Source organism: Coptis chinensis, chromosome 1 (assembly GCF_015680905.1).
Source record: "Coptis chinensis isolate HL-2020 chromosome 1, ASM1568090v1, whole genome shotgun sequence".
Lineage (NCBI taxonomy): Eukaryota > Viridiplantae > Streptophyta > Magnoliopsida > Ranunculales > Ranunculaceae > Coptis > Coptis chinensis.
In genome coordinates this window covers 28,894,212-28,966,300 of record NC_141456.1, presented here as the reverse complement: position 1 = coordinate 28,966,300, position 72,089 = coordinate 28,894,212, and the positions used below count along the sequence as shown (strand labels likewise).

Genomic DNA, 72,089 nt, shown 5'->3' with positions numbered 1-72,089 from the left:
GAGTATCTATGATTGTTAGTAGTAAGTTTATGAAATTTAGGCTAGAGTACTTATTCTACAAATCCTGTGAGAATATAGCCTAAAGCCTTATATGAGCTTAAATATTGAGAAATGACACAAGGGAGAAGTAAAATCGGATAGAGAAATCACACGCCCACTTGCTTGATCACTATGCCATATCCTAAGTTTAGAATTTAGGCCCTCTTTGGATCGATATAGCCAAAAATTCAAACCTATGAATTATTTTCCGCTAATTAAGCCCCTCGAGCCTTTCTTTAGCCTTCCATAAACCACAATTCCTTTACCCCTGTTACAAAAACAAAACAAAATAAAAAATTCAACTTACCCAATCTAGAATAAGTCCGAGAATAGAATGAGTGAAGAAAGAAGAAGAGAAAACCCGTGTAAACAAAAATTAGTTAGTTGCTTCAAAAAAAGAAAAGAAGTTTCCATCCAAAAAAAAAAAAAAAAAAAGAAAAATAGAAATAAATCAAAACTCCAAAAATAGAATAAAATGGAGTCAAAAGCCAAAGAAAAGAAAAAGAAAAAAATATGGCTAAGGATGGAAACAAAGTGTAGAAGCAAAAGTAAATAACAAGGTTTCTCTAGTTACATAATATGAAGACTCTATTATCTCAGACTTGTCCTTTTGTATATCCATTTCCTTCCTTCTTAAACCATCTCCTAATCCCCTCAGAACACCTAATAAAGACCTCTAGCTCAATTAGGAATAGGTTAGTGTGATAGTAAGTGGCAGATGTGTTTGATCGACTCCGGCTTTCTTGTGTGTCATTGAGATTGTAAGGTAAAGTGTGCCCACTGCACACGGAGTAATAAACTTGAGTGGAAAAATCAGAGTGGTTTTGTCTTGACATTTATGTGAGGACCTACTTAAGGACGCTTATTCCGAAGTTTTTGAAACGGACCGCTATTACATTTCATAGTATTACTCATTGTTATATGTTTATTTTAGATGATTGATTATTATGCATATATTAGCTTAGGGTTCCGACCGGGTTATTCTTATGTAATTGCTAGAGAGATGTATAGATAGTTGAGCATGAATAAGGAAACAATAGTTTTATTTTCTTAGTCGTTGTAGTATAGATGAAGTTTGTGAGTACCTTCATCGAAAACTCTCACGAGGTTATAACTCGTCCACTAGGGAATTCCTAGTGGTTTAAGGCCTTGTTGCATATGGTCAATGCAATCGCACTCAAATAAACGAGAGTAGTTAGAACTCCATTTTTGGTCACTTATTCTAATTTTCATCTTTGCTTGAGGACAAGCAAAATACTGCGTTTGGGGGTGGTTTGATAAGAGCCCAAAACTGTAGTTTTAACCCCTTAATAATCATCTTTGTTAGACCAATTATGTGAATAATAAGTAAGAGTTAATATCGATTACGTGTTTTTTATACATTTCGGGCTTCAAAGTCCATTATGTGCGTAAATGTGCCACTTTAGCGAGATAAAGGAGCAAAAGTCAGCAGAACTTCCGAATGCCATATCTTTGGACTCAGACCTCGGAATTGGGCCTACCTTATGTCAAAACGACCGACTCGAAAAGAGCTTTCCAATGGTCCAAGCCTTGACCCAATCAGAGGAGCAGAAGTGGACGAAACATCTGTCGAAGCCAACTGCAGCTGAAGAGCCCATTTTGGACTAAAGAAATTGGGTTTTGGGCCCGATTTTCCGGCCCAAAACATGGCTCCAAGCTCATGCACGATTTTTGGATCTGGAAGTATAAAAACAAAAGCTTGAATCTTTGTTAATGGCAGCTAGGTTAGGAAGCTAATGTTAATGGAGTTTAGGGTTAGAGAAAGTTAGATCTAGATTAGTTAATTACTTAGTTTTCACTCCATTAATTAGTTTCATCCCTTGTTTTAATTTAAAGTATTAAAATATTGTTATTGCTTCATTAGATAAATAAAGTAGTTTATTATTGATTAAATTTGATTTTGTCATTTATCTATTGCTTAGATCTAATTTCATTTCTTGGTTGTTAGTCATTTCGTAGTTATTGATGTTAGATTTTAATTATTATTTGTTAAATTTCATAAAGTTAGAATCTTTAGATTTAGTTGTCTTAAATTTATAATTAGTTTTAGTTTAAACACCAAACACATCACTCTCACTGTTCCTTGTGTTTGATAAATTGAATTCTATTTAAGTCTTGAAGGTTTAAGAGTGGAACGAATCCTTACTCGTTGTATTGCATGATTTTGTTTTGAGAGTAAGAAATATTGATTTAAACGTAAGAACGGTAGGATACATACGTATTAGTGTTCTTGTAGCATTAATATCTAGGATTCTACTCATTTTTACATTTATCAGCTGTGCTCGATGAGCAGGTGGCTAGCACATGAAAACCTTGAAAACTAAATTTTCAGTATGAAGTTGAAGACCGAGACAATTTGGTGTTTGGCAATTCGAGCATTAGCCTTCTCTTATAGCTCGTCTCTTACGTGCGTATGAACTCTTACCTAAACCAGGAATGATTTTTGGTATATGTGTTCAAATCTTCAGTTGCAGTTCTCTAGGAAATGCTTGCACACGATCATTGAAACTTATCCATCTAGTCTTGCTAGGTGGTTTGTTTGTTACAGAAGACATTTTTGAAAGTTTTGAAAAAGAGATTGAGAAGGGGAAAAGATTTAAACGAAAGGGGAAAGATTTTTATGGATGGAAAATTTTGAAAATTTGTACAAGTTTGAGTCTTTTAACGTCAAATTCTCGAGACAAAATAGAGAGGTGAAGGCAAAAGGTGGAATTAAATAGAGAATAGTATCACTTTGGGTTACTCTATTTGCTTAATTCTAATTTGGAGACGCCTTGTTTTTTTTTCCAGTTGGTTTTCTCAAGCGAAAGATATCTCTAACCATATAAAGATTTTGACAAGAAGATAAAATTACACGTGAATCTGGTATCATTTTGGTTACTCCATGGCATATAACTTTCATTTTTATATCCTCTCATTTTGAAAACTATGGAGAGATATTTTAAGATACTCGTACTCAAAAGCTGTGATAAAAAACAAACCATAACAGATAATCTTAGGCAACTTTCGTGTTGGCTCTATGGCAAACCCAATCAAGACAGAAAGAGCTTCAGCTACGTGAGTTGGGGATTTACTGTGCAAGACATGGAATGTCCTAACCCGGGTGAATAGCTCAGTGATATAGGCGACCCTTAGTAAGCAAAGCTGATCTCAAACCGCCCCTAGATTGCGTTGTTCTAGGGGTTGGTCTATGTAAAATCTATTGCCCATTTTGTTTTTGAAAAATCACTTAACTATTGATGTATCGAGAATCAATCATTAATAGAACAAAGAAAACAACTATTTTTTAAAAAGAAATGTAAAATAAAGAAAAGAAAAATTATATACTCGCTCCACAAGTTCACACTTACTCAAACGACGAGTAAAAAATATTTTACAAAGAATATGCGAGATATACGTGGACTAAGATTCTGGCACTTACAACCACACGTTCCAAATGGAGGGTCCGGTTACCTTATTGATGTATTCCCTTAAAGCAAAAGATGGAATGGAATGGAAAAGAATCCATTGGAAAAGAGGAATTAATCTTCTTAGATGGGATGATTAAGAAATAATTTTTAACACTCTAGCTTCATTCACGTCACTTGTTGCTTCAAAGGATGTGTTTGTCAATTTAGGTTTTGGAATAGCTTGTCCTGGGAACACACCTTTCTGGGTTTTATCTTGGGCTAACAAGTTTAGAGATTGTTGCATGAGAGATAACATTATTTCGGTGGGCTTATCTGTTTGGATGCTAGTTGATGGTGTAATGGGAACTAGGTCTCTCTGGTTTTTAACAGGTGGGTTTTGGTAGTTCAAGTTAAACTGGGATGGAACCAATGCTCTATTCTGATTGTTATAGGTACATTATCCTTGTCCTTGTCCTTGTCCTTGTCTAAATGTCCTTGTCCTTGTCTAAATGTATTTGGTTTTGTGGTATGTTGGTCCATGCGAAGTTTGGATACTGTCTCCATGGTGCATTTGGTACATTGAAAGCACATACTTCTTCTGGCTGAAGTGATGATAGGTTTGTGATCAAGGGACAGGTGGCATCTATATGATTTAAGCTTAGACAGAAATTGCATGGTGAGGTATTTATGTTCATGACATGATGAGGGGTTTGGTCTTTTTGTTTGGTTGTGAGGGCATCTATCTTTCTTGTGAGGGTATCGATTAAAGTTTTGATCTCAGGATCGGATTTCACCTCAAAAATACCATTAGCCTTAGATGTGCTGGGTTGGGATGTTCTGGAATTATTTATGTCGCCCCAATGAGTACTCTTTTCAGCTTGGTTTTCAAGAAAGGTCAAGGCTTCGGTTGCACCTCTATCCAAAAACTTACCATTACTCATGATGTCGAGGGTTACTTTGTGTTCTGGGAGAAGACCTTTGAAAAAACAATGGACAATAGTAGATTTTTCTAGTTTATGGTGAGGACATGAATGGAGTAGGTCATAGAATCTATCCCATGCTTTGGAAAATGTCTCACTCGGACTCTGTCTGATGAATTGTATCTTGCTTCTTATCTCTTCTGTTTTCTTCGGCGGAAAGGACTTCTTCATGAAGGAGAACACAACCTTTTCCCATGTATTGAAAGAATTGGCCTTCTGCGAAAGAAGGCAAGCGTGACTCTTACCAGCTAGAGTGAAAGGAAACACTCGTAGCTCCACTTGATCATCGGTAACTCCCGGATGGTAGAAAGTATTACATACTTCATATATCCGGTGTAAATGCTCGTACGATAACTCGTGTTCTAACCCGTGGAAGATGGGTAGAAGATTGAACAAGTTCGGTGGGATGCGAAAATCGCTCGCGAGTGGTGTGAGTCATATACAAGATAGAGGCACATCTTGCAATGGTGTGTAGAAGTTGGAGAGAGGCTCTTCACGTTACACTACTTCGTCAGCCATCTCAGTAGTTGGAGGACTAGAAACAGGAGATTGTCGATGATGACGTGCTCTCCTACGTGAGTAAGTTTTATTCTTGCTAATACCTATAGTGCCTAAACGCAGTATCATGCACTTTTAGCAAGACATCAAAACTATCCTAACATGCGCAAATGACGCAAAGTATGCTCAAGCAATCGAAATTCGTTTTTACAAGTATGGAGTTTTGAAAACTTTGCTTTGGTCTATAATTTACTATGCCCTGTTCAAGAGAACAATTGGGCGCGAGACTAGGATGGCTCTACTACATGTCTCAGAAGAGTAGGCAGTCACTTCACCAAGTGGTGTGCTACCAATAATCTCACTCACGATAAATCTGGGGGAAGGGAGTGAGGAAGATAGTTGGTCAACCGAAATCCGGTAACTGATTACTCTAAATCATCATGGCTATATTTTTGTCCTTTTCTAGAGGAGCGTGACTACTTGGGGCTCTAGTTGATTGATTTTAATTCTTTTTTATTGTCTAACTAGGGCTTCAAGAATCAAGCAACATCCATTTTACCTACATTGAGGAATGACTTCCTAATGATTATTATGTGCCTCAGGTTCAGCCTTATGCGCGAATGTAAATTGCAGTGCGGAAATTAAATTTCAAACAATCATGTAAGCATGCTTGAACACACAAAGTATTCTCTTACGTGGGCTTCGAGGAGGTTTAGAAATTACCTCTCAAGCCGTGCTTACACGCTGCTTGAGGAGAAGGCGACGTCGGTTGGCGCGTGATCTGAGAATCAGGCCCAACTTTTCGAGCTTTACCATATTTTAAATTACAATAAAGGTCCACTTAAAAAGCCTACAAGTTGGGTTTTTGATAATTAAACAATTTTGCCTTCAAGGGCCCAAAACTTAAAACTAAGCTACTACTATACTAATCTAATAGATTGACTAGTTTAGATTGATTATCTAGATTAACTAGAGTTAAATGGACTTAGAGTGTTGATTACCAAATTGATTCAAAGTGTGCAAGCGGTACTTCACGATTTGCCTCGTACACTTGAACTTCCCAAGGCAATGAAAACTCTAATCCCTTGGTAAGTTTACAACTTCAACCAAGTTTCAACTCATGTTCATCCACAAAAATCAATCAATTAAAAACCATTTTTCCTAATTTTTTTTTGTTTTTCTTTTTATCTCTAACTATTACAAACAAGTTCCACTAATTTATCCTACTCTATTACAAAATCCGGATCTATAGTTGAACTGAACATCAAAAACCAACTGGAACTGGAAAAAAATGGGAAGGCCGTGTGTGGAGGTGACCGGGCGGTCGCCTACGCGGTCACCTGTCTGGTTCCGGTGAAAGTTTGTCGGTTTTTGTCCACAACTTCAGCTCCTCTCCAGTATGTTGATCTTGAACCTGAATTTGTAGAAAAGTAAACCGGTAATGAAAAACAACGAAAATTAGAAAAATAAGAAATGGAAAGGTGGGAATGGTGCTTCCTCCTTAGATGCTCAACCAAACACTCTTGCTCCTTCAATCCCTTGCCATTTAAATCCATGAGTACCTCAAAGTTTGTTTTTATGGTTCATTTAAAGAGTTTGAATGTTGGGAGTATGAAGGTGGTGCCATTTAAAGTAATGTTGTAGTGAGTACCTCAAAGTTTGTTTTTTATGTGGTTCATCCTAGATTGTTTAGAGTTTGAATGTTGGGAGTATGAAGGAAGAATGTAGACTCTTAGTTTAGAACTTGTTTAGTTTTAAGTCTATTAATGAGAAATACATTGAAAGCTTAAGTTGTTGAAGATTGAAATAACTCAAAACAATGAAAGAAAGTATTGAAATAAAATATTGAACAAAGAACAACAAAAGAAGATTGATTAATTGATTGAAATAAAGCAAAATAACAAGATTGAAATGAAAATGAAGAACAATAAAGTAAAATGACTTGAAATAAAAATAAAAGACTAGAAATTAAATCCTATATGACACTATATTAAGTCCAGGTGTCTTCTCTCTCCCTAACTTTTAGATTATAAACCCCTACTTTATGCCTTTTACTGATTTGCCCTTCTCCATTACATTTGAGACACCTCACACTTCACTTTATGTTTTTGATTTTCCTTTTGCTTTTTGATTTCTTCTTGATCAATATAGGTTTTGGAGAATGCTATATTTTGAGATAAGGACCTCCATCTCTAATCTTCTGAGTTGAGGGTTTTGACCTTTGACTTTTTTAGCACTTTTTCATAGCAGCTTCTGGTCTTTATAATAAGCGTGATTAAGGCTCCTTTTGGTGCTAAGACGCAGTTTTTATGATAAGTGGTCTGAAATTCTCTGTAACCTGCAAAAGACAATAAAAACTATGAGTTGTTTTTTCATTAAATGTAAGAAGGGATGTAATGCAGTAATAAAATGATAATAAAATGCACATTTGGGAGCTTATCATTATGCCTACAAATACTTCAAGGGTAGAGGTAATTTTATTACTAAGGTGTATACCCTTCATTGTAGTTTTTGTGTACTAATGATTTGTTAACATAAAGAGCCCAAGCCAGAGGAGAAAAAAGACTAAGAAGGATAAAGCTTCAACATGTGCTATTTTTTCTGGAAATATGAATCAAGGAATAGATTTTACTAATTCAACGATGGAGGTAATGTCATTACTAAAGTCTAAATGTATATAAATTTCATTGAAAATGTCAAATACTAATAGTTTGTGTTATTTTCAAGAGATTAAAACAAGGGAAGAAAAGGATTAAGAAAGAAAATTATTCCATACATGCTGCGTTAACTAGAGATACAAATGGAGGAGTACGTTTTGTTAATTCAAGAGTTATTCGTGTTGATCCAAGTCAAAAAATGTTTTGTTTTGAACAGATTACCCTGCGACACTATATTATGTGTTAAAAATGCATTTTCTTGTTCTTATGCTCAATTTCAGGATCAATGGGTGAGTCATCAAGGGTCAATGCCTTTGTTTATATCGCGATTCTTTGAGAATCTTGCTGGTAATGACTTTTGAGAAATAATGTATGAGAAATCATAAAATAGTAAGTTGGTTCTTATAGCTTTTCTTCTATTATTTGTTTTTTTTAGAAAAAGAGGAATCCTAGTGCTAAGTTCACCCGAACGAATTCTTACATGGCTATCCATACACGCAAAGATGGTTCTTTCATTGCTCCCGAGAGGATGCTGAGCTATTTAAATATTAAATTGGAACTAGTTATGACTTCGTAGTTATTTACTTCTATTGACTGGACTGGATCACATATCATCACTATTATATGTTTTGTTTTTGTGTGCATGTACAAATAATTCATTTTGTTCTTTGTGTCATTGTAACAGGCTATAATTAATGCTATAATTGAAGTTGATCCATCTAGCGTTAACTTAGACTTGGATAATGATCCGGTTGCGCAATTGTTTGGTCTCGATAAATATGGTCGGTGCGTGGTATGAGTGTTGGTATCACGAAGACTTCTCTCGTATCATCAGCTCCTGCCAAAGAGAAGCTTCACCAAGAGTACCAACAACGTACTATGGCTAAAGAGCAGGTTAGGAGTCTAGAGAAACATATGATCAAATCTCACCCCAAATCTTGGTGGAAATGAAAGACCAACAAAAAAAATCACAAAAGAGTGTTACTGCTAATGCAGCAACATCTAATGTAATCTAATTATATCTCTTGAATTGCTTGAGCTGCTTTTTGCAATAAATTTATGCTTAGCTACTTAATATGTTTTTCTTTGTTAATGTTTTATTTGTTTTGTAGGTAAGGGAACCAGCAAATACATAACCTTCATAAGGTATGCAACTGTGTGGAATGTTCAACATGCATAGAGAACTGATTGCTAAGGGAAAAGCGACGAAGGGAAACATTTTGTCTGATCCACATGTTGATTCCTCAATGGAGATGTACAATGTCCAAGTATCTCTCATCCTTGATTGTAGTGAGTGATTGTTTGGGTCCGAAAGGACATTTGTAGAGCTTCAGCTGCCCACAACAGTGAAATGGCCACTTTACTCGTTTTGTTTAGGTATGAATTTTAAGTTTTCTCGATTCTGGTTGGGTGTCCTGCTATGGTTAGTTGGATAGTTAATAGTTTGTGTGGATTTTTTATCTGTTTATTTCCTATTCTTGAAGTGTATGGTTTCTTTGCAAATAATCTCTAGGTCAGGGAATTGGAGAAAAACTAGATTTAGTTATATATTAGAATATTCTTATATATTTTTTATATTCTTATTTCCATAACTTTCTTATAATTAAAACAAATCATATTGATGTTACATCCAATTTTTTATGTATACTAGAAAGACTTCTATATTTCATAACAAATCCATCATTGATATTTGAGGATTTCATATTACTAACTTTAGTCGAATGAAGGAGCTATTAAGAATTAAACCATTTTGGCCCACTTTAGTGAATGAAGGATTTCATATATTAGTTTTAATTCACTAACCTCATTAGTTTTAACTTCTGTGAATATTTTTTTGTCTTGCAGAACTTTGAGGCACTTTCTGGTTGTTTGTCCCAACTCTAGCTTGACATTTTATACTCACACAAGGATATACAAGGCTTGATAGTTATTAGTCAATGATGTACAATGATATACAATTAGTTTGTTGTTTGTTGAGTGACTATTGATTTGAAATATTAAATTTCCTAGCAGGTTCTTTCTTAAAGTAGTAGATCTGCATCTGTGTTAGTTGAATTTTTCTCCTTGTTAGTTGAATTGTGTTGCAGATTTAGTGGGTCAAATAGGGCCTCAGTTGGATTAAGCTTGAGTCCTTTTGAAATATTATATGGGCCTCACCAGAAAGCTCTGCTGAGCCAGAATGTCCAGACAAATTTCTTTTTTTTTTTAAAAAAAAACTGAAGCCCAAAAACCACTCCCCATAAGTGTCTATTTAAAAAACCACGCTATCTTAGGAGTGGTTCTTTATTGAAGTGGCAAGTGTGTTTTCCAAGGCATAAGACACTTTGGTTAGCGTCATTTTAAAAATAAGACATTCATATAAACGGGTCACCATCCGACACTCAAAAAGTGTGGTCTTTTTTCCATAAAAGACGTTTTGAAACTGTCTTTTTGTGGTAATTATGTTGTAGTGACATTGGACGAAGTAATTCAACAAACATTCAAGAAAGGAGTCATAGTTATGTTTTATATAGTGTCCATGCTAAGAGCATCTCTAGGTGGTAGAGGCATCAAGTGTTATGTTTGAGGCTAAATGTGAGGCAAGCATCTGCAAACAATGACCAACTCTAGGTAGGAAACCACAAATTATTAATGAACTAACCCACACGACAGTTGCAGTGTCGCAGGTGCAAAAGTAAACAAAAATAAAATAAAATAATCAAAAGCAAACAGTTGCAAAAATAAAATAATCAAAAGCAAACGGTTGCAAACAGTGGCGAACAGTGTTAGCAGTTGCAAAAAGTGTTGGAGCGACACTGTCAATGTCGCGTACACCATTCCAAAAAAAAAAAAAAAAAAAAAATCCACGTGACACTCCTAATGTCGCGAAACACTACTAGTGTCGTGGTTGCTTTGGTCAAAGTAAAAAAACACAAGCGACCACTCCCACTGTCATGCAACATTGGTAGCGTCGCGCCGCATCCGCATCCGAAACCATAAATTTGCCTCTACGGATGTAAGGAAAACAATAAACTGGGAAAGATTTATTTGTGATTGACTTGGATAGAATTTATATTGGTAGAGTCTCGTATATATAGACTCTTGTACATATCACTCTCCAAGGATAACTCTCAATCAAGTTTGTTGTTACAGAAATCTCTCACGTTTGTTACAAAGAAGTAGGAGATATTGCCACCTGTTGATGTCTATCATGTTGTTGCAAATACTTAGGAGATGTTGCTTGTGCATCATTACTCCCCTTCAAACTGCTAGAAAAATGGATTTGGATAAATCCATTGAGATATGAATGAGTAATTTGTCTCCCAAGTTACCCTACTTGAGATTAAATGGGTTTCACTTGAAATAGTATGTAAAAAGATAAAAACCTTTTTGAAAGGGTGCACTGGTTCGAAACAGTGCATTATGCCGAAAAGGTGCGACCTTTCGAAATAAGCACTAGTTCGAAACAGTGTTTTATGCCGAAATGGTGCATCCTTTCAAAACATGTGACTTTTCAAAGAGGTGCCTAACTTTTTCAAAGAGTCACTGTGTTGTTTCAAAACTGCACTTTTCACCTATAAATAGTGGATGAATTTTGAAAAAAAAAGACACTAGATCACACATTTCTGATATTTCTCTTCTCCCACTGTTCTTAGTCAAATACTATGTTGTGTTCGCTGATTCTGTAGAATTGAAGTGCTAGCTTTCTATAAAAGGAAATTTGTTCTATCTTGGGAGACAGTTTCCCATCAACCTTCAAGTATCATGAGGGGGAAAATCTGTCTTAAGGACATAGTGGTTCTACACTAGGCTCGGATTTAGCAAAGAAGTATAAAACACTTACAAGACAAAAGGTTTGTACTATTTGGTGATTGGTAAAGAGTAATTACATTTAAATTGTATATTCCTAACAACTTAAGACAGATTCTTAATTTTCTTCTTCTTCTTTACCGAATAGAATTTGTTTATGTTTTCTTTTTTGGTTTAAGGATTAACAAAGTGTATTTCTATTTCAGAAATGACAACACCTCAAGTTACTATTGTTGTTACTATTCCTATTCCAGTTGCTAGACCTACTAATTCGTTGAATCTTATGAACATTTCGATCACCGATGAAGACCTTATGTTCGTAGAATTGGAACTCAACAACTACGGGTGTATACTAGCAATGGTGGATACCGGTTCGACTCATACGTTAATTTCAGAGTATTTATCCAAAGATATTAGATTGAAACTCACAGAATGTAAAGGATATATGAGAGGCTTGAACCAAGAAGCCAAACCGGTGAAAGGACTCGCTTTGGAAATTTACATAAAGATGGACAACTAGCAAGGAAAGGTGGACCTGATGGTAGCTCGCTTAGACCATTTTCAAGTCATTCGTAGAATAGACTTCTTGAAAGAGAACAAGGTGGTGGTAATGCCACACTTGGGGGGAATCATGATCTAAGATTCAGAGAATCCTTGCTTCATTCTAGATGTTAGGAATGGTTGGTGCTAAAAGGTTTCTAAAAGTATTATATTATTTGTAAGATGTATGTATTTTACTATTGTGCCAAAGAGTGTCAATAAAAAAGATTGCTCAAGATATTATTTTGTATGCATACTTGTAAGCAAAATTGAGGACTTAGAAGTGTTTAAACACTATATGAATGATATGTTACATTCTTTAACAAGACACCTCACTTGGAAAATATACATCTAATGGTTTTCCATTTTATTGACTTTGTCATAAGAAATTGGAAAAATATGGGGGGTTTATGTATCTCCTTGAATTAATCAATTCAAAATTAGAAATAATGTATGCATTGCTAAAATGACATCAAATGTGGGGATGTTTTAATTCACCTAAGAGTTCAGGCAAATGACATTGGAATAATCAATGATGTATTCGTGGGAAAAGGCTATCTTAGTGATGGGCTCTTTAGGATGTCATGTTTTATTATTTTGCCGAAGAGCGACAATAAAATTGAATCTTCTGTTTACTTGATTGAGTCTTCACATATATGGCATGGTAGACTAGGACATGTTAATTATGATACTTTGCGTAGATTAATTAATTTGAACTATATACCAAAGATAAAGTTAGACCCACACCATAAATGTGAAACTTGTGTAGAATCCAAGTTAACCAGATCATCCTTTCATTCATTCCATTGAAAGAAGTACTAAACCTCTAGACTTTATATATATATATATATATATATATATATATATATATATATATATATATATATATATATATATATATAAATATATATACTTATATATATATATAAGTAAAAGCATTTCATTACTTTTATTGACGATAGCACTAGATATTGTTATGTTTACTTGTTGAGAAGTAAAAATGAGGCTATTGAAGTGTTCAAACACTATAAAAATGAAGTTGAAAATCAACTAAGCAAAAAAATTAAGGCTATAAGGAGTGATAGATGAGGTGAATACGAATCACCTTTTGAAGTTTTTTGTTCTGAACATGGAATCATTCATCAAACTATAACTCCTTATTCATCTCAATCAAACAGTATTGCGGAGCGCAAAAACCAAACTCTAAAAGGGATGATGAATGTTATGTTGTTAAGTTCTAGTTTACCCCAGAATTTGTGGGGGGAAGCCTTGCTTTCCGCCAATTACATTCTCAACAGGATTCCTAACAAGAATATGCTTAAAATACCATACGAATTGTGGAAAGGTCATCAGACTTCCTACAAATTCTTAAAAGTGTGGGGGTGTCTTGCAAAAGTGGAAGTCCCAAAACCTAAGAAGGTAAAGATAGGACCCAAGACTATTGATTGTGTATTCATTGGATATGCAAACAATAGTAGTGCATATCATTTTCTGGTTCATAAATCAGAGATTCAAGATATACATGTTAATACGATTATTGAGTCAAGGAATGTTTCATTCTTTGAAAATACGTTTCCATATAACATGTGTATAGAGCCAAGTTCAACAAAGAGAACTTTAGATGCTACAACTAGTAACCATCCTACACAAAGCGAAATTAAGGAGGAACCTAGACGTAACAAAAGGTCAAGAATGTTAACGTCTTTTAAACCTGATTTTCTAACATATTTGTTAGAAAATAATCCTCAAACGTTCAAGGAGGCAATGTCGTCTCTATAAGCTACTTATTGGAAATAAGCAATAAATAGCAAGATTGAATCCATAATGCAAAATCATACATGGGATCGGAATTGGTGATTAACCACCAGGTTCCAAGACTTTGGGATATAAATAAGTGGATATTCATAAAGAAATTTAAGACTGATGAATCAATTGACAAGTATAAAGCTAGACTTGCGATCAAAGGGTTTAGACAAAAGGAAGGATTGGATTATTTTGACACTTACTCTCCAGTTACAAGAATAACTTCCATAAGAATGCTAATAGCAATAGCATCCATACATGGACTTGAGTTACATCAAACGGATGAAAAGACGACATTTTTGAATGGTGAGTTAGATGAAGAAATATACATGGAGCAACCCGAAGGGTTTATTGCTCCTGGACAAGAAAGGAAAGTTTGCAAGCTTGTTAAATCCTTATATGGATTAAAGCAAGCACCTAAGCAATGACATGAGAAATTTGATAATGCAATGTTGTCAAATGGTTTCAAAATAAACGAGTGTGACAAATGTGTCTATGTCAAAAACATTCAAAAGGGATGTGTCATTGTTTGTCTCTATGTGGACAATATGCTAATTTTGGGGAGTAATATGGATGTCATAAACTCTACTAAACAAATGTTGTCTAGTAAGTTTGACATGAAAGATTTAGGTGTTGCTGATGTTATCCTAGGAATTAAGATCTCTAGGACGGAGGATGGACTTGTTCTATCACAATCTCATTACATTGAGACGATTCTTGAAAAGTTCAAGAAATATCACATCACACCAAAAAGGTCACCAGTTGACGTAAATATTCATTTAGCCAAAAATATTGGAGATAGCATATCTCAACTAGAATAGTCTCGTATACTTGGCAGTTTAATGTATGTCATGAAATCTACAAGGCCTGACATAGCATACTCTGTGAGTAAGCTAAGTTGATATACAAGTAATCATGGCATAGATCATTGGACTGCCATACTGAGAGTCCTGACGTACTTAAAGTATACTCAGAATTTTGGTCTACACTATACAAGATATCGAGCCGTTCCAGAAGAGTATTGTGATGCTAATTAGATATCTAACACTAAAGACTTAAAATCCACAAGTGGATATGTCTTTACAGTTGGAGGTGCAGCTATTTCTTGGAAATCCTCAAAACAAGCTTGCATAGCGAGGTCCACTATGGAATCAAAATTCATAGCATTGGACAAGACTGGAGAAGAAGTAGAGTGGCTTCAAAATTTCTTAGAGGATATTCCAAACTGGGCTAAACCTGTGCTAGCAATGTGTATATGTTATGATAGCCAATCTGCTATTGGTAGAGCACAGAGTAGCATGTATAACGGTAAGTCTCAACCCATACGTCGTAGACATAACAAATTTACACAATTGCTCTCAAATAGAGTTATCTCAATCGACTATGTAAGGTCAAAAGATAGCATTGTTGATCCGCTTACAAAAGGTTTAACAAGAGAGCAAGTGGAAAGATTATTAAGAGGAATGGGCTTAAAGCCTTTGAGGCAATCAATCAAGAGTCCTCATAATGGAAAAACCAACCTAGTTGACTAGAGATCCCAAGATCCAGGTTTAATGGGTCAACTGAATTATTTATGTGACTCAATGAGCACTGAAGAGTAATACTATACTCTAACACATTCCTATATATATACGACAGTGCATATCTGCCATGAGACCCAGGATAAGTCAAGTTTTTAATGATTTACTATATCTTAGAAAGTTATGTTATCCAAGTGGAGTATTACAGAATACTCTTTATAGAAATCATATATGTTAGTGCGAAGTGGGGCTGCTTTTATGAGAATTTTTTTAAAAAAAGGCAAATGTCTTAAAAGCAATATCTGAAACCAAGAAGTGTTCAAGGCTAAAATGAACATAAACGTGAGAACCAACAGTATTCGAGAAGGTACTGCGTGAAGATGATTGTCTAGATTTATACAAACGGCTGACAGTTCAAGGACAATAATTGAAGTCTACTGATAGTCCAATTAAATCCGATCGTCTTTCACTAAGGCAAGCTCAAGGCCTCCCATACTACTTGACCTGATGCGGTATCTTTTCATTTGTAAAATAACATAAATCCGATGTTTATGATAGAAGAAGCCAAATCTTCATTCATATGGGAGATTGTTAGAAAAATAGATTTGCACAAAACCATTGAGATATGAATGAGTAATTTGTCTCCCAAGTTATCCCACTTGAGATTAAATGGGTTTCACTTGAAATAGTACGTAAAGAGAGAAAAATCATTTCGAAAGGGTACGCTCGTTCGAAAACAGTGCATTATGCTGAAAAGGTGTGACCTTTCGAAATAAGCACTGGTTCGAAATAGTGTTTTATGCCAAAATAGTGAGTCTTTTCGAAACATGTGACTTTTCAAAGAAGTGCCTAACTTTTTCAAAGAGTCACTATGCTGTTTTGAAAATGCACTTCTCACATATAAATAGTAGATGAATTTGGAAAGAAAAAGACACCAGATCACACACTTCTAATCTTTCTCTTTCCCTCTATTCTTAGTTAAATACTATGTTGTGTTCGCTGATTCTATAGAATTAAAGTGCTAGCTTTCTATAGAAGGAAATCTGTTCTATCTTGGGTGACAGTTTCCCATCAACCTCCAAACACCATGAGGGGGAAAATCTGTCTTAAGGACATAGTGGTTCTACACTAGGTTCAGATTTAACAAAGAAGTACAAGACACTTACAAGACAAAAGGTTTGTACTATTTAGTGATTGGTAAAGAGTAAAGTACATTTAAGTTGTATATTCCTAACACAAACTAGCTTGGCGTGGGGTTATCCCAGAGTGCAAGTTTGCTCTTATGTACATCAAAGAGTGCGTGTGTGAGAGAGGCTTGGAATAGATGTTGAAGAGCTCAATACTGGTGGGCATGATACTGGAACTGATCCTTCCAGTGTACTTCATCTAGCACTACTTTATGTGTCTACTGAGATAACAACTCCTATAGCAAATAGGATTGGTGAAACTATGGATACATCTTAATCGCAAAGAGGAACTTCAAGTAACTAGAGAGATATGAATAATATGGTTACACCAACCTAAAGTCATCAGCCTAGAGTTATTCCGATTAACCAACTGCCAAGTAGTAGAGAACGAAACATGTATGAAGGGCTAGTTGCTGGATATGAGGATGAAGATGATGATCACTCGGAAAATGAGACTGAGTTCTTTATGGATGCTGCTACAGTAGCCCCAACAATTGTTTTGCATAAGAGCTCATCAAGGTATGTAGCGCCTTCTAAGGATCAAAATCAATGGACTACTGTGAAGCCAAAAAGAAGCAAAAAGATCCAAGAGCATTCTTCAGGAGAAATAGAGTCTACGCTTGCAATGATGAAGAAGGTAAAGTCACTAACTAAAAACAAAAAGATGAGAAATCTTGAGGACTACACCAAAAAGTTTTGGGATGATACTTTGGGACTCACTTATGTGTGTTGTGCTTGCGAAGGTTTCTTTTGCAACTATGAGAAAGTGTAGACTCAACTTAGGAAGGATCATCCTAAGATTGTTAAAGAAATCATGACTAGGAAGTAGGACTACTATCTCTACTTTCTTAGGTTCAATTGTAGGATGACTAGTATGCTATCTTATGTATGTTAGGCTTGAAGCCTGTCGGTATAGTGTCTTTGTGTTTCTCCTTTTAACGATCTAACTCTTAGGGAGGCTTATAAGGTTTAACCTTTTGCAATAATAACAAGTGGGGGTCTGCCTTAACCCCAGCTTAATTTTTCAAAAAAAAAAATTAGTGGTTGAACGCCTTGTAGTTGGGCAACCAGCCCAATCAGCATCCGAGAATGCATACAAGTCTAGGATGCTTTGTTTCAGGATGCGAAGACTAATAGACAACGTTCCCTTTACGTATTTGAGAATTTTGCTTAACCATCTGGAAGTGTGCATTTGTAGGAGCATGCATATGTTGACACACAATATTAACTGCATAACATAAATCAGGTATAGTAAGAGTGAGATACAAAAGAGTGCCAGCAATTCTTCGGTACTCAGTGGGATCAGAATATAAGGCATCTCCATTAGCTAAAATTGCTTATTTTGATAACATAGGAGTGGCAATGGGTTTACATTCTGCCATGTGCGTACTATGAAGTAAATTAGTCATGTATTTTGACTTAGAAAGAAAGAGTCCACCGCTAAATTTTTGAACTTGTACACCCAAAAAATAATTCAACTGACCAAGATCCTTTATTGCGAACTGAGCATCCAAATATGTAACAAATTCATCCAATAACTAACTTGGATGAGTTTCCTGTAAGGATCATATATATCGTCCATGTAAACTTGTAGAATCATGATATAAGGATGAATCAGCGGGCCTGCATTGAAAACCATAACCAATGAGAAAAGAGCTAAGGCGATCGAACCAAGCGCATGGAGCTGCTTGTTTTAAACTGTATAAGGAACGGACAAACATGATCAGACACATGAGTATCTTTGAATCCTGGTGGTTGTTCCATGTAAACGGTGGTGTCAAGATACCCATGAAGAAAGGCATTCTTGACATCAAGTTGGCGAAGACTCCATCCTTTTACAGTAGCAACAGTGAGAACAATTCGATTAGTGGCAACTTTGATGACCGGACAAAATGTCTCGGTGAAATCAAAACCTTCTTGTTAATTGTACCCCTTGGCTACCAATCGAGGTTTTAATCAATCCAAAGACCCGTCAAATTTGAGTTTTGCTCTAAAAATCCATCGACAATCAATGACATTCATTTGAGGGTGTCTTGGAACTAGAACCCAAGTCTAATTTTGATGTAATGCTTTCATTTCATCAACCATTGTTGCACGCCATCCAAGGTGGTTTAGGGCACTTTTTGTGGTTTTTGGTTCAGGTAGAATAAGTGGAGTTGTGGCGGTGAGTGCATATTTCGGGTTGGGTTGAAATATACCAGTTTGACCACGAGTAATCATGGTGTGTGTTAGATTTGGGTTGAGTTAAGTAGGTGGTTAGGTTGAAGCTTGCTCATGAAGTGATATAGGTATAAGGGATGGGTTAGAGATAGTTTCAATAGGATGTATGTCATGGAGAGGAGTGAATGTAAGGGTGTTCGGTAGTAAAGATGTGATGTCATTAGAGTTACTTGGGTTTGTAGTAAGTTCTAGGTCAATGATAGGAGTGGATGTAGATGTGTTTGGTAGTGAGGATGTGATGTTATTAGAGCTACTTGGGTTTGTATTAGGTTCTGGTTTAATGATAGGAGTGGATGCACGGGTGTTCGGTAGCAAGGATGTGATGTTATTTCGGTTTGAAGTAGATTGTGGGACAATGATAGGAGTGCGTGTAGGTCGGGGTGTTAGGCAGTAAATATGAGGTTGGATAGGTTCTTGCTTAAAAAGACTTGCATGATTTTGGTCAATAGATGGTGATGATTAGTTAGGAGAGGTAGCAACAGTTGGTAAACTAGGAGATGATAACCAATTTAGAAGAGTTGTCTTGTCGCAGGAGTGATAAAGTGAAATTAACCTTTTACTCCTACTTAGCTAATTATACTAAGAAGAAGTAACTATATTTTCATTCTTTTTATATCAATGTTCTCCTATCAATTATCATGTAATAAACTAGAGTAAGAATTGATTCCACTCCTAATTGCTTAGATAATACTAATTCCACTAATGATTAACAATTAAACAGCATGAGAGTAATGATTCTAATATGGTGAAAACTAATATTGAAGATATTCTAAATTAAACTAAGACAAATAAATATTAAGATGTGAATATGAAGAAGGAATTAATGAGATTTGAAATCTACCTTGATTAATCCCTAACATGCTAGTATAGAGTTTGTTGCAACCCTAATCTTTATGTTTTCACACAAGGTTCAACATAAAGGTTAGGTCTTTTTATCCCTCATTATTCATAGTATCTCTAGCCAACTAATAATTAGCATGAGAGAAAGTTGAAACTCATTCTCATGGTGAATGAACTAACCTCTAGTCTAGGTTTATTTTACTTATTGTTAAATAGAAAACCCTATACTTGAAGGTCTTTAATACAACTATTCTATACTAACACATTAAGTCTTTCTCAAAGCTTCAATCAAACCCCTCTAATGAAGGTTTAGCTATGGTTCATTAGACTATCATGGAATAAATAATGAGAAGAAGAAGACATAATTAAAGGAATACTTGTATTAAAATAATTTGAATTGTATTAATGGTGGCTAGGCTAATAAAACATAAACTAGGTTAAACTAAAGAGAAGAGGTTAGAGTTCCTTGGAGTTTTATCTTAGCCCTCTTTATATAGGCAAGGGCTAGGTTTACAATTTTGTGCATGGGCTTTGGAGCTATGTTTTGGGCCACTAAATCAAGCCAAAAACCTAATTACTTAAGTCCAAAAAGGGTTTCTCTGTTGGAAATTACTGCAACAATATTTTCATCCACTTTTACTCCTTTTATTAGATTAGGTATTATACCATTATAAAGTTATTTCCGAACCGGTCGTTTTGACATATAATAGGCCCAGTTCTGAGGTTTGAGTCCAAAGATATGGCCTGCGGAAGTTCTATTGATTTTTATGCTTTATTTCTGCCTGCGTTGACTTTGACTTTTAAGCTTTGACTGGGCTTTTAAAATGTTTTTTCTCCTTGAAACTTGGGCTTTAACCATAGCATTTCTTAGCAACCAATTTTTGCTCCTTTCTCTTGCAAAAGTGAATATTTCTTCACATAGTTAACTTCAAGACCTGGAATACACAAAAGTACGTAAACAGTACTAACTCTCATTTATTATAAACATAAGGGGTTAAAACTACAGTTTTTGGCTCTTATCAAACCACCCCCAAACAGCATTTTGTTTGTCCTCAAGCAAAGATGAGAAATTAAAATAAGTGACCAAAAATGGAGTTCTAACTAATCTCGTTTCGCCGAGTGCAATTGCATTAACCATATGCAATAAGGCCTTAAACTACTAGGATTTTCCTATTGGATGAGTTATTGTCTCGTGAGAGTTTTACAAAGAATATACTCACAAACTTCATTTATACTATAACGACTAAAAAATAAAATTAATGTTTCCTTATTTATTCTCAGATATCTATACATATCACTAGCAATGAATAAAGAATAATCAATTCAAAACCTAAGCTAATACGTGCATAATAATCAATCATCTATGGATAAACATATATATAATGAACTATGTTATGAAATGCAATAACAGATCCGTTTCTGAAACTTTGGAATAGCGTCCTTAAATAGGTCCTCACAAATATGTCAAGACAAAAATACTCTGATTTTTCTACTCAAGTTTCGCTCACTTCAATGTGCAGTGGGCACACTTTTTCTCACAATCTCAATGACGTACAAGGGAGCCAAGGTCGATCAAATACATCTGCCACTTATTAGGTGTTGCGAGGAATAGGTGATGGTTTAAGAAGGAAGGAAATGAATATTCAAAAGAACAAGTCTGAGATAATAGGATCTTCAAAATATGTAACTAGAGAAAACCTTGTTCTTACTTTGCTTCCACATTTTTAGCTATTTTTTTTTTCTTTTCTTTTGGGTTTTGACTCCTTTGATTCTGTTTTTGGAGTTCTAACTTTTTTTTTCTTTTCTTTTCTTTGGATGGAAACTTTCTTTTCTTTTCTTATTTGAAGCAACTAACAAATTCTTGGTTTTCCACAGGTTTTTCTCTTTTCTTTTCTCCATTTCATCCTACTTCTCATATCAAAAATGGGTAGGCTAATTTTATTTTTATTTTTATTATGTTTTTATAAAAGGGTAAAGGATTTGTGGTTTATGAAAAGGCTCAGAGGGGCGACTAGCGGAAAATAATTTCATATAAGTTTGAATTTCTGGCTATATCGATCCAAAAATGGCCTAAATTCTCGCTTAGAATATGGTATAGTGATCAAGCAAGTGGATGTGTGATTTCTCTATTCGGAATTTACTTCTCTCTTGTGTCATTACTCAAATATTTCACTCATATAAGGCTTTTAGGCTATATTCTCACAGGATTTGTAGAATAAGTATTCTAGCCTAGGTTTTAAAAACTTATTGCCAATACAAACACAGATACTCATACAATATATTTATGGAAAGATGCAATGACTATTACCAATATATTAACCTAAGTTTCTAAAAATTATTCTAATTTAAGAGCTAACGTGAAACTTCTAAACCACTATCATCACAGAAAAAGAAACAATACCAATATTCCTAAGTGCATAGTATAAATACTTTTTATTTATATTTTTTTAATTTTTTGGGCGTGTTCTTTTCTGATAAAAGAAAATTCTGCGATACTGGAATTACAAAGTGGGTGCACTCTATGTTAATGCAATATAAGGGTGTGTGCGCTTTGAGCAAGACTTGTGATATGAATTTGAGAGGTGTAGAATGAAGTACATATATGGCGTGCCATGTATTTATAGAACACTAGTTTCTTAAACAAAGGTCCCTAAGGTTCCCAAATTGATAAGGAAAGATATGGAATAAGAAAATGGCTTCTAAAACCAAAATAGAAACAGCCGAGAGCAGACTCCAGTACCAAACCTACATGGTTTTAACATCCTATCAAAATAGCAATCTTAATGCTTCTAACCCTTGAGGTTGCACCAAACAATGATAGCTAATTCTAGCTACACTATATTGCTTGGGATGCTCATATAAACTATATTCCTTAAGCATTGTAATATTAATTCCAAAAATATATGGATATGGTAAAATACAGTGCTAAACAAATAATGTCACCCCCAAACAAATTGGAAGGGTGGGATTCATGAAAAATAAATAGCATGCGTAGACAAAAAGTAAACCAACTTAAAATTCAAATAACAACCAAGTTACATAATCCAATATTAACTACTTAACTAACAACTGGGAATACGAATTCTACTGAACAAGGAAATTGTTCTTAAATAACAACAACAAGGAACTAGCCACGAGAGAAGGAAGGGATAAGAATAGGAAGTTGAGTGATCAAGAATGGAAAGACCAAACACCCCACTCCCAAACAAATTTTTGAAAATAGGGTTCAGAAAATTTGTTTTAAACGTGGGTCTTTTAAAGTCAGATTCCCGAGACTTACTAGACTAATGTTTATCGGATTTAAATATTTTTTTACTCTTTATGAATAAGGTTTAGTATAACATAAAACAATAAAGCAATAAGGACGAAATTCACTCTGTAGAGAAACACGACTTAAAAACAAGAAAACATGCAAAAGTGGAGAACGTAAATTATGTTGGGTTTGGACTTAGGATCCGGTACTTACAGCCACACACTCCAAAGAGAGGGTCCGGTTACCTTAATGGTGCACTCCCATAATATAAGATTGGAATGGAGTACACTGAAGAATAAAATGAGTCTTTTATAGTCAGATACTCGAGACTTTATCTAAAACATGTATTAACATGTAGTTTACCATATATAAATAATCTAAAGAGTTGTGGGTCTGTCCATAAATAATTAACACAGACTGCAAACCCAAACAGAATTAGGCACCAAGATTTCCTATGACGTGGCGTAGCGGAATAAGAGTGAATATTTATGGATCTAGAACCTAACCTAGCATACAACTTCTTCTTCTTTCTCCAACAAAAGGGTGGCCAAGTGAATGATCGTGAAAAAATGGATGGTTGTAGAAGATATGTGGGATATGGATAAGTTTTAGAAGGAATGAATGGAAAAAATGAGAATGTGGGTTTAGCACAAAACTCATTGATGGCGTGGGTTGGTATAATCACACATCTTAAAATGAAAGGGTCGGGTGGCTTGTCCTTGGGTAGTATTTTCTTACTAGGAGGGTTTAGAAAATCATGAAGCACAAGAAAAACAAAAGGGAAAGTGCAAACTCAAGGTTCCTTTAAAAAGGTGGAGGGCGGGGAACATAGATGGAAGGTGAATGAGCGGTAGGATGATGTGAGGTGGGTAAATGGTGCTCAGCTAGTGCTTTCAGTTTTAGATCATCAGAAGCTTTGATATATGTAAGACATTCCTCAATAGGTAGGTTAAAAGAATCACCGGAATAGCGGGTGAAAAATTCTTCTTCTGTCATGGCATCATGGGATAAATGAATGTTGATAGGGGGACTCGCGAGGTGGAAAAAGAGAGTTGCAAAAGAGTCAAAGGAAATCTTCCTCGATTTCATCAACGTCCAGGGAGTCATAGTCGAAGTCAGAACTTCCGAAGGAAAGGAATTGGTACATCTGATTCTCTAAAAACGTGTTGTTGAAATAATCTTGAGCTAAGCTCCCGATCATGCTAACTTCTCCATCGATTGTCGTTTTAGGTAACTATTGCATCATTTTGAAAATATTCACCTCAACAGAAAGGTGTCCAAAAGACATGGACATAGAACCATAGTGGCAGTTTATGAGCGCGTTGGCAGTTGCCAAGAAGGGACGCCCTAAGATGATAGGAACAGAGCCTTTAGCGACTTCTGTGTTAAGAATAACGAAGTCGGCTGGGTAGTAAAAATCTTGAACTTTAACAAGCACATTTTCAACAACACCATTAAGATACTTAATAGAACGGTCAGCTAATTGCAACGTCATTTTAGTTGGTTGCATCTCTTGTAGACCTATTTGTTTATATAGATAATAAGGGAGTAAGTTAACACTTGCCCTTAGGTTTAATAGAGCAGTTGTAGTGTGGGTATCCCCTAAGATGCATTGTACAGTAGGACGACTAGGGTTCTTGTACTTAACGATTCCATTATATTCAGATAAAGTGGGAAATTGTTTAGTTAAAAAGGCATCTTTTGGAATGTTTGTTTTCCGCCTAGTAGTACACAACTCTTTTAGAAACTTAACATGTTGTGGTAATTTTTTAATAGTTTCAAGAAAATATAGGTTTATCGTTAGATTTTTAAAAATTTCCCTAATCTCATCAAAATTTGTATCATTTTCTAACATTGCTAGTCTCTGGGGAAACGGTGGCTTCTCTCTATATTTAGCATATAGGTCAATAGGATTTTTAACCTTGGCAACTTTTTTCTTGGGTTATGGTTTAACTGGTACCTCTATAGGGGTATGATCTTCAATTTCTATTTCGGTATCTAGTAAATTTTCATTTGCAATGACCACTGGTGGTGTATCAACAGGCATAGTGACGATGTTAACAACCACTCTGCCATAACGGAAAGTGGTGATGGCATTTAACTCACCTACATTTAAATTTTTGTTACTAGTATTACCGGTTACTTCAAAGGCTGTGTTTGGTGTTTTAGGATTATTGACCTGGAAACACACCTTTTGGTTGGGCTGTATCTTGGGTTAACTATTGTATGGATTGTTGAATATATTGTAGAATCTGTTGTTGAGCTTGCATCTAGGCATCGAAACTATCCAGTTGTGAAGGTGTAGTGACCACAGGTGGTGTGACAAGAACTATCTCACGTTGATTATTAACGGGTGGGTTGTGATAGTTGTTATTAACTGGGACGATACCTCTATTATTATTATTATTATTATTATTATTATTATTATAATTACCTGGTCCTTATACTTGTCTTGGTGGAGCTGGGTTATAGTTGTTTGCTGGCCTAACATTTTGATTATTAAACCACGAAGGTGTAACGGGTTGATTATTACGCCGACTGAAGTTGGTACGTTAGGAAGGCTATTTAAGGAGCAAACATTGTCCAGCTGTGCGGGTGGTTGTTCATAGATGAAAGGACAATAGGAGTCGGTATGCTCAAGACTAAAACAGAAATTACATTGAAGAGAGTTGATATTCATGACAGGAGTAGGCTTATGTTGAATAGAAATTGCTTCTATCTTTTTTGTGAGGAATTCAATTAGAGTTCTAAGCTCGGGATCAGGTTTAACCTCAAACATACTGGTAGCCTTGGCTATGAAAGAAGAAGTAGCAGAGCAGGGGATGTCGTTACCCCGATTATTATTACACTTGGATTGATATTCTAAAACCTATAAGCCACTGAGGCTCCTTTACTAAGGAAACTACCCATTCATTATATCAAGAACCTCCTTATGATGATGTGAAAGCCCCTTGAAAAAGGCACGAACAAGCGTGTCTTTCACAAGGTTATGATGTAGACACTCTATAAGAAGATCAGTGTACCGGTTCCAGGCCTATGAAAAGGATTCATGAGGGTTTTGGCGGAAGAAATGAATCTTTTGAATCATTTCATCTATCTTCAATGGTGGGTAAAACTGTTCCATGAACAATTGAACAAATTTGACCCATGAGTGCACGGAATTAGGCATTTGGGCAGTTAACCAAGACGCCGCCTTATCGGCTACCAACTCAATTGTAGAGAGCCCAGATATATCCAGTGTGTCTACGAGATGGAACCAATCACCATATACAAATGCTGAGAAGGTATATACCATCATATACTATTCACCGGTCCTTTCAAAATTAAATTGAAGCATCATCGGGCTTGCATCCTTTCTGGTCGGCACACCATCCGGTATCAACACTCTGAGAACCGGTTGTTTTACGATTTTCAAGATTTACATGAGCTTGTCTTGCTTGTGAAAGAGGGTAAGTGTGGTTAACGCGAACCCGCGACACACGAGATCGACATTGGTAAGCAGTTCCCGGCTGACTTTTAGTAGCTTATCTCGAGCTTCTATGTAGTGAAAGAGTGAGGGTTTTGTTAAGAACAACGATTTTGCAGCAAAAGAATAAACGGAATGGGGTCTATTAGACTGGCGCTTCGCCCAAAGCTAACCATGTATCCGAAGTCTTCAAACATGCTAGTGATCCCTGAAAAAACGTACCTCCAACATAAGAATCAGAAATCGGTACAATAAACCAAAACATGGATTATTTTTTAAAAAACAAAAATTGTATCTTATGATGTACTAAAACAGTTGGTAAGTGGTATACACAAAAGCGTAGAAAACTATTTAGTTTACTTGTCCTCATGTAGTCATCCATCAAGTAACACAATATGAATGTTTTACAAATATTTTCAATATTTTCTTTTTTAGAACATGATAAAGTTCCAATAGATAGGAATAAATACTCACGGGCTAACAACTCTTCCCAATCTCCTAAGTTAATACAGAATTTAAAAGTGGTAGGTCTTTCCTATTCAAAATCCCTTTTATAGTAAGACTAATGGGTCTATTATCTAAAACACACTGAGGCGGTTTCCACGGCATGTGTGTTTTCTACAAAGTCTACATCGTAAAGTATCTTTTCTTCTGAGCCCTACGGAATGTATCTTTTCCTCTGAGTCGATCGTAGACAACATCAACTCTTTTGCCTGATGTTATCGTGTTGACCGTAGCAACAAAATCCTCATGAGTGTAGATTATGATGTGGTGGCTTCCATCTCTTTGGCTTGAGTTGCCTTCTCTTCTGTTGATACAGTTCCAATTACAGTGGCGCCAAGGGCATTTTCCCACTGGTACAAAAGATACCCGACTCCTGCTGCTACTGTATGAATAAGGACTGTGTGTCTAGCTTCTACCTTCATAAACATAAACCACACATCTAATAACAAAAAGATCACTAACTAAACTATCTAGGAAAAACATTCAGGAGGAGAGCACTATAAGCAGAAACAATTCATTAAAGGAAACACCCTCAGTTTAATTTGTTCAGAACCTACGTTAGGATGATGGAATATAGTGAGAACTTGTTCTATCCTACGTATATGCTGATAAGGCTTTTCATGGTTTAAACCATGAAAACGGGTAACAAATTAAAAATATTGGAGGGAATTCAGAAATCCCCCACTGGGTCTGCAAGAACGATGCATGACTTAGGGCCATCGTTTAGGGCATTATAAAAATTAGAGTGAGGAATCTCTGCTTCTTCAGCCATTGATGTAGGTGTAGTGTGTGATATTCTAGATAGGCATGTGCATTGACGTTTACAATAGATAACGTTAGATGGTTTTCTCTTACCATACCTTAATCTCATGCAAAGCTAAGTCCAATATAAAAGAAACATGACAGCAGTCAAACAACAACCTGATATACTAGAATTAAACTCCTCTCATAGAAGAGAGTACGAGGAGTGAAAGAAGGAGAACCTGAATGCCTCCTTGCTACGCTTATGAATAACGTCTTTATCTGAACCTCGGTGTTACGTAGAAGCTTGGAACATTGAATCAACAATTATTTCCAATGAAAAGATTACCTATAACTAACCTGTGTAAATCGAGCTTTCTTTAGAGGGGCGCGGGCGTGCTCAATTATAAGGTAACAAGGGCTCGTACGCGCTCTGTAAATTTATTTAGAAACAAAACTTCACGCAATTTCTTAATGGGCTGGGCCTTAAAACTGAAAAAAAAAAAAAAAAAAAAACTTACTAGAAGGCAGGGCGCGTGCGCGCTCCGAGTGTACAGCTTCAAAAATTTCCAGTAGACTTCCCGTGAGGCCAGCAGCAAAATCCTATTTTTAGGAAACAGAAAACACAGTCAGAAACACAAACATTTTCGAACAATAGGGTGGGTGGGTGAATTGGGCTATTTGTAAAATTGAAAAAACTAAGAGAATTTAATTATAAAGGCAACTAAGATGGCAGCGGCACCATTTGATAAAGTAGAAATTAACTTTTTACTCTTACTTAGCTAATTATACTAGGAAGAAGTAAAGTATAATTTCATTCTTTTTGTATCAAAGTTCTACTCTCAATTATCATGTAATAAACTAGAGTAAAAATTCGTTCTACTCCTAATTGCTTAGATAATACTAATTCCACTAATGATTAACAATTAAACAGCATGAGAGTAATGATTATAATGTGGTGAAAACTAATATAGAATATATTTTAAATTAAACTAGGACAAGTAAATATTAAGATGTGAATATGACGAAGGAATTAGGGAGATTTGAAATCCACCTTGATTAATCCCTAACATGATAGTATAAAGTTTGTTGCAACCCTAATCTTTATATTTTCACACAAGGTTTAACATAAAGGTTAGGTCTTTTTATCCCTAATTATTCATGGTATCTCTAGCCAACTAATAATTAGCATGAGAGGAAGTTGAAACACATTCTTACGGTGAATGAACTACCCTCTAGTCTAGGTTTATTTTACTTATTGCTAAATAGAAAACCCTAGACTTGAAGCTCTTTAATACAACTATTCTATACTAACACATCAAGTCTTCCTCAAAGCTTCAATCAAACCCCTCTAATAGAAGCTTAGCTATGGTTCATTAGACTATCATGGAATAAATAATGAGAAGAAGAAGACATAATTAAAGAAATACTTGTATTAAAAATAACTTGAATTGTATTAATGGTGGCTAGGCTAATAAAACATAAACTAGGTTAAACTAAAGAGAAGAGGTAGGAGTTCCTTAGAGTTTCGCCTTAGTCCTCTTTATATAGGAGAGGGCTAGGTTTACAATTTTGTGCATGGGCTTTGGAGCTATGTAACGCCTATATTTAAAATACGTATTTATTTATTAATTAATTAATTTATTTATTTATTTAAAATTTGTTGGATTGGATTTGGGATACGTGGGCCTGATTTCTAGGCTCGAGTCTGTGTTGGGCTTAGGTTTCAAACCCAGATATATATATTAATATTTTTTTTCAGAGAATAGGGTTTTTTAGATAAAAATAAAATAAAATGGAGGCGGCTCACTTGCTAGAGATTGGAGCGCAACGATTCGGACGATGAGGGATTCGTGGAGTTTTTAATACAAGTGAGTAGATATTTTATGGATTTTTATTTTATAAAATTCTTGTTACCATCAATTTCTTTTCTGTTCACATACTGTATTAGGATTCTATTTTGGTGTGTTATGGTTCTGTTTTAGTATGGCATGTTATTTCGGGTTAACTACGTTTACCATATTGATTATTGTTTAAAGAACCAACTCTATCTCCAGAACTCTGTCTCCGGAAAACTTGTCTACAGCTATTGATAAAATGCGAGACAAAGAAGTCGTCCCTATATCTTTGTTTGAACTTTTATTATGTTTTGTATGTGGTGTCTTTGGTTGGACGTCGGGATTGAAATTGGATGGAAACATTGGAGCTTGAAAGGCGGTAATGGCGTCATAAAGAAATCGTCAGTTATGATTTGAACTCCTTTTTGTTGTTTGGTTGGTTATTGGTTGTTGAGGGTTGATTGGGGGCTGGACAGTGGGGCGGATTGAAGCTTTGAGTCCGGTGTTAATGGTGGCACGAAACCAGGTCTAGATTTGATGAAGGGGGATCGAGGTAATGAATCGAGTTTTTGTGTGTATTAAAGTGGTAAGGTTTTTCATGAGGGATAAAACCGGTAGAATGAGGAAGTGAGTAGAGGAGGAGAAGAATCGATGGTGGCGGGATTGAGCTGGTGCGCTGGTTTGGGTGACCGAGATCGCGACCCAGTGCACCCAGTCTCACTTCCAATTTTCAGTGTCTTTTGGTTGGGTTTTTCCTCCTGAGTGGTTTTGGTTAGTTAGAGTGCCGGTGGGTGGTCAATGGTGGCTGGTGGAGGATAGCTGCTAGAGCTACTGGCGCTGGTGAGGTGAGGGAGACAACTGTTTGGCTGGTTGGGCCTTGGGCGGAATCTATTTGGTTTGGGCCGGTTTCAATTTTTGGGCTTTAGTTTTAGTTGTTGGGCTGGACCAGTTTAGTTAAGTTTTGGACCAGTTTTAGTTTAAGTCTTGGGCCAGTCTACATTAGTTTAAGTTGTTTTGGGCCAAGTTTCTTTTGAGTTTGGACCAGTTTGGTTTAGTTCTTTGGGCCCGATTCTATTTGGTTTGGTTGGGCCAGTTCTATTTTGTTTGGTTGGGCCGAAATAAGTTAGTTGTTTGGGCCTTTTCAGTTTAGTCTTTGGGACAAAATTTCATGTATTCTTTGGGCCGGTTTCTAATTTTATGTGGGATGGTCATTATGTCCCCAATTGGGTCGGGTCGAATAAATAAGTTGGTTTTAGACTTTTGGGCTTGGGCCACAACTAACTAGTGTTTTCTTTGGGCCAGTTTCTAAGTTTGTGTTGGGGCCGGTTCATATAACTTAATATAGATCCAAATGGGGTCTTTAAATATTTAGATTTTTGGGTTTTGATTGTGGGCCGGTGGACTATTTAATTGTCTTTACATTTTATGTTGTAAATTGTATGGACAAAGCAAATACTAAAATTTTATGGAAGCATGTATAAATTGGTTTGTCATTATCTACTTGAGATTTGACGTGAGTAGTGTGTAAAGCATATAAATATTGGCACGTAACAAGAGGAAAATTCTTATAAGACTTAGATATATACGTTTTTATGATAATTAAATTATATACGGACTTTAGTATTGGGCTTTGATGGTGAATTGAGTTCACACAAATATATTGAACGAATACATTACATGATTGATTACTTTTATGAGTTGCTACTTAAATGAATTGTAGTATTTATGAAGGCTTGAGATATTCCATATGGTGTAGTGCAATATATGATTGCACGTGAAATAATAAGTTTCAAGATTTGATATAGAGATACTTGGATATCGTGGAATGAATAGTATTGGTACGCGTAATAATGTGGATTGTATTATAACGAAACGCCGAGAGCTTCGGTACAATTAAGTATCTTGGCATGAGATAGAACAAGAATTATTCGAGATATAAATGTATGACACTGAATAATTTGCGAAGCGAAAATCCTAGAATCTAGCTACCACAACTCATGTGATTGGCCCATGTGAAGGCGTATGTGATATGATTGGCCCTTACGGCGTTTGATGAATCTGAATGGCCCCCGGCGTAGCCGAATAGTGACTTGATTATTCCGTTTGCAAAACTAGAGCGAGGCGCTATATTTTATGCTGAATAGTGGTAGTACTCACATAATGGCTTTCGTGTGAAGGTTACCTGGTATGCGATATCCCGCTTAGGGTAGCTGCGCACGGAGTGGTTCATTATGTGAGGGGAGGCATGTGGATGTACTTGTTCGGCGTTGGGAAGCGATTGTGGTAGCCAGGGAAACTAGGTAAGACATAGATACGACGTGATTTTAGGGACACGCAAAGAAAACCTTAAATAATATAATTATGGTAATATGTTGGTTAATGATATATCTTTAAATATATAATGGTATATGGTTTTGCATAAGAGTGGGTCAAACTAATTACTTGTGCAGAGACGACCCACTCTGTAATTGAGCATGAAATGCGGTAAGTATAGACTATGCTTGGCTGGTTATTAGTTTAGTTAGAACCTAAGGCGCCTCGGTGGAGGAACTAAATGTCTTTGTATTATTGTTGGGAAGCTAAGGCGCCTCAATGGAGGAACTACAGGCCTTATTTATTATGCGTATGGTATGTTGTATTAGTCGTTGGAAGTTAAGGCGCCTCGGTGGAGGAACTAAATGCCTTATGGATTGTGTATACATATGTATAAGTATAATTTATATTTTAGGGCTACTCACACCAGCATTGTTTATAATGCTGACCCGATTTGCATGTTCACTTATCGGGTGTGTTCATTAAATGAACATAGTTGATAAGTTTTGGCAGGATTAGTGTTAAAGAAGGTTGGTTGCTGCTTGTGGTTTGTATTAGCGTCGCATTCAGGATATGTTTTGTTTTCCCTTAAAGTGTAATAGATTTTAGTTAAGACAAATATTGTTTTGTATTTTTAGTTGTAATTATAATTAAAGATGGTTGAAAGAAGATTTGTAATTTAATCCTATTTGTGAGTTCTTGGGAAATGAAGAGGACTTTTGTTTATTTGAAAATTTTTATTGGTTTTTAATTATCCACGTATTTAAACTGATTATGGGTTTTTGAGAGTTGAGAGTGCATCACACCTCGAAAATCGAAGAGTCAGGAACAAATATTGTTTTTCAGTGCGCCGAAATTGAGGGGTGTGACAAGCTATATTTTGGGCTACTAAATTAAGCCCAAAACCTAATTACTTAAGTCCAAAAAGGGTTTCTCTGCTGGAAATTACTTCAACAAACTTTTCATCCACTTTTACTCTTCTGTTTGGATCAAGTTATGAAGCATTAGAAAGCTCTTTCCGAGGCGGTCGTTTTGACATATAATAGGCCCAATTCCGATATCTGAGTCCAAAGATACGGCCTGTGGAATTTCTATTGACTGGACTTTAAAAAGGCTTTTTCTTCTTTAAACTTAGGCTTTCTCTTAGAAACCAATTTTCACTCATTTCTCTTGCAAAAGTGACATTTCCATGATCTAAAATACACAAAAGTACCAATTTTCACTCCTTTCTCTTGCAAAAGTGACATTTCCATGATCTGAAATACACAAAAGTGACATTTCCATGATCTGAAATACACAAAAGTACCGTAAATACTACTAACTCTTATTTATTATAAACATAATTAGTCTAAATGTAATATTATTAAGGGGTTAAAACTACAGTTTTAGGCTCTTATCAAAGAGGTAGAAATTGGTGAAGATTGCTAGAAAGGAAAAGTATTCTCATCGAACACAACATGTCTTGTTATATATACCCCCTGTGGGAGAGGTTCGAGTTTATCTTTTGTGTAGTTTTGGAGATAAGGATAGCATTGGCAACCAAAGGTGCGTAAGAAGTCATAAGTAGAATGTTTTTGGTAGAGAAGATTGTAAGGTGTGTTCATGCCAAGGGACGGTGAAGGTAGTCTGCTTATAAGGAATATGAGGAAGGCTTCCACCTAAAATTTCTTAGGCATCGATGCATGCAGCAACATTGCGAGTCCTAGTTCAACCACATAGCGGTGTTTTGTTTCAGCCACACTGTTTTGCTCAGGAGTACCAGGACATGATAATTGATGAAGAAGCCTTTGTGAAGTAGGTGATCAATAAATTCACGCTTCAAAAATTCTCCACCATAATCTGAGTGAAACACCTGTATTTCTCTTTGAAATTGTTTCTCAATCATAGCTTGAAATTGAAAGAATATCTTGTAGAAATCTGATTTATTTTTAAGGGGCTAAATCCATGAGAAACGAGAGAAGTCATCAACAAATAAAGATAGCATAATAACGAAAGCCTTGATTAGACAAAAAAAGGTGCCCTTGGCAATTGGCACACATGCCCTGCTACTTAAAGGTAAAAATGGAAGCTTAGAGCTTTTGCTTAATGCACAACTCTTACAGAGGCCAATAGTCTTTTTATAAACAGAAATGAATTTATTGTGCTGCAGATAATTCAAAACTCGAGGTTGGGGATGTCCTAGCCGTCCATGCCAAGTATTTGTATCCACCGATTCGAGAAGAAAGCTTTGGCTCTGGCATTCTCTAGGACATACAATCCAGCTTTCTTACTCCCTGATGCCATCATCTGATGTGTCTTTTGATCTTTAATAAGAAAACCATGATCATTAAATATAACATAACATGGATAATCGCATGTAAGCTGAGAAATAGATATCAAAATTTTCTTCATGGCAGGAACGACAAGCACATTATTTAGAGATAATCGAGTCATTGAAAATATATTAGCTTGTCCAGTGTGGGTGATAGGTAATTGTTCACCATTGCCCACCATAATAGAGTCGGATCCCATATATGGCTTTATATTAGAGAGTATACCTGGATCATCAGTAATGTGAGTCGTAGCCCCGCTATCTGGGAGCCATTCACTTTCAGTAGGTGAATTGAGATGAAGTGCAGCTAGAGATTGAGGAACTTGATCATCCTGATAGCTATTGTCAAAGCGATACCAGCACTTAAGGGCGTTATAACCTCTCTTTTTGCAAACCTGGCAGTAAACATCATTGGTGGGTGCACGTTCAATTTGTGGTGGTGCATTGTTTGGCTGAGAATTGCGTTGGTTATATGATGGACGTTAGCTAGACTGAGTGAAGCCTCGTCCTCTTGAGGTAAACGAAGGATTATATCCACCACGCTTGTTCTGATAGCGTGAACTAGAACGTTGTCCAACAAATGCAAGTGCAAGATTTGCATGCTCAGTTCATGACTATGCAACAATGGAATTAAATCAATATAAGAAGGAATTAAGCATACAGTGGAAAAGGATTCATACCGTGGCCCTAGACCATTTAAAATCCAAAATACCTTATTCTGATGAAATTAAGCATAGCAGTGGAAAAGGATTCATACCGTGGTCCTAGACCATTTAAAATCCAAAATACCTTATTCTGATTTGGTACTGGTTTACCTATGGCATTGAATCGATCACAAGTTGACTTAAACTCCTTGATGTAGTCATTCAGTGAGGTAGAATCCGTCTTCTTCTCTTGCAGTTTGACAAGTAATTCAAATTCACGAGCCTGAGAATTTTGCAAGTAAGCACTAGACAGTGCCTTCCAAACATTGCACGAAGTGGTAAGGCAAACAACTGTTCCAAGTGCTTCTTCTGAGATGGTAGCTATGATCCAAGCTTTAACCAACCTAATTGCGCATATCCATGCCACCAGATCTGGGTTTACAACACCATCAATCTCTCTTTCTGATGGATCGTACTCTTTAGAGTTTAGAAGACTCTGATACCATAAAGAAAACAATAAACTGAGAAAGATTTATTTGTGATTGACTTGGATAGAATTTACATTGGCTGAGTCTAGTATATATAAACTCTTGTACATATCACTTTCCAAGGATACTCTCAATGTAGTTTGTTGTTACAGAAATCTCTCACGTTTTTACAAGGAAGTGGGAGAGATTGCCACCTGTTTGATGTCTATCATATTGTTGCAAATACTTAGGAGATACTACCACCTGTTGATATTGCTTGTACGTCATTAGAATGCGGCTAGACAGTTGATGCCTCCACCTAGAGATGCTTTATTCCGAAATTCCAAATGGTGGAGGCCAATAAGCAATTGATGCCTCCACTTATAGATGCTCTAAATAACAATATCTAATTTTAGGCTTGCGTGCTCTTAGGTGTTGTAATCCTAAACCTTTCTGCTTAGAAGCTGTGTGGTTGAAACATTCCATAATCCTGATCCGTCCAATAATTAGACTCTGTTACGAAAGGCCAAAAAAATAAGCAAAACCCATTAGGAAAGCCCATACTATCTAAATTATTTGCACCGTAAAAGAATTAAAGACTAGACCCATAAGTGTGTCTGTTGACGACCCTCAGATAACAGAGGCCTAGAAGGGAGAGGCACTGGTTAAATGTCAACATAATATTTTCCATTAGGGGTGGGGGGTTCAAACAATGCCAATGTCAGGAAGATTGAATACATTTGATTGCCTAAAGGATTCAGGAATCACATCATATTGTGATTGTGCAACTAATTTTATTTAGTTTCATACTTTCTATTTTTTTTTTTTTTTTTTTCAATAAACATTTGTTTTTTATTGATAGAGAATATTATGGTTGTACAAACAAATATCAAGACCAAGATACACATGGAATATTAAAGCAATTAAAAACAAAACCAAGACAGCAACCATGTAATCTTGAATTTCATAACCAAGATCCACTATCAACCACCAAGCCCATTTCTTCACTTTTGCTACAGCAACAAACCTTTCCATTTGTGAAACACAATCCTCCAAGAAGAAGTCTCATTACTGGAACATGTGTCGGATTAGCACCTCTATAGGAAAAGTGCCCCACCAGATACACAACAACGGGCGCGGTAGTGGCCCAACAAGACCACTCAAGGCACCAATACACCAAGAGATAAGATATGTAGGAGCAGAGGACCCATTCCACTATTTTTCGATTATGGAACCAGTAACTATAGTGAAGATACAAGCTAACAAGATCTTTTGGCAAATCTAAATGGCTACATCTTGATACCACAACCAACAACCAAACTCTATGATAAAAAACAACCAGAGATTGCGTTTAATCTCCTTTGCTTAAAAACCGGTACATTAAAACCCCCTCAAATCCTAACCACTCACAAAACCTTTTTTTTTTTTAAAATAATAAGTGACAAAAATACCCCCTACTTAGACCCGTGAACACATGTGAATCCTTCTATTTTTCTCTCTTCCTTCTCTTTAGCTTTTTAGATCTAAAATTTCTTCTCCTACAAATCTAAATTCACATAGTTAAGATGGCAAAACAAAAGAAATAAATGGTTGAATCACCAACAAAAACTATGAAAGCAACAAAAGAGAAAATGAAGAACTCTACAATCTCGAAAAAAGCTGGAAAAAAAAATCAAACTTTCAAGTTCTAGAAGAGATGGAAATGAAATTGAGAAGATAACTGCTCCAAAAACTTCGGCGAACAAACCAAATCCGGTGAGAATCTTCATCCTTTAATCATATTTCTATAAATTTGTATGAAAAAATAAATTTTCATATGCTTGTAAATCACAATTCACGTTTGTTTAGTGATTTTACTATGTATTTTCTAGTTTTCATAGTTTTGCAATTTCATTATGCATTTTATGTTTGTGTAGTAGTTATACTATGCATTTTATATTTTCCCACAGTTAGTTAATAAGAGGATGTAAAAAAGATTATTTTAAAGATGCCACGGGCAAATAGTATTTAAGAACCAAGACATATGATTATTTCTTAATTTTATTGTGTTTGCCTTTCAAAAAAAAAAAAAACATTTTTTCATGTTTGTGTAATGTGTGGTGATAGTTTGCAAAGCAAATAGACATATAGAATACCCAAATATAGGATGGAATAATTACATAAGCAAAGACCAACACAATTTTAAATCTTTATGTTTGCTAAAAATATGCACTTAATAGTTTTACTATGTACATTCTTAAATTTACATAGTAGCTTTAATCCATTTTCACAGGAAATAAATGAATGAAACAAATTCAGTCTAGTGAATGTTGTAGAAAGAATAAAAAAATTTTGGAACTTTGTATTTTTAAATTTAGCGTCAAAATAGTTTTACTATGCATTCTTAAATTTAAGTTCTTAGATAGAGTAACTTTATCATATATTTGCATTTTCATGTTAGTGGACATAAAAGTAGGCTAGCAATAACTTAGGTCTTAGACTAGTAAGGCTACAAAGATAAGAAAAACTCGAATCCACTATGTTCAGAATTAAAATACAAACATCTCTGGGAAATAAGAATGATAATCAATAAAAAGAACAATATGAGCCTTAAGAGTCTTCAAAAGTTCAACTTGACAATGAAATCAAGAAATAAGTTGAAAAGAAACTTGAACTCACCGTTGTTTAAACAAGAACCAAAGAGAAGATACACAAAAAAATATTCATCAAGATATCTTTGTCTTGAGCTCTTCATCATCCTTCGTCTCTCCAATTTCTAGTAGAGATATCCACCAAAGCGGGGACGAAGAATATCACAAGACATCTTTTTTTTTGGGATCATCGGATCATGGGGTACTATGAAGTCCACAATTTCAAGTTTAGTTTTCAAAAGGGCGTAAATCAAAGTGGGGATGTGTTTGTTGTAGAAGTCTTGGAATGAAATACTATGAAGTCCTTTTACTCTCTCTATTTCAAGTAAAATAGATAACACCACCATAAACCCTCTCTTTTTACTCTCTATTTCCGACACCACCATAAACTCTATTTACTCTCTTTTTTATTCAAAAAAGAGAGAGAGAGAGAGAGAGAGAGAAGAGAATTACCCGGCGAGAGAGAGAGGAGGAGGGAGACCCAACAAAAGATTACTCAAATCTTTTGAAAAAATTAAAATTCTTTTCACCCTTATGGTAACAAAATATAAATAATTAAAAATTGTACGTGCATTTTTAAATTTATTTCCACCTCTTACATAGTAGCTTTATTTGCATTTTATGGTAGATTATTGATTGTTAGTGGACACTAGTAGGCTAGCAATGGTTCTTCCACCTCCCCAAGGAAGTGGTGGTTTCCTAATTGGATTCTTATATTTCCACCAAAGTGTCTATATTCTATATTTCCTATCATTTGCATGGGTAAGCATCTTCCATGTAATTTAATTCATGAAGTTGAATGGGTAGTCCGTGGTTAGTCCAAGATTCTTATATTTGCAAACTAAATTCACAAAATCTCTGAAGATGTAGTCTATGGTTACTCAGATTCTTATATTTGCATGTAGTAGTTTTAGTCTTGAAGTTGGATGTGTAGTCCGTGGGTTACTCTGCATTCTTATATTTGCATAGTAGTTTTAGTCTTGAAGTTGAATGTGTAGTTCGGTGGTTAGTCTGCATTCTTATATTTGCTGACTAAATTTACAAAATCTCTCAAGATGTAGTATGTGGTTACTCTGCATTCTTATACATTTACATAGTTTTGGTATTTTTTTTTTGTTCAATTGAATACAGCAAGAGAGGGTGGTGGAATCTATTAGATGTAGGCGTCAGGAGCTAAGGTTGCTAGATGTGGATTTGATGAAAGATATCAAAGTTGGAGCATGCCCACAACAAGGAGCATCGTAAGAACTTCACTTCCCAAACTTAAATGTCTTTTTAATCTCTTATCTCTTATTTGAAACTTCTTTTTTGGCATTTTCAGTTCAGATTGTGGATTATTCATCATTATGTTTGTGAATGCTATAATATGTGGAAAAGCTATGCAAGATATAACGGTAGAAGACGCGAGACAATTGAGGGTTGACCTGACATATGAGATTGTATCAGCCAACAAGAAAAATGGGATCCAAAAGAAGAATGCAAGAAATGAAGAGCTGATTTTCCGTATTTCTAGTTGATTACGTTGTGTTTATTTGTGGTAAAATATTGGAACCATTCTAACTTAGGAGTGTTCGATTATGATGTACTATTACTGTTAATGTGTTGGAGTTGTTTAGTATTCATGTTATGCATATTCAGTCTTTGATGGATTATACTTTTTTGTATAATTACTTTGCCAAAACATTTTATTATGATGGATGAAATGTTTATAGCTTTTCTGGAAATATTATGTACTGAGAGTCCCTTTCTATCGGGTTAAACACCAATATAATTATCTATATTTGTGAATCCAAGATTACTTGAAAAATCACTTTTTGTCATAATAACATACTTCATTATGGTAGTTATTAAGAAGCTATTTATTATCGTCGCAAACACATAATCTCCAAACAACCGATCACCATTTCATCCTCTATCGCTAAATTGGATAGCAAAGCTAGTTTAAACATCTACTAGTTGATGCTATGTAAATTTAACTAGTGTTTGATTTATATATATTGACTATGTAAAAATACATTTACATAGTTTCAAGAATGGGAGTAATCCGTAAAGTTAAAAAATTACTATGTAAATTTAAGTTTTCATAGGTCAAGTTACTATGTAAAGATAGATTTACATATATAATGACTATGTAAACATACATTTACATATATTCTGTCAGGTGTCACGACGTTAATTTAATTTCCAAAAGTTACTATGTAAATTTAAGTTTTCATAGCTTTAGTGACTATGCAAATATAGTTTTACATATATTTGCGTATGTAAAACTACAGTTCAATTAAAACCTTAGGCATCACACATTCGCACCCCACCAAAACTCACACTAGACTCCATTCACAGTCCATACCCGCCCATCAAAAGACATAACACACGACACATTGATACAAACACAACTACAAGTCATAACCAGTACTGCGAGAAATATCTTCACACATTAACATTCTCAGCCAGAAATTTCAACTGATTTCACTTCAGACTTCTTGACTTCTTCCTTGGGAACAGTAACAGTTAAAACTCCATTTTCCATACTAGCTTTCACTTCATCAACCTTAGCATTTTCAGGCAACCTAAACCTCCTCAAGAAACTTCCACTTTTCCTTTCGACGCGATGCCAAGTGTCATTTTTTTCTTCTTTCTCTTTATTTCTCTCTCCACTTATCTGTAACACCCTTCCTTCTTCTACTTCCACTTTCACTTAATCTTTCTTGAATCCAGGAAGATCGCTTTGAATATATGTGCTTCCGGAGTTTCTTTCCAGTCAATACGAAAGTGTTCTAAACCTGGGTTGTCTTGTTTGGCGAGGAAATGATAGTGATGATGAGTTGAATGGGAAGTTTTTGGAAGGGTCCCAAACATCAAGTGAGAATGGATCGTTTTCTTGACCACCAAAGAAGCTTGGAATTAGAGACATTGTGGTTTTGGGCTTGCAAGGAACTTTGTTTTGGATATAAAAGAGTGTTTGAATTGAGATTACTTGACGATGAATTAATGGGATTTGAGGTGGGGTTTTTATAGAGAGTTGTGAAGTTGTGAGGAGCAGTTCAATTAGAAATCGGTGTGTTATTTGTGTCATTGTTGGTTAAAAATGGGGAGAATAAAAACCCCAAAACAGAGTTGTGTGCTGGAAAAGAAAAAGGGTAAAAAAGGAAATAGATTTTGTTTGGAATTTAAAAGTAGACCGAAATTTTATTACTTTAGCAAAAATAGAGAGTTTATTTCATAAAAGCTTAAAAATAGAGGGGGGTTTAATGGGTTGGGCAGACACGGGGGAGGTTTTGAGTAATGGGTTAGGAAGGCAGGGGTGTGAGCCACATTTCTTGAAAAAACAACACACAAAACATTAAAAACTACAAACAAAACAAACAAACGGATCTGGCATAGTATAGGTCTTAGCAAACCCCAAAGTGATGAAGAAAGAATTCATAAAGAACCCCTTCAAACAGCCTTGAGTTGGGCTGCAAAAGGAACCTTGCCGATCGACATACATATCAACGAACCGAAGAAGAAAAGCGCCATTTTTTCCTTTTCTTCTTCATCTTCACAACAACTATCTAAAGAGGGAGAGTAGATCTGGAAAGAAAGGGAGAGACTTTGCTCTAGATCTAGAAAAAAGATGGACTTTGCTCTAGATTTAGAAAAAAGATGGACGTTGCTCTAGATCTTACTAATTCATACTTATTCAATAACGATAAAGCTGCGACAAATCAGATTTGAAAACATACATAGAAGAAACCAACCAAACTTTAGAAGATTCAAAACCAACCCACTTCACATAATAAGTCATGACTCATGACTATGGAATTTAATCTACTACATAGTTTAAGCCAACAAGAAAAAAAAAAGTACCCTTCTTTCAGGCAAAAGCCCATTGGTGGTCTTTTCTGATTTGCTCTTCTTCTTCAGGAGTGAAATCATTCTTGATGTTTAACGTCTTACGAATCTCGTCCAGTTTTTCCCTTTAATCATGTCAGCAACTTTTTGGCAACATATGTTCATCAAACTCTTGATATTGAGATAACTTGAAGCCGATATAAGGTCATAAAGGGTTTCTTGATCCACCTTCATAAACCTCTCATGGTTCTTGCAGTGATCTTCCTTCTTCAATTCTTCATTATCCTTATAACCAGACTTTTCAGCATTTTTCTTGCATTCAGCATGTTGCTTGCAATACACGATCACTTTGTCCAAGATTTCCCCAGTCACGTTCGCCAAAGAGATACCATCGTCTGCGCAGTCATCTTCAATAAGGTGCTTGATTGTCTGAGATTGAATAATAACATCCTCTTCAACCTCGAACACCTTTCCATCTGAACTTTTGAGTGTTACTTTCCTACGAGTCGACATGATTGCAGCAAAGAAAAACTAAACAGAAAGAATAATAATCTTAAAGAACAATGAAGAAACTCGAAGGACTGATAATGAGAGCAAATCCTCCCTTATTTATAGAGCGCTTTGTTAAACTTTGTTAAACCAATACTAATACGTTTGGAATTCTTATTTGGTGCTCAAGTTTATTTTGGAAAACATATCTGTTAAGATTAGTTTCTAAAACTACTTGGAGTTCAAGTTTGAATAGGTTGGTAAATGTTCTTAATCTAAGTTTCTCAAACTGAACTAGAATTTGAAAGTCTATCGACCAATGCTTTTAACTAGATTAGGAATTTAGCGCAGATAGGAAGTTTGGATTTAAATGAATTTTCAAAACATCGAGTTTTTCACGTAACACTCTGTAATATTTCAAGATGCCATCACCGCCATCACGCTTTTCATTCATAGGTGTCATATATCATACTTTTAATGCAGCATTCACTGATCAATTTCACACACCCTTGCTTCGGTTAAAGTTTAAAGAAATTTGTGACAGTTAAAAGTGAAGAAGTAAAGCCTCAAAACAGGATCAGCAATTGGCAACCAGCTAGTAAACAGAGGACTGAAACAGTTGTTTGTAACAATATAGACCAGCTTATCTGATTGTGTTGTTATTAAGGATCAGGGTTAACTAGATCTGTAGGCGTGATGTAGCTACATGGAGATTGCAATGTGGAGCTCAAAAAATAATGAGATCATGAGGATGCCCGGTAAAGACAATAGCTATAGCTAGAATACCAACTCGTAAACAAAACTTAAAGATGCATCAAATCATCAGTCTCTAAGAACTCGTTATCTGCTTTCATCGGTAAGAAAAAATATTAGAGAGAGGGCAAGTGAAGTGAGCAAATGACCAAATGTGCGGTAATAATGTTTTAGATTGTTGAAGGGAGCTAGCAACCTCACTACTGAATAAACATCAAGGTTGTTCCTCGGGTATATATAGAGTGTGGACACGAATAAATTCATGCTTGTTAAATTGTGAATTGAATCAATAGTATGTTGACAGTAGCGGTGGCCCCTTTCTTGTCTGTGCCAAGTGCCGCCTGAGTAGGGGCAGTAAATGAGTAACAACCTTGAGAAGAGGCCGGCTCTCAGGGATATATGCAAAACTTAACTTCCAACAAAAAACATTAGATCTATACAAGTTTCCTAGGATTTTAGTTCATTATATTGTTTAAAACCTGCAAATATTTCAGTTTACTGTATAGTGGTCATTGACTCGTCTCATGGAGGATTTCCATGGGTATTCATCATGCGCCAAGTGTATGAGGGTTTGGTCATAATACTAACAAGTGCCCTAATATGTAACCCCTTCTGCAACCACCACTTTTAGGATAGAACATGGAGTGGGTACTAGTACTTCAATTGTGGTAGGACTTACAGAGCAACCACGTTATCATTCAAAATTCCCCTTGTGTGGAGGAACCAACTGCACCCACAACAGTGGTGGTACTACCAGCTCCAGTAGCTTTTTAAAATGGTCAGGTAGTGCCCAAGTGGCCAAGTTGCTGCTCCTGCAGCTCAGATAGCGATGCCTGTGCATGTAGCCCCTTACTACTAATGGTGTTGAAGCTATTATTGAAAACACACCTTTTAGGAAAAACTCAAGTGGCGCTATTAGAACTTCTGCCAGTACTGCCTCAAGTAACAGACAAGGTGGAGATCACCTTAATATTGAAAACCTAGTGCAAGTTAGTTTTTGATGCAAATATTGCTAATGGAAGCTTCTATACCCAATTTGTAGTAGCTGAACCAAATGGTAGGACAAGTGCACAGCAGAATAGTAACCTGAACAGCCCTGCAAATCGGCAGCAAATAATTAGTGCAACTGCTAGTGATTTGGATGTGCAACAGCAAGCAGAAGGATGTCATGATCAAGTGGTAGTTGTTCCAGACAGTCAGGAGCAATTGATCAATGAAGCTCATCACATTCTTCATTCTTGGTAGATTGGCAGCAGCGGTTTCCCACTTTCACCAGCTCAGCAGCAAATTGTTCATGGAATCCTATTAGTGAACTCATCAAGAATATCGAAGCTCATAGTTACTTTTGCAGAAAAAGGCACCCAACTCGGTTAAGTCTCATTACTCATACCAACAAGGCCTATAGTGTACCGCTTTACTGTCACATATATAAGAAACCTAACAGGATTACTTATACGTATACTAGTTGTGGTATGCTTTCCAAAATGCTTCTGCATTCAATACCACCCCAATTCTATGGAGAATGTTCGGTGGTGATATATATGAACAAACTATGAAGAAGAAGAAGAAATGAAGAATGAGACTGAGGAATTTTTCTCATTAGTTTCACTGAATGATTACAATCTCTTTATATAGACAGAGTTCTCTGATGTAAGAATATGGTTACAACTAATTCTAATACGGTTATAACTAATTCTAATATTGTTATAACTAATTCTGTTAGTTTGTTATAACTAACTAATTAGGTGGTTGTTCTAGAAGTAGCTGAACTAGAGCAATACGTGGCAACTGAAGGTCTTCATACTCTAGTCTTCTATACACCCCCTCAAGCTTTGATGAGTATTCAGTAAAGCTTGATAGCAGCTGAAGGTCTTCATACTCTAGTGGAAAAACACCCCCTCAAACTGAAGTGATTTCTATCAGTTTTGCAGTAGGAACACTACACCAGAATGGTCAATTCCTAACAGACCATATTTTTCATTTCTAACGGATATAACTGTTACCAATTTACTTACGGATATATCCGTTACTCCTTAAGTTTTTTGTTAGTATATATCCCAATTTATTTTTTTGACCCAACTTTTAATATATTTTACCGATAAAAAAAGAAAAAAATCGAGAAAAAAAGAAAATAAAACAAAAGCCTAAAAGCCAAAAATCAAAAGAAAGTATAAGTCTAACTATCTCGCCTCTTCACTCTCCCTTCCCATTACCCATTTCAACTCCACCAAACTCAGAAACAATCTCCATTACCCATTTCAACTCCACAGCAGTTCAACAACTACTCTGGGTTTTCAGGTACTTTTTTTTTTTTTTTTACTTTACTTATATGAACATTGGGTGGTGAATATTGGGCTTGTTCTTTTTTTGGTATTTGGAAGATTAACATCTGTTCGATTCGATATATGTCCCGTGGATTTCACTAACTCGATTCATCGTTGTTGGATTCGATTTGATCTTTCCAGTGGAGACTTGTTCTCCGGGTGTTACCGAGGTGAGTTTTATTTTATTGCTTTTTTAATAAAGATTTCATTTTTATTGTTTTTATTTGATTTTTATTGTAATTAGTTATTATTTAGCTTTGATTCTTGAATACAATCGATTAATTGCCTCCCCGTGATTGTTACAATAGTGAAAAATAATTAAGAAACACACAAGCTATTGAATTTTATCTGCAATGCCCAATATATTTTATTTTTCGATTTGTTATTGGTGCATTTTGGATTGAAGGAAACAATAATGTTAACACAGAGACATTCACTTTTTTTCGTTATCTCACCATCCGTTGGCTAAAAATTATTTTTTGTAGATTGTTGTTTTGGGTGCATTTTCCAAATTTTGATTATATTTCTTTTTCTAATGATAATAATAGTAACAATAGTAGGGGAAAAGGACTCAAACATCAAAACAAGAAGCTCCACAGATTTTTTTTAAGAAAGGCTTATAGTTTTCTTCTTAAGTTTGGTCAATTCAATCTAAATTGTATGGTGTTGAGCTTTTTTATCAACCACATTATGTGGAATTGTGGCCCATAAATGTGAAGACGTGATTTTGAATTTGATTGGGGTGAGTCCACTATTGTATCCAGTGAAGGATATTTTGGTTGCTGATTTCCAAACTTTTTGAGTTGCTAATAAAAGTAAGTGAATATTTTTGAGTTGTATCACAAGGCGTCAAAATAAAACTGAAGAACCGAAACGCAGTCATCAGAAAGAGAAAGAAGTAAAGGTAATACAAAAATTAGATGATGACGTCTTTATTATACAGTTTGTAAAGGGTGTATGGTGTATAATGTATAGTTCAGAGGATACATCATTTGAGGTTTTGAACTTTGGAAAAACCAGTACTTCAAATTAACTTGAACTGCTTCTGTGTTTTCGTTAACGGCGACTTCAATTTCGCACTCGGGTTTACTTGCTTTCTACGGAAAATGGTGACCGCTTTTTAGAATGTTTAAACTTACCACAATTACTGTTTCGATCACCGGTCCTGGTCTTGGGTAATTCAGTTTGTTGATTGAAAGAATTCATCGCCGATTAGTTTAGCCCCTGTCTCTACTCGAAGAAGTCTTGGCAAAAATGTGACTTGTTAGCCCATATTTCACTGCCTTGACAAAACACCATAACAATTTAATTGGGAGACAAGCTTCAAGTGGTGGGTACTTAGCACTTCCCAATCGCTTTTGGATACGCAGATTCTCAATGATTCCCTATCAAGTCAAGAAAAAAGAAAAATGATCACCGCCTTTTGCAACGATGTGGCCTATTTTAAGATATTTTATACACATGGTTTAGAGCCTTCCAATCATTCCTTGGGAATTTGGTCAGTCGATTTGCATGATATTTGTTTGTTGAAATGCTTCGTAAAGTTAGGTCAATCTCGTTGCAAAAGATGGCATTTATTAGACTAAAAAATGAGATGGGTATATTAGTGAACAGCTTGTGCATGTCTAGAAGATGGAATCATGTGGCTACTGCTGTTCCTGCGCCACTTTCTGGTTTATTTATATCAGGTATCCCGCCCGTTGAGTTGGTATTTTGTTAAATCTTAATTCAATGATCACATTTTAATTGGGGGTTCTCTTATTTTATAGATGGGGACATGAAGCCTGTTTTCCGCAGAAGGAAAACTTGTTACACGCGCCAAAGGTCTCAAAGGAGCTATCCTTTTAAGAAAAGGAGGCTATATGAGCAAAGCTCGGTGTCCACATCCTACTGAGGGATCGAAGAGTGAAGGAAATTCTAGTTCGTTCAAGAAGGTCAAGGATAATGAACTCTATTTTGGAGGAACAAACCAAATGGAGGTCTATATTTGACCATGTTATCGACTTTGTTTAACCTGTTTTTCTCGCCTTTTGTGCAATGTTTTATTGAAGATCATTGTTTGTTTTGCAGCAAGTGGGGCTTCATGTTCAATTGGCTGCTCAAGACTCGCCCCTCGGTCAAAGATTCTCATGGTAATAGAAATTGATTATGTGTCCTTGAATGATATTGGCTTCCCGACATTTAAGGAGTTCTTACATGCACTTATCTTCCTTATCTCGGTGAAGCTCGGTATCAAGTCCTTCAAGATACCGAACTCTTTATCGAGATTAGGGAAAGTGCAACTGTTGGTTCATTGAAGGTAATCTGAGCTTCCTATTTTAGTATTGTGGTTCGGACATTCTCAGAGCGGTCTTTGTCCCAAATAACTAGCTTTCTTGTCCAACTTGGTTGATTTTTTTTATTTAAAACAAGATCCATCTCTCGCTGTTTTTAATTGTGTCTTTGTTGGCATGTTATTTGTTTATAGAGGACAAGAATGGAAGCGTAAGCGCTTTACTTGGGGAGGTCTCGTGTTGATGTACTTCTGCAGGGAAAGAAGATTAGGGACAACAACAAGACATTACCGCAAACCGGAATCTCTCATAGCAATAAGCTGGATGGATTGGGCTTCTCACTCGAGCCAAATGTTGTAAATTCTCCACCACCTCTCCCTCAAGACCCTCCCTTTCGCTCCATTGTGAGGCACAACCACTAACTAGGTAAGTGATCCGCTCAAAAATTTCAAATGATGACACTTGTTCTTGTTAAGTACCGAGAGACCTTTTGATGTGTCAATCTAATGCTTTCTTGAGCCGAGAACAATAGTTTACTACGAGTTCCTTTAGTATCGATTCGTTTTGTTACTACTTGGCATTATTTATTGATAGGGGACGTAAAAGCAGGTTTGATGGGTTAGTCATTAGTAGGTTATATGCTTGTATAGGAGGTGAAATAGTATTACAAACATTAATGCTTTGAAAATGCGTAAACCGGCCCGTGTTTTAGGATTCGGTTTTCTCTTGATGAGAGGTTGCAAAAGTTCGTTCCAAATGAAAGGATTATATAATTTATTTACCGATCAACTTTTCAAACTGGCCGTTTTATTGTAGCACTACTTTTTATTAGGAGACTGGCCCCAAGATCTTGGGGCCACTCCACCCCTTGCCTATTGGTTTTGACTTTTGAGTTGGAGGCTCCAAAGTTAATCCATTCTCCTCCTTTCTTCCTTCATAAATACTTGTTTTGTGCTTATTGGTAGATAATGATAAACTAAGAGCAAACCTTTTTAATTTCTTGTAGGCGGATGGCCTACTTTACACCGCTTGTGGGACACTAAATTATGTTGCTCAAGAGGTATTTTTTTCTGGTTCTATCTTTGTTTAATCATGAATTGGTTTTCACTATTGCATCTTATGACAGTTTGTATTTTTCCTGGGTGTTTTTCTTATATTAGGTTCTTAATGATTAAGGTTATGATGGAACAACAGCGGATATATGGTCCTGTGGAGTGATTCTTTTTGTTCTTATGGCTCGCTACTTGCCTTTTGACGAGTCAAATCTAATATCTCTGTACAGAAAGGTGACTACTTAAATATGATTTCCTTCCTAATTCAATATTAATATTTGATCAGAGAAGTGTTGCATGATCTAGTTCACTGAAACTACAGATCAACAAGGCTGATTTTACGTGTCCTTCATGGTTTTCGTCCAGCGCAAAGAACCTAATTAAGCGCATCCTTGACCCCAATCCTCTTACTGTAAGTTGTCTCCACTCTCGAGAAAGCTTCTTCCACGCTAGTGGTTTTATAGTTAAACTTCTGACCCCAAGCCCAATCTTTGAGCTCGTTTTGTCTTCGAAATCAAGATCGTAGATTTGATGTGTTTGGCTTTTCTATAATGTTACACCTTTTATGTTCCCCTGAGAATTACAATCCCCGACATACTAGAAAATGAATGGTTTAAGAAAAGGGTATAGACCACCAGACTTTGAACAAGGAGAAGACGTAAGCCTCGATGATGTTGTTGCTGTATTTAACGACTCAAAGGTATGATCACTAATTTCTGATGAATTGAGCCCTTATGCTTTGTTTTTTTTTTTTTTCTCGTGCTCAGTGGTGTTATTAACCGTAAGAGTATGATTATGTTCACCAGCCACTGGTCAAAACAACCAGAGCATGACTGTTTCCCTTTGCAATTTATCTCCTAAAAATTTCATTTTTCGGACTGACTAATGAATGCTCCTTTGTAATCGTTTGTTTACACCTTCCAACTATAGGGTCTCGTCAGCCTAGAAACACGTTTTACTTCTCAAATACCGCAAATGAAATAATGTCTAAAATAGAGGAAGCTGCCAAACCTCTTGGTTTTAATGTGCACAAGAATAATTACAAGGTAAAACGCTGCATCTTAATATGGTATATTGATAAGGACGCTCCACAAGTTATATGATTAAGCATTTTTAGCAAAATTATTTGATTAACTTGGCAATATGCCAACCATATTGCAGATGAAGTTGAAAGGTGACAAGACTGGAAGAAAGGGCCATCTTTCTGTCGCCACAGAGGTACAAAATGATTCCTTGAGCAATATGAACTCTGTTCTTATCTGTGGGCTGTTGCTATAACATGGTATTTACTACCTTTTCTTTTCTAGGTTTCAGTTACAATTGATGGTTGTCAAGAAAAGATTCTGCCCTTTTCTGGTCGATCGGGATTGTATATCGAGGGTTCAGTTTCTCCACCGATTTCTGGTGTTGATATAAGAGTTGTAACTGCAGATAATAGTGGCGACGCTCCTCTGCAGAAAGGTGAATTAGTGCTGGAAACGACAACTGAACCAGATGGTTTCTTTATTGGTGGGCCTCTATATGATGATGCTGATTACGAGATTGAGGCTTCAAAGGTTTGAAATCTAAATGATTTGATTTTCTTGATAATATATTACTGGGCTGCTTGCAAATCTTTTTCCAAACCTTGCTAACCTTTTTGTATTGCATTGACAACCCATATGTTTGGATACCTCATATTTAAATTGGACACGCAGATATCTAAGCCGAGTCCTAGTAGTGTTGATGTAGTATGGGGACTTGGAAGTATGCATCCGTTCATCTCTTGCCTTGATTTTATCTATGATGTTGGATGTTGACATGCTATTTTCGGATAGCGGTATTTGTACACTTGTAGGTGACTAGGTGCAGTGTGTTGTAAATTAGCTAGTTTCAGTTTTGCCTTTCACTTTCCATTTTATATTGTTTAAAGTGATCTCGATGCATTTTGTCTTTCAATGAGGTGATGTTAAATAGCTATTGTGGTGGGCCTCTAGATAAAGAACGTTGTTCTAATTTTGTGCTTAATTGTTTGCGTATTTCGGTTATCATTTAAAATCAATTGGATCAAGTTCCTTTTCTTGTCGAAGCTTAGTCAAATTGCCATATGTATATACCCTAGAGAAGAATCTTCAGAGTTATTTCCTTCTATTCTACTGTCACTAAGTGGTGAAGATGGCTATAGATGAGAACTTGTGCTTTGGGTTCTCTATCTTTTGGTGCCCTCTTTCTTATATCTGTATTCTTGGGGTCCAAAGATTTTCTATTGTTAAGATTGTGTTGTGTTAGACCTTGGTCATACATGGGCCCCTGATACACGCTGGTACCTATAGCATCAGTAAAGAATCACCACTCTTGAAGCTTTTCAGATCTCTGTAGAATTCGGAAGAAGCGTCGATGGCGAAGGAGAGGGTCCAATAATCAATTTGCTTCTCCATAGTCTCCTGACTTAGTACATTCATGTCCACCACTCACGGAAGGCTTTGGGAGCTCCTTTCTCCTCGCCCAAACCGGTGAAAATTTTGTACTCATCATATCATTGTATATAAGTATGAGAAGTCACCACATAGTTCTCGCTTCTACTCATCCGACATTATTTGACCAAATTTGTATTGGATATTATTTGACCCAAGATTTTTTTTTTATTTAGTGGCTCTAGTTTACTAACGGATATATCCGTTACAAATAATAGTTAGTAAACAAGTGACCACATCCATTACTAACGGTTATATCCGTGGAGAAACAAATTATTTTCCGCTTAGAAAAACCGGCCAAACTTGACTAACACTTATATCCGTTACAAATGACAAATTTAATCGGGTCACGAAGTTGTTGGCTATCCGTTACAAATAATTTTAGTAACGGATATAACCGTTACTAATATTATTAATCGAACGGTTATATCCGTTACTAAAGTTGGCCTAAGTGAGAGTGACGCCCCAGAACTAACGGATATAACCGTTAGTAAAAATATTAGTAACGGATATAACCGTTAGTAAATGTCTTTTCTGGTGTAGTGGAAGAACATTGAGTCTTTGTTGTAACATTATATATCTCGTTGTGGACAATCCTTTTGTAAAGATATCAGCAACTTGGTCTTCTGTGCCCACATATTGTAACCTGAGAACTTTGTTAGGAACTTGTTCTCAAATATAATGAAAACCAACCTCTATATGTTTTGTTTGTGCATGAAACACTAGATTCATGGAAAGGGCAATAACACTCAGATTATCACACCATAAAATAGGTGAATCCTGCAGAAAAACTTTGAGTTCTTTTAGCAATATACACAACCACTAAATTTCAAGCATTTGTATATGCAAGAGCCTCTCAGATTCAAATTTCGGTTGATGATTTTGAAACTGTTGTTTGCTTCTTAAAATTCCAAATTATAGGATTTGAACCATAAAAAACACATAGCCGCTGGTAGATCTTCTATCAAAACGACATCCCGCCCGATCAAGATCGAGAAAATGCTCGACTTAAGCATTTCCTTTCTCAGTAACTTGATACCATAGTGTATAGTACCTTTTAGATACCTAAGTATCCTCTTGGCTGCAGACAAGATGAGTACTCCTTGGTTATTGCATAAATTGACAAACCCGGGTTAACCGAGAAACCGATGTCCGGTCTTGTCCAAGTAAAATATTTGCGGTGCCCTACTAGAGACCTAAATTCAATAAGGTCATGAAGTTCTTCTCCATTTGGTTTTATCAAGCTTAGTTGAAGTAAAACAAGAAGTAGAACAGGGCTTTTCTCCATCCATCTTAGTTTTCTTGAGAACATCCCGCATATACTTTGTGCGTGTTAAGAACATGCCATCCTTATCTCTTGTTACTTCTAATCCCAAGAAAAAAATGTAAGTCACCTAAATCCTTCATGACAAACTTTGTACTTAACTGATCAATCAAAGCTTGACAATAAGATTTAGAACTCCCCGTCACCAAGATGTCACCAAGATGTCACCAACATACACTAGAACAAATGTAATGTCATGAGCCATGGATCTTATACATAAGGAAGGATCGGCTTTGAGATAAGGTAAATCTTATATCAACTTAACATTCATCAAAGCTTCATACCATTCTCTCGGGTATTTGTTTAAGTTCAGATAGAGACTTATGTAGTTTACGTGACATTATGAGGTTTGAGGAGGATCAATGAAGCCAGTGGTTGAACCATATACACATCTTCTTTGAGAGTATCATGCAAGAAATCTGAATGAGAGCATTGTACTCTGCTTACATTGCTTGTCTCCACTCTAAATGTTTACCCGCTTAAGTATAGCATGTAGGAGTTGGTACTTTAGTTTCTAGATGTGAAACCGAGCAGATGGTAAAAAGGATGCCTTGTAGCATTCAAGTTAAAGATTTTCTTTGGTTTAGATATTCCCGCCTTTGATCTTGTATGAACTGAGGGATTGAGTAAAGTGCTTGACACCTGATTAGTAGAAGATTGTAGTTGACTATTGGGATATGATGTTTGAGCGATAGGAATTGATTCTAAGATTTGAAGATGATTATTTTCAGACAATTGAGAAGGATTGTCTTCTGACAGTATAATAGGAATAGTATTTGCAGAGGAAATTATTGCAGTAGGAGTGGAAATAACTTCAGTAGGAATAGAGGTGACTACAGTAGGATTTGAAGTATAAATAGGAAGAGTATTGGATTGAGAATTGGCAGAATGAAGAAAATTGAAAGTTGATGGAACAATCATAGATGATTTTGTTGTCAAAGGAATTGATGGAATTGAAACTGGTAATAATGTTTTGAAAGGAAAATTTGTTTCATCAAAAACAACATGCCTGGATATGTATATTTTTCCTGTTTTGGAGTCTAAACATCTGCAGCCTTTGTGGTCTAAACTATAACCTAAGAACACACACTTTGTACTTCTAGGTTGGAGTTTGGATGAAACATATGGTTTGAGCCATGGGTAACAAGCAGACCCAAAAAAATTTAGGAATGAGTAATCTGGTCTTTTATTGGTGAGTTTCCCAAAAGGTGTAACTGACAAGGTTTGAGGGATCATTCTATTTATTAAGAAAACTGAAGTTTGAAAAATATCAACCCAGTACTTTGGAGAGACATTGCGTTGAGCAATTAAAGTTCTGGTAACTTCCGTAATATGTTTATATTTTCTCTCAGTAGTGCCATTCTGCTGAGGAGTATGAGGGCAAGAATACTGCAAATTAATGCCATGAGTGGTTAAAAAATTGTTGAAAACATTACTCTTGAACTCACCACCTTCATCACATCCGAAACTTTTATTTTTGTATCAAACTGATTTTCAACACTATTTTTAAACACTTGAAACATAGAGAAAAAATCAGATTTTCTATACAATGTAAAGATCCATGTATACTTTGACCAATCATCAATAAAAGAGACATAATATAAGAATCCTGAAATAGAATGAATAGAAGATGGCCCCCACAAATCACTATGAATCAATTGTAATGGTTTTGAAGTACATTAATAGAAGATTGAAAAGGAAGTCTGACATTCTTTCCTTTATTACATGCAGAACAAAAAACAAGATCAGTAGTTTTACCAACAACAGGTAAACTATATGTAGTCATTATTTTGGAAAAGGAAACATTATTTGGATGCCCTAGTCTGTGATGCCAAGTTTGAGTAGTGGTCTTTACTCCAACAAAGGCAGCAGACTTATGCGAAGCAGGTAGAGTTGATGAATGATGCATGAACTTCATGATGGTACAGTCCATTCTCATGATTCCCTTGGAAAACAGTCTTCCCCAAAGTATCCTTCACAAAGAATGAAGTTGGAGTGAATGTAATAGAATAGTTATTGTCTTTGACGAATTTATGAACAAATAGCAAGTTTTGTGATATGTGAGGCACGTGAAGAATATTTTTCAAGTAGAAGGAGGAATTTAAAGTATGAGCATAGGAATTACCAATGTTGTTGTAGAGAAAAAAGATGTTTTCTCATTCTGGTATGAAGGCTGACTTCGCTTTATACCTTCGGGACTTCTGAGGCTCTCAAATTGTGACCAGCCTACCAACTTTGCCAAGTCGAAGCGACCAGGCTTCCACCCTATTTCAGCACGAATTTGCCCTTTTTCAGAAGTTTTTTGAAATAGTATAAATATAAGTTTTTTCTGTAGAAACCCAACTTTTCCAAAACCAAGAAAGAGAGAGATTCTAAGAGAGCAATTCTTTGTGAGTTGAGTGTTCATTCTTTGTGAGTGGATTGAGAGACTTGTAATTTGTTACTCCGGACATCTAGTAAAGCTTAGAACTCGTAGTGTGGAAGTAGGCAAATTGCCGAACCATAATATATCTCGTCTTGTGGTTTGTTCTTCTTTTACATTAATTGTTTTACTTTATATGCTTATTAGTTGATATTGAGAAGTGTTGGGATATTACTTAGAGGGTGTTGAAGTCTTATCTAGTAAGAATGATTGATCATTATGTAGGATTGATCTATTGTAGTGGGTAACGTTGTTTCCGCAGTATTATATTCACAACAATTGGTTTCAGAGCGTAGGTTTACGATCTAGGATTTTGAGTTTAGTGCTCGAAATTTGTGTAGACAAGGTGTTCGATTAAATTCCGAAGTTAAATTATTTTTGGGTTATTATGTGTAACTTGAAAGATGGCTCCCAAGATGTCAAACACAAGGTTTGAAGTAAAGAAGTTTAATGGGAAGAATAACTTTGGGATTTGGCAAGTCCAAGTAAAGGGCATCCTCATCCAACAAGGTTTGCACAAGGCTTTAAAGGGGATTAAATCTAAGACGGCGAATATGAGTAATGATGATTGGGAAGAGTTTGATCTTCAGGCTTGTTCATCAATCCGGTTATGTCTTGTTAATGAGGTCATGTATAGTGTGATGGAAGAAAATACCGCTTCCGGTATTTGGCTCAAACTAGAGTCTATGTATATGACCAAGAGCATAACGAACAAGATATACCTTAAGAAGCGTCTTTATCGGTACATGATGGTTGATGGTTCAACGATGCAAGAGCACGTTAGTGAGTTCCGTCGACGTCTAGCGGATTATTTGAATGTTGGTATGAAGATAGATGATGAGGATCAAGCGGCATGTTTGATATTCTCCTTGCCAGAAAGCTATGAGCATCTAATGACTACATTTATGAATAGAGAAGTCGTTGATCTTGACAAAATTTAGAGTGCACTTCTTTCTTATGAGTTGATAAAGAAGACACGTGTAGAGAATAGCATTGATGCAGGTCAGGGGCTAGTGGCAAGAGGAAATTTATATGAACAAAATTCTACAAGTAATGAGAATTATAGGTCCAAGTCAAAGAAACCTTTAAAACATGTACAGTGCTACAATTGCAATGAAAATGGACATTACGCAAGTAATTGTTCTCACCCGAAGAAAGAGAACAAGAGAGATGGTCAGAAGAAAGGTAAGGCAAAAATTGAGGCAAGTTATGCTTTAGGCTCTGAAGAGGATGAGTTCAGTCTCTGTGTGTCCACACAAGACTATATGACCGAAAGATGGATTCTTAATTCCGGATGTTCCTATCATATGTGCCCGAATAGAAAGTGGTTTACTTTTTTGAGAGCATTGATGGTGGTTCCATTTTGATGGGTAATGACGTTGCTTGTAAGACGGTAGGAATTTGAACTATACGGGTCAAGATGTATGATGGTGTAGTGAGGACTTTAACTGATGTGAGACATGTTCCTGAGCTAAAGAAAAGTCTTATTTCTCTTGGTACCTTGGATTCCAAAGGCCACAAGTTTGTGGGCGAAGGTGGAGTCCTAAATATTATTAATGGTTCTTTAGTTGTTATGAAGGGTCAAAAACATGGAACCTTGTATACTCTGATAGGTAGTACGGTGATAGGCGATGTAGCAGTGGGTGCATGTAGTAATGATTTTAAGTGCACTAAGATATGGCATATGCGTTTAGGGCATATGAGTGAAAAAGGTTTGTTTGAGTTGTGCAAGCGAGGGTTCTTGAAGAATTTGAAGAAGCCAAGTATGACGTTTTGTGAGCATTGCGTCTATGGGAAGCAGTGCAGAGTCAAGCTCAAGTCAAGCAAGCGCACGACAACAGGCATCCTTGACTATGTGCATACGGATGTTTGGGGACCCTCCAGGGTGGCTTCAAAGGGAGGTAACCAATATTATGTCTTATTCATTGATGATCATACTCGCTATGTGTGGGTGTATATGATGAAATCGAAAGATGAAGTGTTTGAGACATTTAAGAAGTGGAAGGTAAGGGTTGAGAATCGCACAGATAAGAAGGTAAAGACATTACGGTCTGACAATGATACTGAGTATACCTATGGACCTTTCCAAGAGTTTTGTGCACAACAAGGAATTGCCAGACACTGGACTGTCAGGGACACGCCACAGGAGAATGGAATGGCAGAGAGGATGAATAGAACCTTGCTTGAAAGAGCGAGATGTTTGTTGTCTAATGCCAGTCTAGGCAAAGAGTATTGGGCAGATGCAGTGTCCATGGCGTGTTACCTGTACAATAGGTCACCAGTACTAGCTATAGATTGCAGGACACCTTATGAGGTGTGGTCAGGTAACCCAGCTGATTATAGTATTTTGCGAGTGTTTGGATCGACAGCTTACTACCATGTGAGAGAAAGCAAGCTAGATCCTAGAGCTAAGAAGGTCATATTCTTAGGCTTCGCAAATGGGTTAAAGGGATACAGATTATGGTGTCTAGAAGACCACAAGCTCCTAGTCAGGAGAGATGTTACCTTTGATAAGACTTCCGTATTATCGTTCAGTAAGCCGGAAGTAGCTGGGCAGAATGGTGAGTCTATAAAAGTTCAAGCTACTGAGATTGAGTTGTCTAATGTAGCAGATGACTGGTTAGATCATGATGAGGTATCAAATCATGAAACCACACAGCAACAAGAAGAAGAGCAAGAGCATCCGCAACTTGTAGTGGCTGACCCTAAGCCAAAGAGACAAGTTAAAGAAGTGCACAAGTATGGGCACGAGAAGCAGGTGAAACACTATGATCAGGTGGATTTAGTGGCATATGCACTGAATATCGAAGATGATGAGCCAGATAGCTTCAAGGAAGCTATCAGAGATGCTCATTACAGAGATTGGTTGGTAGCTATGCAAGCAGAGATGGAATCTCTTGATAAAAATCACACATAGGACCTAGTTTTATTGCCAAAGGGCAAAAGGACTATCGGCAGTAAATGGGTATTCAGAAAGAAAGAGGTCCTTCCCGAACCGACAAGATCGGGTACAAGGCAAGAGTTGTAGCAAAGGGTTTTAACAGAAGGAAGGAGTCGATTACAATGAGGTATTTTCCCCGGTGGTCAAACATACGTCCATTCGTGTGTTATTGAGTTTAGTTGCTCACTTCGACTTGGAGTTAGAGCAACTTGATGTGAAAACTGCTTTTTTACATGGGGACTTGGAGGAAGAGATCTATATGAGACAACCTGAAGGGTTTGTCGTTGCTGAGAAAGAAGATCATGTATGCAAATTGAATTGGTCACTGTACGGGTTAAAGCAATCGCCCAGGCAATGGTACAAGCGCTTTGACACGTTCATGATGCAACATGAGTACACCTGAAGTAAGTATGATTATTGTGTTTACTTTCGTAGTCTTCGTGATAATGACTTCATCTATCTCCTGCTTTATGTGGATGGCATGCTTATTACTTCCAAAAGCATGGTGAAGATAGACAAGTTGAAATCTCAACTTAGCTCTGAGTTTGAGATGAAAGACTTAGGTGGAGCCAAGAAGATACTGGGCATGGAGATTGAAAGAGATAGGCAGAATTGACGGATAGTTGTATCTCAGAAAAAATACCTTCAGAAAGTCCTTTCATGTTTTGGTATGGAGAATGCAAAGTCGGTTTCTACGCCTTTGGCTGGGCATTTTAGGCTTTCAGCTAAGTTCTCTCCTAGTTCGGTGGAGGAACAACAGCATATGGCACATGTTCCTTATGCTAATGCAGTGGGCAGTTTGATGTATGCTATGGTGTGCACACGCCCAGACATTTCACAGGCCGTTAGTGTTGTAAGCAGGTATATGGCTAACCCTAGGAAGCAGCATTGGGAGGCAGTAAAATGGGTATTAAGGTACTTGACGGGTACCTTGGATGTGGGATTAGTTTATGGTGGAGGCACTTGTTATGTCAGTGGATATGTGGATTTAGATTATGCAGTGATCTAGATAGACGACGATCGACTCATCGGTTATGTGTTTATGATGCATAGTGCAACCGTTAGTTGGAGGTCTATGCTACAAGCTCTGATTACTCTATCTACTACTTGAGGCAGAGTATATGGCTGTGGCGAGGCAAAGATGAAAGAGGCATTATGGCTTCGAGGTCTTATGGATGATATGGGTATTGAGCAAAACAGTGTTGCTTTGCATTGTGATAGTCAGAGTGCTATTCATTTGGCAAAAAACTAGGTTCATTATGCTCGGACCAAGCATATTGATGGTCGTTATCACTTTATACGGGATGTCGTTGAGGATGGTGATGTTGCACTTGAGAAAGTAGACACCCATGACAATCCTGCTGATATGCTGACTAAGGTTGTCACCAGAGTTAAGTTCCAACACTATTTGGACTTGCTCCAAATCTTACATGCTTGATAGAGCCCTTTGTGGGCATGGCCCTTAGGGGCGGATGGACTACAAGTTTCTGAATGGATGTGTTCTTACTGGATGTGTTCGGCTTGGTTTTATGTTTTAAAACCTCACCGAGGTGGAGAATTATAGAGAAAAAAAATGTTTTCTCATTCTAGTGTGAAAGGCGCGACCCGTGCTCCATTTACAATTGGGCAAGGCGCAACCCGCGCTCATACCTTTCGGGACTTACAGGCTCTTGGTAGCGACTACCAACTTTGCCTAGTCGAGGGCGCTACCCGCGCTCCACCCTAATTCAGCACGAATTTGCCCTTTTTCGGAAGTTTTCTGAAATAGTATAAATATAGGTTTTTTCTGTAGAAACCCAACTTTTCCAAAACCAAGAAAGAAAGAGATTATAAGAGAGCAATTCTTTGTGAGTTGAGTGTTCATTCTTTTTGAGTGGATTGAGAGACTTGTAATTTGTTACTCCGGACATCTAGTAAAGCTTGAAACTCGCTTCGCAGATGTAGAAATAGGCAAATGTCGAACCACCTATATATATCTCGTCTTGTGGTTTGTTCTTTTTTTACATTAATTGTTTTACTTTATATGCTTGTTAGTTGATATTGAGAAGTGTTGGGATATTGCTTGGAGGGTGTTGAAGTCTTGTCTAGTAAGAAGGATTGATCCTTGTGTAGGATTGATCTATTGTAGTGGGTAACGTTGTTTCCACAGTGTTATATTCACAACAGTTGTTGATGTCAAGACTTTGAACACATCACCCACTAAGACTTTGTCACTTCCAGTGTAGGGTGAATGTTGTGCCAAGTTGTTAATATATATCAGCAGTCATGTGATTTGTTGCCCCTGTATCAGCTACCCATTGTTCATCAGATAAATTTGTGCATGTTAGACTAGATCCTCTTTAGGCAGCCATAGCCTGAAGCTTGGATGGTGGTTGCCTTCCTTGATAGGCATGATTCATCCTATTGAAACAATCTATTGCAACATGACCAGTTCGTCCACATATTTGACACTGAACCCTTCCTATGCTACCAGACTTTGCACCTTGTAGAACTGGAAAGTTTGAAGAATATGCTGAACCAAAGTTGTGATAACTCCGTGAGTTCTGAGAGTTCTGATATCCTCTTCCTTGATAATTATTATATCCTCCTCTACCTCTTGAACGACCTCTTCCTCTATTCTGATATCCAGATCCCTGATAACCATTACCTTGATAGCCATTGTTCTTATAACCATTTTGAGACATATCTTGCTTAGGAAATCTATTCACATTGAATGTTTTAGGTGAGGAAGCAACCAAATTTCTTGTTCTTTCACTTATAGTAACCTCCTCACTCAGCAACAAATTGTGTAATTCATCAAATAGCACTTGTTCCTTTCTAACCCTCATCTTCACGTGTAAAATGCTTCATACTCATATGGTAATCCATTATACACATAAGAGACTAAATCAACATCACTTATTATAACCCCTGCAGCAACTAGACTATCTGAGGTTTCTTTGATATTTTGTAAGAACTCTCCCATCGAATCATTACCTTTCTTGGTAGCTTGGAGTTAGTTTTTCAACCGATTTGGTGTGGTCGAGTAATTGTTGAAAACCTTCGCTCCAACACATTCCATAACTCTCGTGAAGTAGTCATTCTAATCACATATGGAAGCACACTTTCAGATAATGTTGCATTAATCCAAATTAAAAGAGTCTGATCTTGCTTTTCCCAATCAAGATAACGAGGATTAACAGTTGTTGCACCATCAACACAAATAACCTCTTAAGGACATAACAATAAGCTATCCACATAACCAAGAAGATTATTACTTCTATGAATCCGCAAAAACAATGATTTCCATAAAAGAAAATTATCCTTGTTGAGTTTAATAGGAACAATGCAAAATTACTAATGTTGATTGAATTCATATTAGATGATGACGTGCTTGCGAAAGCAGTAACAGCAAAATTTGATGCCATTATAACAAAGATTGAATAATCAAGAAATGAAATAAAACCTTATGATTCTATTGAATTAGAGAACTCTTGAATTGATTGAAGCTTCTTTAATGGTGGATCATGAAGAACTTATGTTCAATGCTCTGATACCATGAACAAACTATGAAGAAGAAGAAGAAATGAAGAATGATACTGAGAAATTTTTCTCATTAGTTTCACTGAATGATTACAACCTCTTTATATAGACAGAGTTCTCTAATGTAAGAATACGGTTATAACTAATTCTAATACTGTTATAACTAATTATGTTAGTTTGTTATAACTAACTGATTAGGTGGCTGTTCTAGAAGCAGAGCAATTCGTGGCAGCTGAAGGTCTTCATACTCTAGTCTTTTATAATATATACTTCAACACTACACAACCCCTTCTTTCTGTATGAAATCTTATTCCAAAAATATACTTATTGTTAAATAAAGAAAAAATCAAATTGATATACAAATATATCATCAACAAACATTTAGTTCAACAAATGAACTTAATTTACCAATGATTAAATCCGAGCCTAGTGATGATCACTATTTTCTTAAGAAAAATTTGCTCACTACTACAAAAATGTTAATAGATAGCACTCAGAAAACGCTATAAAAAATAAACGATAACGTTTTCACAAACGCTATCAATTGGCCTGCTATACTTTAAACGATAGCACTTCAGATAAAAACGCTATCAAACTGATAGCACATTTTACAAACGCTATGGGTATTGTTATTGCGTTTTGTGGAAAAACGCTATCAAATCGATAGCACATTTTACAAACGCTATCAACATTTTAATTGCGTTTTGCAGAAAATGCTATGGTATTTATTGCGTTTGCATACACACAATTGTTGGTTTATAGCGTTTAGAAAATGCTATTATCCAGATGCACTTTTAATAAATTATCTTTTTAATTTGCTTTTGAGAATCACCATTAATTTTTATTTCAAAACTAAAAATCAGCAAAAACAAATTCAATTGAATCTAGATGGATTTGAACCATCAACCTCTCACTACCACTGCGTGAGCGCTCTTTCCATTTTGAGCTTATAGATCCATCAAATAAATAAATAAATAACTGAAATACAATGGATTTGAAGGGAAAAAAATCACTACATCAAATTATGACCGTGAAGATTACTTAATTATATGTGGTTATAACTAGAATAATATAACGAGTTAACCTGCATGTGATTATCTTCGTAGAGATAACAATATATGAGTTACATAAGGAACTACTACACATGACAGAAACATATTACATGTTGTAAGCCGGTTTTAGTCAATATAAAACTTATACATGAATGGCGGCCTAGTTTCATCTCAAACTTTACAATGGAACTAGTAAAAGAATCAAGAGCACTCCATCAATCTAAAGTAACCTTTAAAACAAAATTTGACAACCCATACATTCAACCTTCCTGCTGGTTATTGTGGTCGAATTACACGGTAGAAAAAATAAATATACACGCTAGAAGACATAGATAATTCCACACTATCACAAAATATACAAAGGAATATATACCTGAGTTATTGTTAAACACATCAAAACAAAATTCAGTTGAGCAACCAATCACTTCAGCTTATCTTTTGTTAGTGAACATAACCCTTTGTCAAGACCTACGAAGAAGCGACAAAAACAAAGTTTAATAATGACATTAGAACTTGCAAGAGAAAAAATACACATGTGGACAGCTAAGATTCAACCCTCGGGCTAGGCAGTCTACCAGTGAGTACTTGGAAGAACTTAAGTTCTGTGTATAACTTACATTATACTATGACCATATTTCAGTTGAAAAGGCCCATGAAATTATAAAGTGATAATTTGTTACAAGCCAAGTATGCATATGTATCATGACAATGTAACATAGCATATTAGCATGTGAGTATCATATGAGCGTATACATCTAAATATGAATCTAGAAAATCATATGCATGCATAGTAAAATACAATGCAAGATTAAAATACGATTTCATTCAAACTACAATTATCCAATTTAGAAAAGCAAGGTAGAAAGTGAAAATCACTTGCCTGGATCAATAGCTAGGTTATTTACAAAGAAAGTAGTCCTTCCTCAAATAGCGTCGGTGTATCTTCCTTTTACCCACAAGTCCTTTCTTTGTTTGTTTGAACATTTGAAACCTCTCTTGCTTCTGGATTGTGGTAGCAAGGCTCAAGGATGTCATAGATATTTAGACCACTAATGTCTTGCATGCGGAAAAAAACTCCTATAATAGATTTGAGTACCATGAAAAAAACAAGCTTCGGATGAAATTCAAAACCAGATGGAGGAATAATGTTCAAGAAACAACTTTCATATACTAACAATTCTTAAACAAATATCAATATAAGGATCCAAAAGTATACCAGGACCTAGACACTACAACAACTACCAATTCCCCAATATAACTATAGGAAAACCATGTGAATAGAGATTAGTGAATTAATCGACAAATACCACGAAAAGAACACAATGCAATCGGGAACCATTCAATAAAAATGATAGCAAAACACTTGCAAACGCAATCTTATTTTTTTTGTATAGCGCTTTTTAACATAAGCTATTAAACAAAAGCTATATGTATGCCTTTTTCTAGTAGTGGAAGTTACTATAAATCCAATAATGTGGATAACAATGCTCTTTACCATAGCAACCAGACTCCTTTGTTTAATGTTTATATCATCGCTTGTCCATAGCCAATATTATGCACCATAGCTATGAATGGTTCTTGTCCGACATTTATAACAAAGTGTGCATGTACTAACACATTAATAAAAAGAATACAAAAAACAAATGAGGAGACAATAAAGGAAAGTAAATGGTCACCCCTTCTTTGTTAATAAGCACATCGACATTGGTTAATTTACAACCGAGGGAGATGGCAATGTGAACTATTAGGAAACATCAAAACAGTCTTTTGACGCATTACAAAACAGTTCAAGAATGATATTTAAGAAATGTACAAGTGCCCTCCGGAAAAAATAGGCTACTAACTGTCTTTGGGACACCAATGAATGTTGGACCAATCTACTAAGTGACAGATCCCTAACCCGCTCATTACCAACAAAATTTCAATCTAAATTGAAGCTTCTAGGTCTATATTTCATCCCTAGCATTGATACTTGATGAAATTACACAAAATTAAGCCAAAAGATTATTTAAGCTACTGCATTCCTACATACTACCTACATTATCTAATTTATTAGCATAGACAAACCTAAAAGACCTCAACATTACACTAACCTTTACAGCCTAAACAAAGTAACAGGAACAACAACGGTTGGCAAAGAACCAACCGGATAATGTTCTCGGGTTCTCATTTTTATCTATGTTCTCGAGTCTACTAGTAGTACGCATACAACATTTGTTTCATTGAGTTATCATTCTCATAGGTAGTGTGTAAGTTTCATAACTGATATGGACTGTTTATGTTCATGCATGATACATTTGACAAGTTATTATAGTCACCGATCAAAGAAGAAGTCAGTCCATGCGAGAGACATGCGATCCTTCGTTGTGAACAAAGCGTAAAGAAAAGAATAGCCAACACATATCCCATCAAAGATACACAAAATACCGCAACAAAATAGGAACAATTATATCTAAGTTTCACCTTGATAGGTTGAGAGCTCTTCTATATAAATATACAATTATCAACAAATGGAAAGCATGAAAAAAAAAAAGTTGATCGTGAAAAGAATACATTATATATCTTATACCGAACTACTCACAGTCTCTTAGTTATTCTTCGATTTCTTATGTGATCTTGCACAAGTTTTACCTCCTATATATTCAAGGACCTCTTTTCGAACAAAACCGGCGGTTCTTTATCGGTTCATAGTAATATCAGTAAAAAAAAACAAATTAGATTTTCTGAGAACTATCGGTTTTCTTTGTTACAAGTAGCAAAAATGTTGATTATTGCAAGTATTATAGTTAACAAGTAGAAGTATGTATATTGTGTTGCTTGGCCCTATCTATAGAAACAATACATAATTCCCGGACGTAAGAGAAGATGAATCTTGATACATATTGTTTGCTTAAAAAACAGTTTTTGAAGCGAAGACAATTTAAGAAAAATACTGAGAAGAAATTCAAGTAGTTTTGCAAAGTCAAGTAGGTACATCATTCCCATAGAGACATTTACAACCTTCCTTTGGCAGGGACCTATGAAGAAGCGACAAAAACAAAGTCTAAAGATGACATTGGAACTTGCAAGAGAAAAAATACACAAGTGGGCAGCTAATAGTATAAGCTATTAGTAAACTTTGATCCAAAAGATTTCATACCCTTAAAAGACAACTCTAAGAAATAGATATGTCTTGACATGTTACCAAAGACTCAAAAACAATGATTTACAATTCAAGGTGAAAGTGTTCACCTTTACAAAGGGAAGCTATCCAATCCAATTTACAAGTATCCTGTTTTTATTCAAAGAGTTCAAATCATTGAAAAGTGTCATGGCTACTAAAGATTTGAATAAAGAACTAGGTCCATCGTGATATCATTTCTACAGAGCCCCACTACTACAAAATAGCATAAAATTCAACAGAGAAAATTAAATTAGATAAATTCTATAATATTGAAAGAGTTCTTCAACCAGATTTAAGAAGGAATAATTGGATCTCAAAGGTATACCTAAAAGAAAAATTGGACTTTTAAGATTGGGGCTTAACTTTCAAAAGAATATATGGAGATTTTGACAAGAAAGTAAATCAATTTGAAATAGAGAAGGGTTAGAAAGAGATATTTACGTTTCTCAGAGCAGCAATCTAGGGATGACGGGCGGTTCCAACTTCAAATTGCATCAACCATCATGTTCCTTTCTCAAATTTTGTTTCTAGGGTGTTCATTTTCGTTTTTTTCACTGAAGTTAGTGATTTGAAGATTCTATTTGAGTTATATCCTTCACTAGTTCTGTCGCGTGTGTGAACCTTAAGTGCCCGCTCTACCCGTGTGAATTTGAGATAGCGTTTTTCTAGGATTTGGGGACAGCGGGCAAGCATAAAACGCAATTGAATCAGAAAACGTACAAGTAAAAGATAGCGTTAACTTTGACAAACGCAATACCTGTTTTTTAGATAGCGTTTTTTTACAAATGCAATTAAATAAATGCTATCTATTGACATTTTTGTAGTAGTGGCTCCCTCTCGGTGCTCAAGGTTGATGAACAATTGTCTCCCAAAATAGAACGGATTTCAATCCTATGAATATAGCATTCCCGACTCAACGAATGCAACATTGTGTTTGTACTCGAACAACAAAAAACTTGTAGAGAGAGAGAATACACGAAAAAACTAATGCAAAAGACTTTTTCCTTAAATTATTTCAAAATATAATTTTGGTTGGTTTTATAGAAAAGTATGCACCTTTTCAAAAAGTTGTGCACCTCTTCGAAAGATATATTCTTAATGGATGGTGATAACCCAATTTGGGAATAAAAATATAAGTTGATGACCCATTTTGGGTATTTTGATCAGTATTATTATTATTATTTGTTTAAGTATGGAAAGTATCCCACGTTTCTATAAGTGTGGATACGCATTTAGTAGTTGTTGTTTTGAGTAGCTTGACACCCAAGTAAGTTAAGTATAAATATATAAACTAAGGGATAGAGAAATAATACTCTCGAACTCTATTTTCCTAGCCTCCACTCTTCTCCATTCTTCTCCTTCTTGGTTTCCCTATTACAACAATGTCACAACTCTCCTAGAATCACCACTAACATGGTATCAAATCATCAAATTCAAATATAAGTTTAGTGGTATGCTAGGAGAGGTATCCCCAAAATCAGTATACAAGAAAAAAAAAATCAATTCTTTTTCAGTTTTTAGTATTCAAGTTTCAATCTTTCTCATAAGAAGAGACTAACAAAGTTTGAAGTTCTTCTGTCTCGATTTATAGGCGCACGTGGTGCGCCTATACTTATGCCCTCAATCATTGGCATGCACCCATCTGTGTGAAATAACACGTTTCCACTGGTGTTTGCTGATCTAGTCTTCTCTTTCTTTGGCTAAACTCTTTTTTGAAAGCTCTTTAGTTGACAAGGCTCGAGTTTATCTGTCTTTTATTATTTTTGGTGGTAATTGTTTCTTTGAGTTGGAGATTTTATTTTCCGACAAGCAGATCTGGTGCTATTCTTGTTATTTCTTTTATGCTCTCATGTTACTGTTCACAGGCACTATTCACAATTGCTGTTTGCGGTACTATTTACAGTTACTATTCATCGAGTACTGTTCACACTACTATTCACCGGTTCGAATATTTTCTAGCCTATGTTTTGTCTATTGGAGTATGAAGTATTGTTATTTGAAGTGGGCATTGGTTGGTATTTAGTCGTATAAATTCGTCTTTGCTTGTTCAAGTTGGTATTGGTGAACAAAGTATTTGTCTTCCGTTTCCGCATCCAAGTTACCTGTTTGTTAAAATGCTTAGCTATGTTTTGTGGTAGTTATCCACTTACTCTGAGTATCTCTTGTTTTGCTTTGTTCTTTGAAGTGGGTATTTGTTGGTTGTATAACTTTGAGGATGGTTAGTTTTTTGTTTGCGTTGGTATTTGGTTTCCTCCGTTTCAAGTTCAAGTCAGGATAAACAAATCTTTGTATATTCCAACTTGAGGGGGAGAATATGGAGATATGAGGACATTAAGTAGTATTTGAGGCAAACAGAATATGGAGATGTATGTGGAAGAGTACTCATGTCTTCATATCTCGCCTCGTGTCTTGGCGTGTTGCACTCATGAGGACATGCGCCCCTCATACACCTCATGCGCCCCTCATACAAGGCATATCCAAGGGCATGTGCCCATTTGCATCTCAACAGTATGAGCAATGACATCCCCACTATTAAGTATTCATCTCTCAGGTTGCAGTCATGCCTTAACTGCACTATTCAACTCTCAGGTAGCAGTCATGCATAAACTGCACTCATCTATTTAGGTAGCAGTCAAGCCTAAACCGCACTCATGTTTCAGGTAGCAGTCATGCCTAAACTGCACTTATCTATTCAGGTACGTAGCAGTCAGGCCTAAACTGCACTCATCAATATTCAATATTCATGAGTACCCAAAATAGTATTTTGTTTACTTCAACAGTGATATTGATAGTAGCAGCTAAGAAGCGCACATCAAATCAACGTTATTGTTTGCAATTTGTATTGTGACAGTTATAACAGCAAATGGAGTGAGCAACAGCCAAGCAGCGCGCCACTATACATGTATTATGTGACTGTGGGACTTCTTCAGTATTCAAGTTAGGCCATTGCCTAAACCGACAATTTCACTTTCTAGAACGTCTCAACAGTTGTTCGAGTTCTTCAACTAAAGACAGTTCTATGTATTATCTTTATTTTTGTCATCTAAGTTGTAATATGCATAGTTTGCGTAATTACAGCTTGAGGGGGAGTGTTGAAGTATGGAAAGTATCCTACGTTTCTATAAGTGTGGATACGCATTTAGTAGTTTGACACCCAAGTAAGTCAAGTATAAATATATGAACTAAGGGATATAAAAATAATACTCTCAAACCCTATTTTCTCAACCTCCACTCTTCTCCCTTCTTCTCCTTTTTGGTTTCCCTATTACAACAATGTCACAACTCTCCTAGCATCACCACTAACATTATTATTATTGACTTTGTGTTCTATTTGATTGTTTTTGGAGTTGGTGAATTAATTCTTGGCACCCAATTTTCATCAGTTCCTTCATTATGATAAATTCAAGATCTTAAGATATTATCCCTTTTTGTAATCACTTCAAAAGTCATATGTTTAATTTGATTACAGAACTTTGAAGTTTGAACTTATATCTCTTGGGGTTGCAGATTGTTGGAGATTGCAATGACGATAAACTACAAAGTACACACCCTCAAATCCTCGATCACCATCTCTATCTAACATGTTTTCTGCTCTCAATAATCACTTTTAGTTTCTATGCGGTAAGTAGGTTTTTCATGTTATCCCGTTTTTATCCCTGCCATGAACATTATGAAGGTTGCTTTTTTTTTTAATCCTTACACTTTGTTTCTTCATATCTACTTTTGCTTTTGTATGTATTTTGGAAACTAGAATTTTTGACTGTGAAGTTTGTGTGTAGGTATTTCATTTTTGTTTCGTATAATTTATGCATCTGAAGTGGTTGTTAATCTCTTGCATCTTAATAGCTGGGGTGTCCCTTTTGCTTACAAAAAAAAATAAATAATAAATAAATAAATAAAAGGCTGGAGTGAGCGCTCTTCTGCCAAGACAATGTAGCTCTTCTATTATGTGTAAGAAACTTTCATGATTATAAAGATTACTCGGTAAACAGAAAAAATGTTGATGTTTAAGCCTTAATTTAATGACAACATTATATGAACAACTGCTTAAGCAAAGGTTTTGTTTAATTTTATAGTTGAATAGCGCTTTATTTGCTTTAATAGCATGGAGTCTATTTCTATAGGTGTATAGGAGCAGGGTCAAAAGCTGAATTCAGAGTACTTGAGAGAGAACTTTGATAAAGAGTCTTAGGCTATTTGAACTAAGTGTCTACTTTCTTTATGTTTATAGCTTTGAAATGTATAGTCTAGACATTTTCTACTGAACCTTGAAGCCAATACTTAGGATTGGTGTTTAATAGTTTACCATATAAGTGGTTTTTTGTTCTATTTCGAATGGTCCTATATTTGGAATTCTTTCTATGCGCTTGAATAACTTACTGCTTTTGTATCGTTGAGTGTAGTATTATGATATCATTTATACATGTGTTTAGTGTGTCACTTATTTCGGCCATATATTTTAGTCTAAATCAATCAAAAATAGTCTATGCATAAGGCCTATAGGTCTTCACACATGAGTTGATAAGAAAGAGAACTTATAATCTAATGTGGACTAACACTGCAAGAGTAATTTATTCCAAGCAGCTTTCATGGTTAATTAGAATGGAAAAGTTGTCATGTTGGAGTCCCTATAGACTTAGTGATACAAAAGAAGTGCATCGGACTGGCATCAAGATACCACGTGTGCACACAGACAGTCGAGACTACTGACCACCACTCATGGGGTTACAAGGTTTGTGTGGACTATGGAGATAGCCAGCAGGTTACCTATTCCACTTCAAGTTTGACTTTAACAACATAAAGGACATAATTGGCAAGGGTTGTAAGGCGTCCAGGTCCTCCACATAGATCCTATCTATGTGGCTCACTTGGAAGGCCAGAAACATAATTTGTTTTGGTAGTAAGAGCTATAATAACTCAAATAAATGTAAATAGGCTAGAAAATCCTTTTTTGCGTCAACTGTGCTGGACTATAGCTATTGCCAACAGCCAAAATGCACCGAGCAAAAAAACTGCCAAAATGTTTTTGCCAATGATTTAGTGCATCTCTGACCAAAATGCCCTTTTTGCTTGGAAGAAATAAAAACTTAAATCCGCCACATTTCTTCCTTCTTCATGGGCAGTGGCGGAGCTAGGAAATTCATCCAGGGGGGGCCTAGTGTGAAACAGTTGGGCCTGACAATTTTTTTAAAGAGATTATTTGGTTAATTTATTGTTTTAATTTGCACTGTGATCATGTTAGTAATGATGTAGCAGTGTTGAAATGGTCATGTTGTTGACATCACAGTTTGCACTGTGTGCACCTTACCAAATTTACTTGATTTCATTCAAGTCTTCTGAACAGCAATACTTTGCAACTGTTGGCTTGCTTTGCTTTGCTTTGTTTACAAGGAAACAAACATCTCTAATTTCTTTTGGCAAATATTCCTCTCTCAGATAATTAACCTATGCTTTCACTAATGCTATTTAAAGTATGTATTGGTTTTTTTGACTTCAAAGGACTTCATATCTTAGATATAAGATTGAAACCTCTACTTATAACATGGATTTTAGACTTTTAGTCACTTTCTAATTCTAGCTAGAGGCACTTCATTCCGTAAACAGAGATGAAGTCTCCTATTTAATTTTCTTGTGTTATAAAGTTGTGGAATCTTTAAAGGGCGTGCACTCCATTCCGTAAACACATACAAAATCTCCTATTTTCTGGGGAAAGTTGTGGAACCATTAAAGGACATGAAAGCCCAAGTACGTGCAACAAATTTCAAACTCTGAATTGATATCTAAAATCACCTAGCTATGAGACATCATACATATAGTTTTTTTTCTGGTAACTATACATATATTTAGTTGAAAGCTCATTTCTAGGTTTGAAAGATCATTTGGTGAACTTGCATGGTAAGGGAGGGAACAAAAGTGATATGATCTATGAATCATTTGTATGATTTATTATTTTCAAGTGTGGGCATTGGATGGCTACCCACATGGGGTTAGGACAGGGACATTTGTGAGGAGAAGAACATTTGGTTTCAAACTTTCAATTGTAGGAATGAAGCTCGTGACCAATTGAAATCAATAGAGTACATGGTGGTTCTTAGTCAGTTAGCTTCAATGAGGTGAGTGGCTAATCGAATAATTCGACCTTGGATATGTAGCAATTACAAGTCAATAAAGCTTTGGACATATGCTATATATATATATATATATATATTTGTTAGTAGATTAGGTATTACCCGTGCCTACGGCACGGTTTGTTATGAAGTGCTTATTATGTTGTAGCATAAATCTTGGTACATACACTCAAGTATTTCAAACGTGGGAATTTGTAGACATTTTACTTGAATAAAAAATGAGATATTACTGAAGTTAGTGATGAAAAAAATACTCGTGACATTAGCAATACAAACATGCATGTCTAAACAATTGGCGACACAACAAACGATATCTTAGAACATTGTTCCTTTAAATATGCCTTCAATTAGCTGCTGGAAGCAACAACGTCGCCAAGGTTCAACCAATGGCTGTAAAAGGAAGATTAAAGATGTATAAATTTAATAAGCAACAAAAAAAAATGAAATAATAGGTTTCATATTTCAAACCACGACATGAACTACTTGTCTCTCAAGCTCGAAACAACTAAGAAAAGGGAACTATCAAAAATTACCACAGGATTCACAAGATCCAAGCCAAACTCAAAAAATGAATGTCCATAAATGGAGTTAAATTTGAGAAATCAATAAAACCAATAGATGAACACATCAACATAGATTAACCAATAAAGGTAGCCAAGTAGTGTTAGAAGGGATTAACCATACGATTCAGAGTACATGGAAGACAAAAATA

At 35.9% G+C, this 72,089-nt stretch overlaps 1 protein-coding gene, 3 long non-coding RNA genes and 2 pseudogenes across 4 annotated transcripts; 3 read left to right on the top strand and 3 right to left on the bottom strand.

Annotated features, from left to right (window-relative positions):
• Nucleotides 1-33,562: 33,562 nt before the first annotated feature.
• Nucleotides 33,563-35,161, bottom strand: LOC147523339 (uncharacterized). Its single transcript, XR_015216013.1, has 2 exons — nt 34,136-35,161; nt 33,563-33,901 (listed from the first exon to the last, which is right to left on the bottom strand). It is a non-coding gene; the product is annotated as an uncharacterized LOC147523339 (long non-coding RNA).
• Nucleotides 35,162-36,572: 1,411 nt separating this feature from the next.
• LOC147523338 (uncharacterized) lies at nt 36,573-39,374 on the top strand. Its single transcript, XR_015196293.1, has 3 exons — nt 36,573-36,775; nt 38,782-38,891; nt 38,972-39,374. It is a non-coding gene; the product is annotated as an uncharacterized LOC147523338 (long non-coding RNA).
• Nucleotides 39,375-39,826: 452 nt separating this feature from the next.
• LOC147523337 (18.1 kDa class I heat shock protein-like) lies at nt 39,827-40,561 on the bottom strand (annotated as a pseudogene).
• Nucleotides 40,562-40,646: 85 nt separating this feature from the next.
• Nucleotides 40,647-42,215, bottom strand: LOC147523336 (SKP1-like protein 1B pseudogene; annotated as a pseudogene).
• A 6,132-nt stretch (nt 42,216-48,347) lies between these two features.
• LOC147523335 (uncharacterized) lies at nt 48,348-48,871 on the top strand. Its single transcript, XR_015196290.1, has 3 exons — nt 48,348-48,380; nt 48,481-48,606; nt 48,695-48,871. It is a non-coding gene; the product is annotated as an uncharacterized LOC147523335 (long non-coding RNA).
• Nucleotides 48,872-49,294: 423 nt separating this feature from the next.
• Nucleotides 49,295-50,006, top strand: LOC147523334 (uncharacterized). Its single transcript, XM_086561973.1, has 3 exons — nt 49,295-49,418; nt 49,534-49,590; nt 49,680-50,006. The coding sequence occupies exons 1-3, from the start codon at nt 49,356-49,358 to the stop codon at nt 49,932-49,934; spliced, it is 375 nt and encodes a 124-aa protein (XP_086418099.1). The 5' UTR covers nt 49,295-49,355; the 3' UTR covers nt 49,935-50,006.
• The last annotated feature ends 22,083 nt before the right edge of the window (nt 50,007-72,089 follow it).

What these genes read in the sequence shown, in the direction of transcription:
- LOC147523334 (XM_086561973.1), top strand. Translation starts at nt 49,356, where the DNA reads ATGTCTAAAATAGAGGAAGCTGCCAAACCTCTTGGTTTTAATGTGCAC. An exon ending in TGCACAAGAATAATTACAAG is followed by an intron (nt 49,419 to 49,533) that starts GTAAAACGCTGC and finishes ACCATATTGCAG; the next exon opens with ATGAAGTTGAAAGGTGACAA. An exon ending in ATCTTTCTGTCGCCACAGAG is followed by an intron (nt 49,591 to 49,679) that starts GTACAAAATGAT and finishes TTTCTTTTCTAG; the next exon opens with GTTTCAGTTACAATTGATGG.